Source organism: Cetorhinus maximus, chromosome 14 (assembly GCF_964194155.1).
Source record: "Cetorhinus maximus chromosome 14, sCetMax3.hap1.1, whole genome shotgun sequence".
Taxonomy (NCBI): domain Eukaryota; kingdom Metazoa; phylum Chordata; class Chondrichthyes; order Lamniformes; family Cetorhinidae; genus Cetorhinus; species Cetorhinus maximus.
The window spans coordinates 101,599,131-101,658,374 of record NC_135892.1 but is presented as its reverse complement, the minus strand read 5'-3'; the positions used below and the strand labels follow the sequence as shown (position 1 = coordinate 101,658,374).

The 59,244-nt window shown below is 43.0% G+C and overlaps 1 protein-coding gene across 1 annotated transcript; it reads right to left on the bottom strand.

The window, feature by feature from the left end:
* Window positions 1-7,659: 7,659 nt before the first annotated feature.
* On the bottom strand, window positions 7,660-57,888 carry riox1 (ribosomal oxygenase 1). The gene is made up of 15 exons (XM_078557343.1): window positions 57,772-57,888; window positions 50,868-51,227; window positions 38,501-38,640; window positions 31,081-31,180; window positions 25,594-25,707; window positions 24,146-24,252; window positions 21,650-21,757; window positions 20,521-20,555; window positions 20,229-20,407; window positions 17,577-17,681; window positions 14,926-15,070; window positions 11,764-11,884; window positions 10,296-10,395; window positions 9,975-10,061; window positions 7,660-8,210 (listed from the first exon to the last, which is right to left on the bottom strand). Exons 1-15 carry the CDS (start codon window positions 57,841-57,843, stop codon window positions 8,136-8,138), a joined length of 1,848 nt encoding a protein of 615 aa, XP_078413469.1. The 5' UTR covers window positions 57,844-57,888; the 3' UTR covers window positions 7,660-8,135.
* Between the last annotated feature and the right edge of the window lie 1,356 nt (window positions 57,889-59,244).

The following is a 59,244-nucleotide window of genomic DNA, read 5'->3' as shown; positions in this document are numbered from 1 at the left end:
CACTCCGCAGCTTAAGGAAGTGCAAGCAGAGAGGGAATGGGTGATCGCCAGTCAGAAGGGGACCAGGCAGGTAGTGAGGGAATCTTTGCATCTCGCTCGCGAACTATTTTTCGGCCTTGGAAACCGAGAGAGTGACGGTTCCTCTGTGGAGGCCAACCAGGGCAAAGGCCATGGCTCTATGGGTGGTCTAGCTGCTCAAGGCAGGAGGAAGAAGTGTGGAAGGGCAATAATGGTAGGGGATTCGTTATTGAGGGGAGTAGACAGGCGCTTCTGTGGCCGTAGATGTGACTCCAGGATGGTATGTTGCCTCCCGGGTGCCTGAGTCGAGGATGTTATGGAACGGCTGCAGGGCATTCTGAACGGGGAGGATGAACAGCCAGAGGCTGTGGTCCATGTTGGGACCAATGACATAGGAAGAAAGATGATGAGGTCCTGAAAGCCGACTTTTGGGAGTTAGGTAGGAAATTGAAAAACAGGACTTCAAAAGGTAGTAATTGTCAGATTACTCCCGGTGCCGCTCAGTAGTTAGTATAGGAACAGAAGGATGGAGCAGATGAATGTGTAGCTGGAGAGATGGTGCAGGAGGGAGGGGCTTTAGATTCCGGGGTCATTGGGACCGTTTCCGGGGGAGGTGGGACCTGTACGAGACTTGGCTAAAAGGGCAGGATTGGCAGCTCAACATTCCTGGTTCTAGGGTATTCAGATGAGATAGAGAGGATAGAAGAGGAGGGGGGTTGCAATATTGATCAAGAAATCAATTATAGCAGTGAGGAGGGATGATATCTTGGAAGGATCATCCAATGAAGCCATATGGGTAGAAGTAAAAAACACAAAAGGGGCAAACACACTGTTGGGTATGTACAGGCCCCCAAACAATCAGGGAGAGATAGAGGATCAAATATGTAATCAAATTTCAGAGACATGTAAGAATAATAGGGCAGTAATAGGGGATTTTAACTACCCAAATATTAACTGGGCTAGTTTTAATGTGGAAGGTAGGGAGGGAGCAAAATTCTTAAGTTGCATCCAGAACTTTTTTAGCCAGATGTAGAAAGCCCAACAAGGGAGGCGGTAGTTCTGGACCTAATATTCAGAAATGAGCCCGGACAGGTGGAAGGCCTATCAGTAGGGGAGCATTTTGGAGATAGTGACCATAACTCAGTTAGATTTAGGATAGTTATGGAAAAGGATAGGGTTGGGCCGGGAATTAAAGTTCTAAGCTGGGGAAAGGCTAATTTTACAATGCTGAGATACGATTTGGTCCAAGTGGGCTGGGGGCAGCTACTTGCAGATAAAACTTTGTCAGAGCAGTGGGGGGCATCCAAGGAGGAAATAGTGAGAGCAGGGGGCAAATATGTTCCCGTAAAGACAAAGGGGGGAGGGGAGTGGAACCAAGTCTGGAGTACCCTGGCAGTAACTTTCAAATCCTCTCTGGCCACATGTGAGGTGCCAGAGGACAGGAGAACTGCTAATGTTGTCCCATTATTAAAAAAGGGAGTAAGGGATAGACCAGGAAATTACAGGCCAGTCAGTCTAACCTTGGTGGTGGGGAAAGAATTCTGAGGGACCGAATACATCTGCACTTGGAGAGACACGGATTAATCACGGAGAGTCAGCATGAATTTGTAAAGGGATGGTCATGTTTGACAAATTTAATTGAATTTTTTGAGGAGGTATCCAGGAACCACCCCCAACCCTCCAACCACAGCCCCAACCCCCACCCCTCCAACCCAACCACCACCACCCCAACCACAACCCACCCCAACTCCCTCAACACCCCCACCCCCCCGCAACCCCATCTATCTCTCTATCCTGTGCTGTTCTTTTCATTTCTATAGTAATGATAATAATTCATTCAATTTCCAAGCTATCCAACATTAATGACAATTAATTCAATTTCTAAGCTATCCAACATTGCTAGACTCTTCCTCTTTTTCCTTGAGGTCTTTCCTCCATAACGTCTCTTACTGTTTCCTCTTAAAATAGCCTCTTCTTACCAAACATGGCCTTTCCCATCGCTATCCTTGTTCTTATTTTCTTTGTTGCATCTTCAATTTGCAGAGATTATGCTTCCTAAATACTTGAACTCTTGCACCTAATTAAGTTATTGGCAAATGAAAAGAATAGCACAGGATAGAGAGATATGAGCCAAGGGCCTGCCTTCAGGCACATGATGATGACGATTCCCAGGAAGCACATTCCATGCCCAACATGCGTAATAATGCCCACTGTGAAGGATTATAATTGGCACAATCATTGCTGTGCTTTCTACAATTGACCACCCAAAAATAACAATACATATTACAATAGTATATGGCTGTCTTAGCCAAATAATAGGATTTCAGTCCATTATATACTTTCCCTAAACTTTTTCAACTAGAAGATTTTTAGATTATTGATTCAGTCAATCATGTGTAGACATGTCTCTCTGCCTTTTCCTAATTCTGTTTAACAAATTTTGTTCATTCACACTCCTCAGCACTTCCATCATTTGGGACTTTTTTTTCTGTCCAGCAGATCCTTTTCCATTCTCCTCCAAAACCACAAGTCACATCCATACAAAACAACACTCCAAATCAAGCTCTTTACAAGCCTCTTTTTGAGTTGTTTATTCAGCTTTCTGGTTAGCAGCCGTCTCTTCTTACCAAATATGACCTTTCCCGTCGCTAACCTTGTTCTTATTTCTTTGTTGAATCTTCTATTTGCAGAGATTATGCTTCCTAAATACTTGAACTCTTGCACCTGTTCTAGTTCTCTTACTTCTATTAATATATGAATATTTTTTTAGTGATTTTGAGATGTGCATCATTCCTGGCAGTGTGCACCAGTATGATAAGATGCCAAAATCACTAGCATCCCCATTTCATAGGTTAATTCCAGGCACTGCAATACCTTAAACACAACCATTGAAACAGCTTTAAATCTGTGACCTTCCAGCAAAAGACTAAAAAAAAAATTAAACATAACCATGCAAGATTAAAATTACGTTACGACCATCCAGGCAGAAAGGAAAGCTTCACAAATATGCTTAACGTAATCTTTCCTTGGAGCATTCTTTTAACTTTGCTGGACACTTGGTAGAAATGACTTCTGCCCTCGAATTCATTCGTTCGTGCCCCTAATAACTCTTCTCCCTTTTTGCAGCCTGCATGATTTTGACAAAAATATGCTCTTGGATGGCCTGGAAATAATGACCGCACTGGAAGATTCTCTTCAAGAAGCCCTGGCTTCCTTTCGGACAGAAGACACGATGAAATTGCTAATAGGTATAATTCAGAAATTAAGATTCATGATCGGCTGTGCAGCAAAATCATTCGAATCCTGGCTCGAATCAGCTTAGAATGAGATTGAGCTGCTTCAGCCCCAGCCCCTAGATTATTGCCTATCTATATTAAAAATCTTGCATCTTATGTAAGCTTCTTCTGGTGCCATCCTTATTTTTACAACACTTTCCTCACCTTAGAACAGAAAAAAAGCACATCATCCAACTTCCCATAAAGCAACACAAGAAATATTCTTGTATTTTTTTTTTAAAACTTGGGATGGAGTTTTCACAAGATTGCACTGGTTTTTTCCAGAGCGATTCGCCCAAAATTGGCCAAGCCAGTGCAAAGTATGAAGAAATTTCGAGTGCAGGTAATGTTCAGCGCAAGTCGAACTCTTGTAGGCTTTTGCGCCGGTTTTGAAAAGGGTGAGAATCCGAACGCAGCCGCAAAACTAACCACAGCCCCAGATCCAATTAATCACCAAGGAAAGTTTTCTTGAATTGTGCCTATTTGAAGGCTTTTAAGGGCACTTTTATATTTAAGCTGTGTTCTACAGGCGCAGGGACACTAAAACGTTTTAACTGAAAAATAGTTAATTTACTAAGAAACTGACTACTGTACGTCAAGTAAACTAGTAAATGACTATATTACGTTTTTTAAAAGTCATTTTAGTTATTTAAAAACCCTCAGGTGGTGAACTAGACACTTTTTAAAAAATCCATAGTATTTGTGATAAACCCATTTTCAGTTCAATTAATAAGACTGCACCAGGTTACTGCTTTTAAATATATCAAGGTACATTTTTTTTTAACGCTGCCTGACTGAGCTGGCTGACGGATGATTTTACATCTGTGATTATACAAATTAGTTTGAACGGAAACTTGAACCTTAAAATCAATACAGGAAACTAAAAAAAAAAATCAGAAATACAGTGACGAGTGCAATTTGCACTTGGATTGCCGATTGTACTCAAAGGTGAACTCCATCCTGCCTTGTGTACAATGCACACTTCCTGTAATACTTAGCACTTAAATTCACACGATTTTGGAATTGCTGATACCTGCCGTGATCTTAAAAACAAAATCGGGTAATTTAAACTGCTATTCAATTACCAAGCCAAATCTCACCTTCAAACATTAAACCAAGTTGAAGAAATTTTAGCTCTAACTTCCCCGGGATCTCAGTCTCCTGAAACAGAGAGCTACTTTTGCAGTACAGAGCAAAGTTGATTTTACTCCATCATTTGGCCTGCTTTTCTATCATATTCCCACTGTTTTCTTTTGGCACAGAAATGACAGATGAAGTTTTGGAAAAGGATGACGTCGACAGAGATGGATATTTATCCTACTATGAATACATGCACTCACAAAACAGGACAGCGAGTCCCACCACGATACTGGAAAAAAGTGCAAAAGAGAAAGCTTCAGAACAGAAAACCTGATACCCAGAGAATAAGAAGCAAAAAGCTCTTAGAAAGCAATGAATCTAATAAAAAAGGGGCAAACAAATCTGTAATTGGTATTCTTGTGAATCTGTCCTGATGAGTGCAACATGAAAAGCATGTCTCATTTTTCAGCAATACTCAACTTCTGTACTACCAAGCAACTAAATTTGTATCACATTATGTAAATAACGTGCTTTAATTAAAACACATAGGTGAAACATTATCTAGTTCACTCCGACTCCAAGACTGAGGATTTTACTGGCATGCTTTGGGTGGTCTTTGGTGCTGGGATCCTCCAGAAAGGAAGGCCTCCCCCAGGGAAGCCACCTCAATAAAGCTGGGAGCCTCACCACACGGCAGGGGTTGTTCCACACTGGTAAAATCCTGGAGGGGTCGAAAAATGGCCATCAATAGGTGATCCTCTCACCTCCCAACATCTTTTTCCAAGACCAGGTCTAATTATCTGCTCATGTCAAACATATCTCCTTCTGCTGAAGCAGGGACCTGTCCAGTTTCTTACTGAATGGTCAATGGAGCAAATATTGACTAAATTAAGTCTAACCCATTCCATAAGGAAACAGAACCAAACATTAGTAAATGTTACACTCTCATTACATTTTTGAAAGTGTTCCTCTTGATATTTCTCTTCAAACCTGCTTTGCTCCAAGGTACCCAGCTCTCAAGTGGAAGGTTCAAAGAAACTCTATTGTTAGGACAATTATATTAAGTATTCTCACAAAGTGGAATTCAGATAGTGAATGCAATATCACAAGTCACTTTAGGAGCAAAAATCAATCATTGAAGAGAAAATTTGATTCACTCGAGAGAAATAGTTCAGAGTGGCGGATAAACATTCAAATTATTGAGTGATTCTGATGTGGAGCTAGAACCAGAACTAAGATGATGGGCTGAATGGCCTTCTGTGCTCACATTTCTGTGATAAGTTAATTTTCCACATTTTTAAAATAAAGCCATTCAGCAAATGTCAAAATGGCCCGACTGACTGCATTCCCACATTATGCTTTGGATTTCACACCCAGCTTCGTAATATCCTCAAATCAATTGCGCTTTGATATTTCACCATAATATTGCCTGTGTCAGCCTCTGCCTTAGCTCACCTGCTACTAAACCCTCATCAATTACCTCCACAGTTGAATATTGCAATTCTCTCCAGGCTGGCCTCCCATCTTTCACCCTCTGTAAACAGAAGCTCTGCTGCAGGTACCCTAACCTGTAACAAGCTTGCTGATTTGCATTGGCTCCTGTCCAGCAAAGCTCCGATTTTATAATTCTCATCTCCAAGTTTAACTCCCTCCACTGCCTTGCCCCCTCCCCGTCTTTAACTTCCTCCAGCTCTAAAACCTTCCGAGAAATCTGCATTCCTTCAAGTCTGGCCACTTCTGCATCTCCAACTTCATTCCCTGCTCATTGGTGGCTGTGCCTCAGCTTTCTAGGCCATAATCTCTAGAATTCCTGCATAAATCTCTCCTTTTAAGATGCTTCTTAAACTCACCTCTTCCTTTTGGTTACCTGTCCTAAAATCTCCTTACACGGCTGAAGTGTCAAATTTTGTTTGATAATGCTCCTATGAAGCGCCTCGGGGTGTTTTAAAAGTTCAAGGCGCTATATGAATGCAAGTTGTTGTACTATATTTAGATATTGGATTACAATCTGGTTGAATGGTTCCTAGTTTCCTAATGAACCAATGTCTCATTATCTGCTTCAATCCCATATAGGTTTTTGAATCCTTAAGAAATCTGCAATTTCTTTCAGCAGCCATTTCCATTTAGGAACAATAATTCCCTCCGGAAGACTTGCCTAATGGCTCCATCCTGTGAGTAAATCAGGTTGAACATATTTGATCCCCCAATTTGCTGCTGAATTAATTTATCTCAGCTGTAATTCCAACAGGGACAGTGCAATCCAGTAGTGCCCCTGGGCTGGGGTCAGGGTCTGCAATCCTAGCCGCTATCCCTGCTGGATGCCAATATCACAGATACTGGCACTGGGGGGGGGGGTGGGGGGGTAGTAAAGTCTCACACGCAAAGTGTCACCTTGACTCAGTGGTTTTGCTGTCACCCCAAACCGGGATTCCAGTATTTGACCATGTAATCTCAGCTGACCTTTCAGCATTGGGGGAGTGCTCAAGGAGGTGAGGGAGTGTTAGAGGTGCTGTCTTTTGGATAAGACATCAAATCAAGACAATCATCTCGACTCAATCATTTCGGACTTGAAACGTCAACTGTATCCCTCTCCGCAGATGCTGTCAGACCTGTTGAGTTTTTCCAGGGATTTTTGTTTTTGTTCAAGACAATCATCTGTTGATTAGGTAGATGTAAACGATCCCATGGTAATATGATGAGCTATGGGAAATCTTCCAGAGTCCTGGTCAACGTTCATCCCTCAAATATCATCAATTAAAACAGGTTAACTTGTCATTTAGCTTACTGCTGTTTGTGGGACCATGCTGTGCACAAACTGACAGTTGGGGTTGCCTACATAGCAAATAAAGTACTTCACAAAAAGTAACTTGGTGGTTTTAAAGCACTCAGACATCTTGAGGATGTGAAAAACTCTATAAATGGGAGGCTTTTTTCTCACTAGATACTTGGCAAGCTACGCGAGGGAAATTATATATCATGTTTCATGGCAGATGTACTCTATGTACATTGTTCCATTTTAGCAGTTATTAATGATGCAGTCTGCTAGTCATATTCAAATAACTGAGCTGGCATACGTTTAATCATACAGCGTAAGCCATTTGGCCCATCATGGCTTTGCTGGCTCTTTCCAAGCATTATCCAAATAGTCTCATATCCCTGCTTTCCCCATAGCCCTTGAAATGTCTGCTTTCAAACATATGAAGTGCAAATTTTCAAGGAAATTGTTATTTTTTGAAGTGTGCTTCATCATTCTTCTCTCCATCCACAGAGGTATGAAACCGAGAAATAAAGTTACATAATTTGTTTTAATAGTTATTTTTTCAAAGCATTCTGTCACCCCCTCACATTGTTATAATCATCAGTTATAAAACCATAATTCAAATGCTCATCTGCGTGTTGTGCACATCTCTACTTCACGAAATCTAAATGTTTAGCCGTACATGCGCATAGAAAGTATGGCAAAATACATAGGCTACTTCAACAGCAGCTGTGTAAAGGCACAAATCATTGAATACACAGTCATTACAGTTAGCAAGGCATTCATTCCTCAGTAGTCGGTATGGTCTTGCTTCATTTTTGGATGTAAACCAATTGTTACATTAAAAAAGGGCAAGTTTTAGGACAAGTCAGACTGAAAAAAAACCTATTTAAATCAAATCTGATATTAAAGTATTTTGTACAATGAACAATTATATGTTAACTTTGTAATAGATTATAACTGGATATGAAACTCATTTAAAAGGTCCAGTTCCTAGTAAAATATTAGTCCCTCTTAGGCAGCAATGGATATTCAGTCATTAGTAGACCTTTCTCGTACAAGGCAGCAGCTAAAGAGATCTGTGGGAAGAAGGAAAGCACAAAGGTTGGATGGTTAAGAATGTTTTCTTCCCTCTTTGTGAATAAAAAGACATTTGTTGAGAACTTCCCTGATGGCTCAAGTCAGTTTATCCAGTGAATAGCCACTACACACAAAAGTACAGGGGCTTGATCCCCTAGACTGTGTCAGGTTAGCTGCTTTAATGACAGTAATTGGTGTGATTGGCCTCAGCATCTCTTGGTTAGCTGGGTTTTCACCACAGATCGCTACTGAGCTAAAAGGATTTGTGGGGACCACGCCCTGCATGCCTGAACAGTTGGTTGACACCTAATTGTCAAGGTCCACGCATGTCTATTAGCCACAGGGCAAGGTGCTGGAAGGCAATCAGCATCTATGGAAACAACCATCCTCCAAAACAGTCAACAACTTTAGGAAAGAGTAGGGGAGAAAATACACCGACAAAGAAAATTAATGAAGTCATTTCATTGACAAAAATCTGCACTGTTGCAACATTCATTCACAAAACATAAATACCAACTTGGGTCAGCCAAGGGTTGTGATCGGTGATGGTTGGATAAATAAAAACAATATACACTCCTACTGAAAAAAAAAGGTTTCCTAGGCAAAAATACAATTCACAGAACCACAGAAGTGTTATAACGCAGGAGGCCATTCAGCTCACTTTGTCTGTACTAGCTCTCCGAATGAGCAATTAGTGTATTCTCCTCGTAACGCTGCACATTGTTTCCTTTTCAATAAGTCTAATTCTCTTCCGAATGATTCATTTGAGCCTGCCTCCACCACACTCTCAGGTAGTACATTCCAGATCTTAACCTCACTCACTGCATGACAAGGGATTTCCTCTCGTCGCTTTTCCTTCTTTTGCCAATTACTTTAATTCTCGGTCCTTTCACGACCGGCAACAGTTTCTCCCTATCTACTCTGGCCAGACCCCTCAATTTTGAATACCTCTATCAAATCCCCTCACAGCTTTTCCAAGGGAAACAGTCCTAGCTCCTCCAATTTATCTTCATATACTTACAGGACTGTTTGAAAATTACAAAATAAAACAGCTTTGACACAGTGTTATTGTTTAAGTGGAATGGAGGGCTTTGGTAGTGAAGATCATCATAGCTTCACTAAGTTATCAGGCAATTAGAAACATATTTAACTGCTCCCTTGATCTTAACTGGGCCAGTAGTTGAAATACTACAATTCACATGAATGCCACATATCTGCGGAAAAAGTATATCACAACCAAGGCACGTTCATCAAATGATACAGCACAAAGAAGCCACTCAACCCATAGTACTGATACCAGCTCTTTAAAAGAGCTATCCAATTAGTCCCACTCTCCTGCTCCTTCCCTATAGCCTCCAAAAATGTTTGCCTTCAAGTTCAATTCTGAAAATTACTGAATCTCCTTCCACTAGCCTTGCAGGTAGTGCACTCCAGATCACAAATCACCGTCAAAAAAAATTCTCATCTCACCTCTGATTCTTTTGCCAATTTTTATAAAATCTGTGTCCTCTAGTTACTGACCCTACTTTCCACAGGAAACTGGCTTCTACTTATTTACTCTATTTAAACCCTTCACAGTTTTGAACGCCTCCTGGATCAGCCTTTAACCTTCTTTATTCTATGCAATTCTATGTAAATGCCTACCCAATTCCTTATAGTGGCACAGCTGGTGCCATCTCAGCTTAGGTCAGATAACTTAGCATAGGCCATACAAGCAAATATTTCTTGGGTTTGAACTCTACCATACCCGAGAGATTTCATACCTTGTCATCCAGATTTCCAGCTGGAAGGCTATCAACTTTTATATATTGAGGATATGAGCAAAGCAAGAGTTCTACCCCATCAGCAAGCTGAAAGAGAAATATGGACATTTTATGCCTGCAGAAATAAATCAGTTCTTTAAGCACCTTCTACCTACAATCAACATATTACCAAGAGGAAATAAACACAGACTAGTATGGCGCTCCAGCAATTTTTCTGGCCATTATGTACAGGTGACTAAAAACTTTGAAAGAAAACTTCAATGAAAATAAAAGCCTTTCTTTTTACATTGTTGCAAATGAACTTGGGACAATTCACCTTACCTCTGGATCTATTTCTATGCATTTTTCTTCCTCCTTGTGGTAGTCTCTGGAATTTTCTATTGTGTAGTACAGCAGTATGCTGCCATCCTCACCACATAATCTATGGGGGACAAGCAAAGCAGACAATCCTATATAAATTAGCATTCTTTGTTCAAATCAAAGAATGAAAAGTCACAGATCACAGAATCGTTACGGAGTAAGAGGGGGTCATTCGGCCCATCGTGTCTGCACCGGTTTTCTGAGCATTTTAACTTAGTATCAATCTCCTGCCTTTTCCCTGTAACCCTGCACATTATTCAAAAATGACTGATCAAACTTTTTAGCCCCTAAATTGGAAAAGATGCATTGGAATTTCCGATGATTAGTATTTCCTGTCAGAACGTTTTGTGCAGCTTTGAACATTATTAGACAGTGTAGAGCTTCAAAAGGTCTTTGACACATTGGTGGACTGGGCAGATAGGTGGCAAATGAAGTTCAATGCAGAGAAGTGCGAGAAGATACACTTTGGTACAAAGAACATGAAGAGATAGTATAAAGGATACTATTCTAAAGTGTGTGCAGGAGCAAAGAGACCTGGTTGTATACGTACATAAGTCATTAAAGATGGCAGGGGGGGTGGAGAGAGCTGTTTCTAAAGCATATGATATTCTAGGCTTCATTAACAGGGGCATAGAGTATAAGAGCAGTGAGGTTTTGATGACAATAAGACATTGGTTAGACCTCAGCTGGAGTACTGTGTACAGTTCTGCGCGTCACACAATAGGAAGGATGTGAACGCATTGGAGAGAGTGCAGTAGAGGTTTATGAAAATGGTTCCAGGGATGAGGCACTTCAGTTATGATGGAAGACTGGAGAAGTTGGTTCTGTTTTCCTTGGAGAGGAAAAGGCTGAGAGGAGACTTGATAGAAGTTTTCAAAATCATGAGGGGTCTGGACAGAGTAAACAGGGAGAAACGGCTCCTGCTCATAAACAGATTGAGAACCAGAGGGCACAGTTTTAAAGTGTTTTGCAAAAGGAGCAAATGTGAGATGAGAAAAAACTTCTTCACACAGCAAGTAGTTAGGGTTTGGGATGCGTTGCCTGGAAGTGTGGTGGAGGCAGGTTCAATTGAGGCATTCAAGGGGGCATTAGATAATTATTTAAATAGAAACAATGTGCAGGGTTACAGGGAAAAGGCAGGAGAATGGCACTAAGTTAAAATGCTCAGAGAGCCAGTGCAGGCATGATGGGCCGAATGGCCTCCTTCTGCACCATAACAATTCTATTATAGTGGGAGTACATTTTATAAAATTAAATTTTCCCTCTGTTCATTACTTTTTAATAGGATATGCCACATTATTACTGAAGTCCCAGCAGATGCACTGATATCTTTTGCCAAGGCAAATCCGTAAAATGCACAATTGATGAGATTTCACAGTGCTATTATTCTGAAACATGTTGTATAGAAAAACAAGTAGAAATATGAGACCTGGCAACGTTACTGCGAAGCATTCGTACCCGGGTGCTTCCTCGTATCTGCAGAACAATGTTGCGTGGCCCACCATCTCTCCATCGGGCTGGTGCACTGTACACAGTGCATGCTAGTTCCTCTAGGAGAGAAAATGCAATTGCCTTTAACACCGGGAAGATGCAGGTTTTGCTTGTATACAGACCATTAAGTGCTATTTCAGGCTGAGCCTGAACATTGCTGATCTTTAATCTAAATTGATCTTTGCACAGAAATAGTTAGAAAATGCTTCCCAACACTTGTATTTTCCATTAATGAGCTACCAAGCAGATGTTTTGTAATTACCAGTGGCTCACAAAGTACTCTAAGGGAAGGCAATTCTTTCATGAGATGGGGCAAGAGGAAAAGGTTAGGGGAAAAAAAGGTTTGCTTACATTATGTGTAATTGACGATAAACACGGGTAGTCGCTTAACTAATAGTTCTGTTTCTTTAATTCATTTATGGGATGTGGGCATCAATGGCTAAGCCAGCATTTATTGGCCATCCCTAACTGCACTTGAGAAGATGGTGGTGAGCTGCCTTCTTGAACCTATGAGTACACCCACAGTGCTGTTAGGGAGGGAGTTCCAGGATTTTGATCCAGTGACAGTGAAGGAATAGCGATATATTTCCAAGTAAGGATGGTGCGTGGCTTGGAGGAGAACTTCCAGGTGGTGGTGTTCCTATGTATCTGCTGCCCTTGTCCTTCTCAATAGTAGTGGTCATGGGTTTGGAAGGTGCTGCCTAAGGAGCCCTAGTGAGTTTCTGCAGTGCATCTTGTAGATGGTACACACTGCTGCTACTGTGCATTGGTGGTGGAGGGAGCGAATGTTTGTTGAAGGGGTGCCAATCAAGCAGGCTGCTTTGTTCTGGATGGTGTCAAGCTTCTAGAGTGTTGTTGGAACTGCACTCATCCAGGCAAATGGAGATTATTCCATCAGACTCCTGACTTGTGCCTTGTAGATGGTGGACAGGCTTTGGGGAGTCAGGAGGTGAGTTACTTTCCACAGGATTCTTAGCCTCTGACCTGCTCTTGTAGCCACAGTGTTTATATGGCTTGTCCAGTTCAGTTTCTGGTCAGTGGTAACCCCCAGGATGTTGACAGTGGGGGATTCAGCGATGGTAATGCCATTGAATGTCAAGGGGAAATGATTAGATTCTCTCTTGTTGGAGATGGTCATTGCCTGGCACTTGTGTGACACGAATGTTACTTGCCACTTTCAGTCGAAGCCTGGATATTGTCCAGGTCTTGCTGCATTTGGAGATGGACTGCTTCAGTATCTGAGGAGTTGCGAATAGTGCTGAACATTGAAGATTGCACAGTGAACATCGCAACTTCTGACACTATGATGGAAGGAAGGTCATTGATGAAGCAGCTGAATATGGTTGGGCCTAGGACACATTTACTGGGGATAAAATAGCATCAACATCAAGACGCTATTTACTTCACCTCAATAGTGTTTGCAAGGCTCCTCCCTTTTCAGTAAGATCAACCAGATATATTTTCTGTATATTGTTGGTACAATATTTGTGAATAAGTAGTTTACATTAAAGAAAGGCAAGCCAGTTTAACATTGCCTTAGTGGCAAGCAGAAATGTGGTTACAGCTTTCTTTCAAAATAAGACACTAGACTAACTCTTCGTTCATGGCATAAGTAAACTAGCCTGAGAGGCTGCAAGACAACTCCATTGTTCTCTCTCCTGTGTGAACTTTGCAACCTCCTGTTCAGTCCATCCTTTGTCTAGTTTCACTATCTTAGATTTTGTCTTTTAAGGATCTCAAGTGACACCTTTCCTATCAACTTCCAAAGTCCCAATCCTAAGCCAAATAGCACACATCTGCCCATCACCCTCTTGTTTGTACATGCAGCCATTGGCCAGCCATTTACAAAATCTTGGCAGTTAGTTTCTAAATTTTATTTGGCAGAAAAATACATTTTCAGTAGTAGCCAAGCCAGCAGAATGACACAGGACTCCAATACCACCAATGAGGATTGAGCAATAAAACCTGCGTCTCCCCCACCAAAAAAAAGGTAACGGGTGAATGAATGGATCATTATTCAATAGGGTAAACCTTATGATTGGACCTTAGAATGGTGAGTAGTTCTGACAGCACAATTTAAAGGGACATACATATTCAGATGACAAAGATAGTGATCCAAAGAGGATGAACCGTGACGAAAAGTATGAGAAGCATAAATTTTACAATCTAGAGAGACAGTAGTCAAAAGGGTGACTTGTTCAAAATATACAAGATATTAAATGTCACAGGTAAGGTGAACCAGAATATTACATTGCCAGTCAGTCCAGCAGAACAAGAGGAAATAAGGTGTTAGTGAAAAGAACATTTTAAAACAGGTCTTATGAAAATTGTCTTTCCTTAAAGGATGATAAACACTTCCAATAATCTACCAGGTTAAAAATCAAAAATCAAGGGGAACTTTAAAGCCATTGGATGCTTGGCTGGGTGAGCTCAATAGATCAAATAGTCTTTTCTCATCTTTTATTTTCTCTTTTGAAGGAACAATGGGAGTATTAAAACTGGGAACATTTTCTGGTTTGCAGCATTAAAGATCAACTGTTTATGACATCAGAAGGTGAGGAAAACTGTGTGGTTGAATGGTTATTTTGAGGTAAAGTGACAAAATGTTAAAGGAACAGCATTCCCTTGGTATCCTCGTTTCGATAACTGCTCATTGGTAGAAGGCTGAATTTGTATTATTACTCTTTCCCAGTCCTTGAAAATGTAGTGGTGATCTGCCTAAGGGTGGGTTCTTTGCTCATTTCTCCACGTCTTGTGATCTTCCACTTTCCTCTTCAGTTAAGCAATACAACTAGGGCAAAGAGTATGAGGTCATTTCCCGTTGCCTTCCTTGTGTGTATTTAAAGGAAACACAAGTCCTCTTCCCAAGTATCCTCTTCCTATAAGCAGCTGTTGTCCCTCAAGGTTTTAGCTCTTCCACAATCACCTCCAAAAATCCACTGGTTCCATCATTGGCCATGGCTCATAACCCTGAGCATAGGATCCTTACCTGGGTCTGGTTCAACCTACAAAGGGCAGGGATGACCACCCCAAGGTCTCAAATGACTCTGCTACCCTAACCCTCATGAAAATACAACAATTAATAAAATAAGCAAAATACCTTTTGTAAGCACAGGGGGTAGGCAGTCATGGATAAAATCTTTGGCTTTCTGATCGACAGCTGCATCAATTGGTGCATATTTGAGCAACTTTCTCATTAAATTATATATCCTTTTATTAAATGATTCCCTCCGCGGGTCATCTTCCTGAAAAAGAAAATTCAGATGCAGTCAAGTGTTTACAGTTGCAGAATTTAAAGCCTGGACCTGCACTGGTAAGGCACGCCTGACCAATACCAGCACTCTCTCTATAATAAAAATATCTGCAAAATAGCGAAAAGGCACAGCTATCAGGTGCTGCTGACTGTTGTGCTGGTTAAGTTATGATCAAGCATGGCTAAGCTACTCTCTCCATCTCCAACAAAAACTCAACTTCAAGGCTCACACAAGATGTTCAAGGGTAGTTGAGACTTGTGGAATTGTGCCACAATGGGCATACACTGCAAATGGATGACAAAAAAGTTCTCTGGTCGTGGAAATACAACTATACCACAACTCGTTGATGCCTTGAGACTGCTATTGAAAATAAAAGCTGGAAAGTTGTGTGTACTGGAAGAAAAGTTAAAATCTTTATATAAAAGATCAAAAGAACTTCATCCAGAAAGCACCTACAGCAAGGCAATGCTGACAACTGATCTGACAAACAGTAGAGGATTTTTCCAAAGGATGTGGCATTTATCCAGCGCAAGAACAGGGAAGGGAAAATAATTTGGCTCTCATTAGGAAACCATATGGAAAACTCTTACAGGACATATTGATTGCGATTGCTCAGTTTTATAACTGACACATTCCTGACAATGAATTAGGAAGATTTTTTTGTGCCAGAGTTAATTCTGATATTAACCTTCTTTGATTTTCAAAGCAGGTTTCACATTTTCACACACAAAGAGAGGACAATAACCTCTCATGCTTCCAACATTATGATGTTTTTATAGTATTGACTGGTGCCAATCAACCTGAAACGGTTTGTAACCGGACAAATGTAACCATTTAATTTTTGATGAGATTTAGGAATCATACTTAATAGGGCTAAATGGAAACTGATTTGGGAAAGTGCTTGAATTGTCCTTCTGCCTGGAACCAACATAATCTGTGCATTTACAATCTTATTTTACAGTTAAAACAATCGAAACATTACTCAAAGAGTCATTTACAGCACAGAAGGCAGCTGTTCAGCCCATTAAGTCCATGCTGGCTCCCCGCGCAGCAATCCAGTCAGTCCAACTCTCTCAATTGATCCCTGGAGCCCTGCAAGTTTATTTCCTTCAAGTGCCCATCCAATTTCCTTTTGAAATTATTGATTATTTCCACATCCACCACCATCATGGATAGTTCTTCATCACATTCTCCCTGCATCTCTTGCCCAAAATCTTAAACTGTGTCCCCTAGTTCTTGTACAATCAGCTGACAGGAAGAGTTGTTCTTGTCCATCCTATCTAACACTATCATAATCTTGTACACCTCTATCAAATCTCCCCTCAACCTCCTCTGTTCCAAGAACAACCACTGCAGCCTTGCCAACCTAACCTTGTAACTAAATCCCCCACCCCGCCCCCCTCACATCTCTGGAACAAATCTGGTAAATCTCCTCTGCACCCTCTCAAGGACCTTCACATCCTTCCTAAAGTCTGGTGACCAGAACTGGACGCAATACTCTAGTTGGGACCTAACCAGAGCTTTATCTAGGTTCAGCATAAAATCCCTGCTTTTGTACTCAATGCCTATATTTATGAAGCCCAAGGTCCTATATGCTTTGCTAACCACACTCTCAATATGTCCAGCCACCTTCAAAGATACTCCCAGGTCCAGATGCACTCCCAGGTCCCTCTGCTCTTACACACTTTTCTGGAATTCTGTTTACAATACTGAATTGGTAGCTGAGTAGCTATAGTAATGCACTAGAAACCCAGAGCTTGTAAATTAAATTCCCACCGCTGTAAGCTGTGAAACTAAATTCAATAAATTTGGTAACTTTTGTGCCGGTACCAGTAAAAATTACTCTGAAGGTTGCTAGATTGTTCAATAATGTCCTAAATGGAAGAGACCTGACTTAACTTGTCTGACCGAAATGTTACTCCAGCCCTACAGTAAATGCTTGCCTTTCAATATATTCAAGGTCGAGTTAGGCACATTTTTGATCTGCAAGGTGATAATAGAATCCATGCCAATTGGTTTATTGACTTTGTTCAGTCTCAATGCTCTTCCCCACCCCATGTACCAGCTGTCCCCTATTTACATACGCTGAAAGTACTTACTTAAACAATGCCCTTCTCCTGTGTATCATAACAATATAATTAACATACTATTAACACAAGGGAATCAAGGGATAGGGGGGCAGGCAGGAAAGTGGAATTGAGGCCACAATCAGGTCAGCTATGATCCTATTGAATGCCGGAGCTCCTATTTTTTATGATCTTACGATCAATCCCAAGGGCAACTAAAGACTGTCAATAAATAATACCTTGCCAATGCTGCCCACAACTCAAGAAAAAATATAAAGAAAAGGAAAATAATCTCCCCTTCTTCCGAGAGGTTACAGAGCAGCAGGTCAGAAGACAAATTAAACACTAGTTTGTGAGCTTTGCTGATAACATTGGTTCTATTAAAAAACTCAAGGACTTGAAAACTCAGAAATGCAAAAGTGGACAGTTACCCTTTCAGAATTCTGCACTCCCATATATTCTAGGTAATCAAGGGGCAAGCCCTCACGGAATTCCACATCATCTTCTATAGCTAAGTCCAAGGTACCAGGAAAAAGCTGCAATAAAAAGAAAACAAAGCATATTTTAAGGATACTGTTCGTTAAAATGAAAGGCAAAATTATGGCAGAAAATGTGCCTGCTCAAGACCAGCCCACTTGTTCACATTCCACAAATTACTTCAACAGGAAGGTCTGCATTTATTATATGCTAGTGTGAATACATTTAAAAACACATACATCATTTGCATTTAGATGGATTAGTTACATCTGGAGACAATCTTCCTGCTAAGAAGGAAATCTAACAAGGTCAAATATGACATGGCTTCACCCTAATACAACTTGATGTGAATAGATCATCATAATGAAATAGGAAGCTATGACACACACTTTAGCATTACTGTTAACTTAGGATGTCTGTAATTACAGAATCATCAATCAAGGCTGAAAACATCCACTGATTGATAGTTTAGGATGTGCGTTGTGGAATGTGGTCCCTCAGAATATCCATGACAATGAACCGTGATGTTACAATAGCCCACTCTTGCCACTGGAGGCTGCTGTAGTCACAGTTGCAGTTTTACAGTAAACAGCAAAACCTCTTGTAATTATCTTAGGACATACAGGGCCAAATCTTGCTGGATCAATAACTGTTAACGGTACACAGAGTTATCAATATGCAAGTGGGCATTGCAATTTCAGGGGATTAAGAGAAATGCCGCAAGTTGCGAATCTTTAGAACTTGCTGGTCAATTTATGCTGCTCCGCCATTTTCTTCACGCAAACAGGATCTCACCCTTAGCCTCCCGTTATTTCTAATGACTTCGAGGATTTGCACATTAATTGCCTATTAAACTTGTAAAAAAAACTCAAAATAAGGCTTAAGTACCTCTTTAACAACAGGGTAATTGTTAAAGCAAAGCCAATCTCTTTGGCCTGGAGAGAGGACAAACTGCTCAATCTCATTCCTGTTTATAGTAAATTCTGAAGAAAGTTTTAAAATTTCAATTTTTTTCTTACATTTCCTTTGGCATTTTGCCCTTCTCTTAGTCCAATCTCTTCTGTTTTGTACTCCTCTTTATGACTTGAAATCACCCACTAATTCACCCCACTTTTCCATTATTCTTGTTTCTTTCTCAATCCTTAAATCGTATGGGTTAAGGAGATGCACTCTTGGTCCCTCCGGTCCTAGATGCCCACAGCACACTGTTATCAGCTTGTAATTCCAGCAAGTTACAGGTCAAAACTATTTCAAACTGAAGAGTGAAGGAAGAAGTCTATCTAGGAGCTGGCAATAGTACCTCACCCATGTGAGCATTATTCAGATGTGAAACTGGACAGTGCATGTGTGCAAGGTTTTCTATCATGGAATCCACAAGCTGAATTGTCCAGGGAGGCACATTCCTCAGTCAGAAAAGTCAGTCACTTGACCGACTTTAAAAAAGCCCGCCCCGCAGTGGTATTACGCTATGGGTGGCCTTAACAAGCAGAGTGGGACTTCGGCTCCTTGGTGGCAGGAAGTCCCATCCTCTAGACCCGCCGGCCAATCCGATTGGCCATCAGCTCTTGCATCCCAGCAGCACCAGAAGAGAGTAGTGGGCACTGCTGGGATTGCAAACAGTCCCAGGCCCAGATAATTCCTGGGGTTTTTGGATGAGGAGTAAGGGGGAGCGTAGGGCAGGGTTTTGGAGATCAGGTGGGGAGGCACAAAAGGGATGCCCCTGATGCACACAGGGCTCCCTTCCCCAAAAGATGTATCCCGCTTCTATCCCGCTCTTTCACCAATGTTGGTGAAAAAAAACGGCCTTATCACCCTTGTCTGCCTTTCACTGTCCAACATACGATGGCAGTGGAGGTGGATTGAGGTCTGTAATAGGCCTATTGGGGCCCTTAAGTAGCCAAAGAGCAGGCAGACTAGTGAGCACCTTACTTAATCCCTATATTTTGGGGGCTGAGTCAGTGGTAAACTACCTACCCATCATAATTTACGTAGCCACCACTGCCAAAAATACACTTGGTGGGTTGGGGGTGGAGGTGCACACTGTAAAATCCAACCCCACAACAGCAAAGCCTGTCTTATTGTTCTGGACACACACACAAGCAAAAACTGGGCTCAGTAGACAGTATTTGAGAGCATCAAACTTTACTAATATCCCCTGCCCTTTTAATTTGTGATCAGACTCCAATTAGAGTACGTCATTGATATTGGTTACCTCAGCACACAGGAAGAACTGAATCTGAAGCCATCCTGATGTGTGCGCGTCTGTGGAGCATACTACATAATAGATTAAGGCACTCAGCTAAAGAACTGAAGTAAGCCTTCCTGAGGGGATAATCACTGGAGTAAAAGAGCAAATTCCTGAACGAGATGCCATTCATCACATGTTAGAAAATGGCTAAAATTTTCACTACTTATGGGGTACTTTTCAAATCACCCACCAGGCATTATCATCTCAGCAGATTTGACCCACTGATTAGCTGTAGAGTGGAGAATATTTAAATAGGATTATTTAGAAATCAAAGAACCATTTATGAAATGGTTTGCCACAGAACAATAAAACTCCTGCCCACAGTACTCTTTAATAAATGTTACAAATATCCACCTACTTTTCGTAGCAGATCTCCCCAAGTGTTTCTCTGAAAAGTTGAAAGGGTGAGGTGGAGGGAATGCACTTCAGATGTGCAAGTTGCTTGGTGGGTAAAGCCTCTAGGAAAGTACAGCATGTCTCCAGCTTCAAGTACAGTATCCATAATAGGAGGGCCCATTTCCTGCTGAGTAAAGTTACCTGGAGTAGACGGTGCAGAACAAACACATTAAGGGCAGTCACTTGTGTAAAATGTCTCCACAATACACTAAAATGTATGAAACAGCTGAAAACAGCTTTCTGAAAGTACTCACGGCTTGAAACACCTGGAAGAATTTCTTCATTTGATCTGTGAATGCACCAAAAAGCACAATAATATGCACCATTTGCAATAGGAAAAATGTAAAGTAACATCCATGTGTTATAGTAAGCCTAGCAACATTAGTCTGAGGCACAACATCAACAGGGGAATTTCTTATTTTTTTCTATTTACAAGACAATTTATGTACACTAGACATAGAGGCCAGGAGCTTCCCACAGAAAAGGACAATCATTCTAGGTCACAGTTTAACCCCACATAGTATTTTTTCACAAGGTAGTATAAACAACAGTTTTCAAGTGATCCACCATCATCCCTATCTTCTCAGATAGAAATGGGGTATAGTGATCCAAAGGAAATTAAGAAATTACTCATATATAATGAATGTCCTTCTACTCCAACAAGTGTGTAGTGTAATGTAGCATGGTCATGGTAAGATTCTTGTAACTGCAAAAGCAGCTTTGTCCTCCACTTTGTCAACAGAGTTAACAGCAATGGGAATATAGGATGATCTTAGGGTCTAGTGACACCATTTTTTTAAAAGTAGGAGCTTGCTGCTTTCAACTGAGATACTCTGGGATGCACCTTGTTAGCAATAATATTGGAGTGGACCAACAATGAGATGCAGCAAAAACAAAAATAGCTGGAAAAACTCAGCAGGTCTGACAGCATCTGTGGAGAGGAAGACAGAGCCAACATTTCGAGTCCATATGACTTTTCATCAGAACTGATGATTCATCAAAAAGAGTCATATGGACTCAAAACATTGGCTCTGTCTTCCTCTCCACAGATGCTGTCAGAGCTTTTCCAGCTATTTTTGTTTTTGTTTCAGATTTCCAGCATCCGCAGTATTTTGCTTTTATCTTAATGAGATGCAGCAACCTGCTAGGTTGCCACGCAGGCAATTAAGTTTTGCAATGGCTGTCAATTGGGAAGGGGGTGGGAAGTACCCTGAACCACGAAGTCCTTTTTATAGGCTTCCACCCCTTTTAAAGTTGTGAAATGAATGCTGGTGAAAATACAGAAGGGTTAGTTGCAGGGATAGAAGTACTATGTGCCTTCAGGTCAAACAGCTCTAGGTGGCAGGCATTATCACATCTATGGATAGACTGCATTTTACATACCTAGGATCATAGACACGCCAGCTCTTTCTTCCTTCCAGCTGAATCACAAATGCTTCTATGTCGTCAAAATGTGGTGCAAATCCCTGGTTCCCAGGAGGAGTCAGATAACTTCCACAAGAAAACAAAAAGATGAATATAAAAACATGTTCATGACAGCTCAAAAGCCAATTTATTAAAATTGAATTTGGCAGTTTTAGAAATTCCCAGAGGATAAGAAATTTCCAACAATGGGAACTGAATGAGAATGAACTTGGCAGAAGTTCCAAAAATATAATCATGAGTTTTTAATAAAACAAAATACGGAAGTAATATCTGTTTAGTCAATGAAACTAATATTTCTATACAAAACAAATAGAGGGAGAAGAGAAAAATGACCTCATGTCGCCTCAAGTAATTTCATTTGCTATAGACCACAAGACAAAGAGTGGTCACAAAAAGCTGTGAAGCTAAGCAATGTTCACGGAAGCCAGCTGTTTTCAAATAATTACTTTACTATTTTATCAAAAATAAAACAGTTAAAAATTTGATTGCCTTAAATCCATTATATAAACATTACACCTCTGATTATAGGAATCTTGAAGTGAGAAACAAAAAGAATAAAAATGAGTGAATATTTTTCCTTTGCTTATCATGTTGATAACATGTATGGGCTGACTTACTATTTTTAGTTTTGTAGTGTGGTGGGGCTAATGTGGACAAAGATCGAGATGGAGAAACCAAGGCATGGATTTTCGCCATCACAACAAGCGAACAATTGTGGCGAAAAAGGCACAAGTGCCTGAAAATCAGAGGTCCTGCCCTCCAAACACAACATTTCCCATTTTCGCAGGGGTGGACGGGGGCAGTTCACATTTCGTGCATGTGCGCTTCATGGTATCAGCTGGCCATTTAAATCATCAGCTGCCTCCAATCAAGTCAAATTTTGGTAGGCCAGGAGTGTAAAACATGAAGTGTGCAGAGTAGACCCGGTAAGAGCAGGTTTGAACTTTGTGCATTTCTTTGGATAAGCCAGGGTACCCCTTCGGCGTGGTCCCGGGACACCTTTGTGGGTGGCGTGTGTAAAAAATGCATAAACTCAATAACTGTCAAGCTCATTGGAACTGTCAACAGACCTGCCAAAATCAACTGTTAAAAGTGTTGAGAGCGCCTGTCAAAAGCACCTATCAAAGGGAGCTGTCAAGGTATTTGAAAGCCCTGCCCTTTAAATCTTTAAAAAAAATTGTCTGGATTGTTTTAAAAATAAAATTACTGCTTGCTTTTTCACCCTGTCTGTTGACAGAAGCCTGAGGATTTCTATTACTGGATTAGTGCTGCATGACTGACTTCACAACTATCCATAGTAGGGTGCCTGCCATTTCACAGTTTGAACCATAGCTACAAATGGTATGGACACTGAAGTGGGACCATGAATTCCAATGCTTGTTGTTATCAGAGATTGGGCACTTGAATAAATTGTTTGCTGTTAAGTTTTATGTAGTTGAAAGAATGTAGATGTAGTAAATGGGTTTTAATGAATGGGGAAAGTGTTTTTTTCAATATAATGAATTCTGCAATAAACACTTAGAACTTTATTTTGCAGAACTTTATTTTATGTCATCTCTGCATGGGTCCTGAGGTCTGCCCATGGTGGATACTGGGTGAATTGGCATGGTAGGTGTAAGGGCAAAGGGTGGTGGGTTGACATCAGTTGACATTAAGTTGGCTATCTAGGGCCATGGGGGTTGGGTACAGGGGCATAGGTTGGCATGGAGGGTATGAGGGTTAAGGGATTGGGTGCAGGGCATCCAGTGCCATGGGTTGGCATGAATAGGGCAAGGTGAATGTGTGGGGGATGAGGGCTGGAGGGATGTTTCATGTATTTTTTTCATTTTTGAGCACAGCGTTGAGGCCCCCAGGCAGGCCTTCCGCCCAGCCCGCCTATGCAACCAGCATCCGCCTCAGTACTTCCGGGGTCACATACCCTGACCTCTAATAACGCCTGATCCCCTGGACCAAATGTCCGACGTCTGGTCAACCATTTTAAAAGTTGGGTTTGGGGGGCCGGGAATTCTCACTCTGTGCACTGACCGACGGACAAAAATCCAGACCCAAATCTCATTTGTACAGCAGCTTTGTGCTTTCTTCAATATTGAGTTCAATGATAATTGGTGAAATCACAATAACCCTTTGCAAATATTATGGGGCATGGAACAAGAAAGATCCCTTTCTATGTAAAAGTACACCAATTCTGATTCTGAGAATATTTTACCTTAATTCATCCAACATCCTGAATCAAAATTACATTAATTTTTGAAATGACGTAACATCTCATCACATTGGAATTTTTCATCAAATTTAACATTTTACTTTTGAAGTACACTGACCATTAGGTGTTCAAATATACATATTTTGGTTTTCTTTCATACAGTTCCCCATTTAACATAATTTTACTGGAATCTTCCACTCATTTATTGGCAGATACCGACAGAAGGCAAAAAGAAAAATACAGATACTTGCACATTAGCCCCAACCATGCTCCCAAAAGACTCCTGAAGAATAGACAGCACATTCCAAACAGTTCCAGAAAAGACTTGAGGATTCAGCAGCCGCAAAGAACATCCATTCTGCAAAAGAAATATGCATTCTATTAAATAGTTAATTCCCTGACCAGTTCAACTCACTCTAAAAAAGGAATGGTTTCACAGATCATAAATAGCTCCTAGAAACGCAGCAATGAAAAAAAATCTTTGATTTGAAATTTGTTATTATCCATATTTATTACTGCCTTGAACATTTCTAAATATGTATCCCTAATGACAACATTCCTATCAACACAACAGGTGAACATGTAAGTGTCTCTAAAACAGTCCATATCTAATCTGTACTGGATCAAATATTCAATTATTTTCTATGCGATGGCATAAATAAATGACCAGGTTCCAAGATGACAAGCTAAAATTTGAAACTCCACAGCAGATAAATCCGCAACTAGGACCATTCATCTCTGGGACTTGGGTTTCAATCCAGTCGAGTTTGGTGGGATAGTCTCCTGGCTTTAAGTGTCCTATTGAAAATTAATCTGTATAGTCACAATTCAGCAGGGACAAAAACTGGCAAACTCATTCTGGGGCCACAGGATGGCTGATGTGCAAGTGAGTTAACTACCAAGACTTACTATGTAGGTTTGTACATGAAGAGTGACCACTTGCACAAGGTATTAGAGAACTGCCAATGTCAAGAAGGCCACAATTCATCCACAGCTAGCATCTTTGGGCAGTGGGGGAGGGAGGGAACAATCATGTTTATTGAAGTGCAACAATATTTACAGGTACCTTGTTTCACAGCATGGAAAACTGTAAATACTAGTTCCACTCAAGGCTACAGGTGGGAAAATACACAAGTAGCAAACTGCTGAAGATTCACTAGTTTACCTAATGCATGCCACCTGGGTAGTTTTAGCCTCCAAGTACACTATGTCAACAGGGTCATCAACAAGGACATTATGTGGTCACAAAGTTAACAGAGCATTAAACCACAGCATTGTGGCACAGGCTTGGCACAAGAGCGTCTTTATTCGCATCTCTCAAACCAAAATTGGTTGCTTTTTTAGATCCTGCTGAGCTGTCAATTGGTGAGAACTGGGCATACCACAGAGTTCAATTTGACATTAGATTGAAGGAATGACTACCTAACTGATCCCAATTCTTTTCACTTAAAGTAATTTTCCAGTTACTTAAAGTAGCCTTCCTCTAACTCTTACTGGAAGGCTCACATTGGTCTTTTTCAATGAAGAGAAAATTGTAGCACCTTCAAATTTCCGTCACTCAGACACATTTCACACATACAAAACAAAGAACAGTTGACAAAGGCATTTAAATTTTATTCTGCGCTTTGGAATAATCTCTTCTTTCTGGCTGTTAGGCTGCCTCCAAAAACACAAACATTCAGCATCAGGTACTGCTTACCTTATAAAAGTCCCACACCACTACAGGTAATGCCCTGCCAGTAGGAGTATGGGTTTCCTTTTCCCCATCAAAATAACTTGTTACATCCAGGTTTACTCCAAAATTAACATGGTCCTTTAAAATAACAAGTCAATTATAAAACAGTGCTTAAAATTGAGATAGAGCTAAACACGTATTCTTGCTATTCAAGATAATGCAGTGGTAGTTATTAAATCAGTACAATCCTAGTGCTTATAGTTCAGGAGTTTGTATGAATGCAATCTGCCCTCTACATATGGTGGCCGGTAAAACATAATACTGGATAGTATTTAAGGATAAGAATGAGATTAGAAGAGGACTGCCATTTTAAGCATTCTGTAAATGTGGATCCTACCAAAGAAAGTGGTAAGATATAAAGTGGAGTGAGAGTACAGTATGATTAATAAGATGTGTATGCTTATAATCAGTACTTAGAACTGTCAGAATTGTTGCATTTTAAAGAGGAGTTTAATTGGTGCAATACACATCTAGAAAGAATAGCAGGTTTTGCTTCACTTGCTCTTCCATTATAGAAACATAGAATAATACACAGCACAGAAGGCCATTGTGACTATGCTGTCATGCTATCCATTTAACCCAACCCCTTGCTCTTTCCCCAGGGTGCTGCAAATATTTTCTCTCATGCCATTATTAGATTCCATTTTGAAAGTTATTACTGAATTTGCTTCCACCAACATTTCAGACAGTGCATTCAAGATAGCCTGGATCTTCCAAGCAGCAGCAATGATTGTTGGATTGCTGCTGCACTCATAAATTCTCCCAACTCAATGCTGTTGCACATTTCTACTGTGGTCTTCCAAGCCCTGCCATCAAAGAAATGTGCAGTGCAGTGTCATTCAGGGAACCCAGTTACAGCAGAGTAGAGTCGGGGGAAAACAGGACACACCCCCTTTATATGGCACTAGCTGCCGTATGGTAAGTTTAAAGGTCTAAGCACAACTCATCTACAAGTTCCGCTTTATCAAAATTGCTCGTATTTCCTCAAAGAACTCTAATTAATTAATCAAACATGATTTCCTTTTCAGAAAATCCATGTGGACACTGCCTGATTGCACTGAGATTTTAAGTGCCCTTCTACATCCTTCTTAATAACAGGTTTCAGCATTTTCCCTATGACAGATGTTAGGCCAACTGGCCTGTAGTTTCCTGCTTTCTGTGTCCCTCCTTTCTTGAACAAAGGAGTTACATTCGCCATTTTCCAATCTGATGGGACCTTTTCAGAATCTAGGAAATTTTGCATCTACCATCTCAGCAGCCACTTATTTTAAGATCCTAAGATGACATTCATCAGGACCTGGGGACCTGTCAGCTTTTAGTGCTAATATTTTTCTCGGTATCCTTTCCCTGGTGTTTGCAATTGTTTTTTAGCTCCTCCCTCCCTTTCACCTCTCGATTTATAATTATTTCTGGAATGTTATTTGTGTCTTCTACAGTGAAGACAGGCAAAATATCTGTTCAATTTATCTGCCACTTCCTTATTTTCCATTACTAATTCCCCAGACTCTCCCTCGAGGACCAACACTCACCTTAGTTGTATTTTTCTTTTATGAATACCTGCAGAAACTCTTACTATCTGTTTTATATTCCTAGCTAGTTTTCTCTCGTACTCTAATTTCTCCCTCATTTTTTTTTAGTCATTTTTTGCTTTTTAAAAAAATATTCTGTCCAATCTTCTGACCTGCCACTAATCTTCATGGTATGCTTTTCATATGCTTTTCCTGTCAATTTGATACTATCTTTAACTTCCTTAGTTAGCCACAGATAGTGCATCCTTCCCCTAGAGTCTTTCTTTCTCACTGGAATATATTGAGTGTTATGAAATAAATCCTTAAATGTCTGCCACTGCATCTCTACTGACCTATCCCTTAACCTAATTTCCCAATTCGCTTTAGCCAGTTTGGTCTTCATACCCTCATAATTGCCTTTATTCAAGCTTAAAACATTGGTCTTGGGCTCACTCTTCTCTCCCTCAAACTGGATGTGAAATTCAATCATGTTATGATTACTGCTACTTAGGGATGCCTTTGCTCCGAGGTCATTAATTAATCCTGTCTCATTGCACGTTACCAGATCTAGAATAGCCTGCTCTCTGGTTGGCTCTAGAACATGCTGCTCTAAGAAACTGTCCCGAAAACACGTTACGAACTCCTCTTCCATGCTACCTTTGCCAATCTAATTTGTCCAATCTATACGTAGATTCAATTCATCCACGATTACCACTGTACCTTTCTCACAAGCCCCCATTATTTCTTCCTGTACACACGGTCCTACAGTTTAGTTAGGGGCCTAAAAACTACTCCCACAAGTGACTTCTTACTGTTGCTATTTCTTATCTCTACCCAGACTGAGCTTTAAAGATCAAGATGTAGAATAAGGTTATCTCTCTCGACTGTACTGTTATCCTTAATTAACAGAACTACCTTCCACCTTTCCTAGCTTCCTCTCCTTCCGAAATGTCATGTACCTTTGAATGTTCAGTCCCAGCCTTTGTCATCTTGCAGTCATGTCTCCGTAATGGCTATCCGTTCATACATATTTATTTCTGTTTAAGCTGACAAAACATCCTTCTTGTTATGATTGCTATGTGCATTCAGTTACAGAGCTTTTAGTTCTGCCTTTTTACTATATTTGCAACCTCTAGCCTTACCTGCTGGCGCACTCTTGAGTTTGTTCAGTCTGTCCCTTCCTGCCATGCTCTGATTATCATTAGCCTTATTGCTACCTTGCTCTCTTCTCCTGTCCTCTCCCTTTATCACATCTTTCCTCACAGGATCCCTCTCCCCCACTTAGTTTAAATCCCTCTCCACTGTCCCAGTTACACGACTTGCCAGAACACTGGTCCAAGCACGGTTCAGGTGAAGACCGTCCCAACAGTACAGCTTGCACTTTCCCCAGTACTGGTGCCAGTGCCTCATGGTAGGTGGGGGTACATGGATGAGGTGGGTAGGCGGTAGGAGTGTTAGTGGGGTGGTCAATTGGTGGTCGGGAAGGTAGTCGGGTCGAGAGGATTGTCGGGTGATTGGGGGGTAGCCGGATTGGGTGAGGGGGGGGTAGTCGGGCAGTCAGGGAGTATGGGGGGTTGTGATTGGGGGATGGTTGTGTGGTTACCCAGATGTTAAACTAGGTTTTAATCTTTCTAACATTTCCTGAGAAACTACCGAAGTAACTACCGCAGATCTGTCCAAAGTCTCTGACTCTTAACTCAAAGTCGGAGACATTTGCACAGAGTCCCTGGGAGCAGAGGAAGTTAAAACTTCCCGGGAAATTCCCATGTAGGTCCGGGTGTCAGGAATTCCACAGGGACCTGGCACACTTCTTCTGTCATTCTCAGACAATCCAGAGACCAGAAGATTTGGCCCCACCACAACTCAGAGCATACATTTTTTTTTGTTTCTCACTGGTTCTTTTCAAGTGTCCTCTAATACTGATCCTCCTGTCACTGGAAACAGTTTCTCCTTATTTACTTTATTAAAATCATTCAACATCTCTCTCAAGTCTCCCATCAACCTCCAACTTACTTTAGGATGGGCTCCTGCATTGCCCCCTCATCCTCCATATACCCCAAAATGGCAACCCTGTTTAACAGAAGTCAGGTCAATTCATTGTACTGCACTTTATTATAAAAGGTAGAACTTTAAAAAGCAACTTAATATGGTATGAAAAACGTCCATAGTTAACATTTAACTTTAGGATAAAAACATTATGGCAGTTCAGAGGTTTAATCTTGGCTACAAGTGTAAAAATATTGCTGGAGAAATTTTTAAAAATTGTACAGCTGTGGTGTGGATAATGCCACTACCTTCATTCTTGCCTTTGGGTGAGATTAGGAAATAACAATATTCAGTGTAACTGGCAGTGGGGAAACATCGACATTTTGAGAAAATGTTCTACTTGAATCAGGCTTTTCCCATAATGGAAGTGAATGTGAAATGATCCAGTAAATTGAAAATCTGTGCTTGAATAGGATCATGTTTTGATCAGGTAAGTCCCAGGAGAACATTACAGCAGTATTAAGAGACATTCCACATTTAGTAGGATTGTAAGGGCTATTTGATTACCTGTAAAGTATGGATTTCATACTAACCCATCCCATTATGCAGATAGCAGAGTCCAATCAGTATCGAAGAAAAATATTCCAGTTTCCATCTCCAATTACTTAAATACTGACAAATTGCCTTTTCTGAGGGAGTGGGACAAGTGTCTATGACACTGCAATTAGATTTTTAACACCATTCTAGTCACAAGCGAGAAACTGTTCCCACTGATGGAAGGATCGAGAACCAGAGGACACCGATTTAAGGTAATTGTCAAAGGAAAGTATGGTGACATGAGGAAAAACCTTTTTAACGCCACAAGTGGTTAGGATCTGGAATACACTGCCTGAGAGTGTAGTGGAGGCAGATTGAATCATAGTTTTCAAAACAGAACTGCAGAAGTATCTGAAGAGGAAAGATTTGCAGGGCTAAGGGGAAAAGGTAGGGACATGGCACGAGGTGAATTGATCTTGCAGAGAGCCGGCACAGATATGACAGGCTGAATGGCCTCGTTCTGTGCTGTAAATATTCTATGATTCTAAGTCTGATGTTTCATAGTATTATAATTTTCAAATCACAACTTGAAAAATAACTACAGGTTGGATTTTATGCTCCAGCAAGTGTTATTTTACATTGGGTGGGGGGGGGACTGTGTGGAGGGAGGCGGTATCAGGCGATCTACCCACCCTTGGGCCTGCTGAGGCCCTTAAATGGTCAATTACTAGCCACTTAAGGACCTCATCCCACCCCCACAGGTATTTCACCCATGGAGTGGGGAGGTTCACAGTATGCGGGATGCCCGGTAGGTTTAGCTGCGTGAGCTGGTGTAGGGAAAAGGGCCCAACCTTTGGAGGCACTCCCAGCAAGGACATCCCTCCCATCCCCCCCACCCCAAAAATGTTTAACCCTCCCCCCAGGCCTCTTGAATCTGGCTCCCCCACCCCCCACCCCCCACACTCACACCCCCCTCACCTTGACTCCCAACCCCAAACTTAGCTATCAGTCCAGCTCCTCACCACTGAGAGCTGCTTGTAGTCTCAGCAGTGCTGGCCGGCAGCGCTGCTAGGACTACAGAGCTGCCGGCCACTCTGATTGGCTGGCAGCTCTCTAAGACAGGACTCGTCCTGAGAAAGGGGCAGAAGTCTCTCCTTAAAGCAATTAACACTGCTCCCAGTGTTAGAAGGCTGCGGAGCACTCGTTTGAATCATGAGCAGGCTCCCCCCACCAATTGGTGGGTGGGGGTGGGGAAGCCAGGGACCTCAGCACCGCCCCCCCCCGCCCCCCGTAATATTCAGCCCCATGTGCCTGTTACTAAGAGGACCCACAGTGAATAGTTGTTCTGAAATTCAATTGCTTGACTAAACTGGCTTACGTTGCTCAGAGCTTGTGAAGTAAAGGTATTAAGTGAGTTTACCTCTCTCAGGATTCTGTCAAAATCTTCTGAGGAGAATAATCCTTTGTAGTAGCTGCCATTATGGCGCCTAATCAAAGCAGGGGTCTTTTCCCAAATGTCGCTGAAATGAAGGAATCCAAAAGTCAAGCCTTCACTTTACAAGTATTTTTTTAAAAATTGAACGTGTTTAAATGATTCCAGCAATTAACAGCTATTTGCAATTCATTTGCCCAACTTGTGTATGGCCATGTGATCTTGACGAGTGTGCTGTGCGAGCATAGTCTTATGAAGGAAGCACCTTCTAGCCACCCCAGAGAAGTGTCTGGTTGTTCCAGGAAACAATGTTTTGTTACAAGCCTTGGATTTCCATTGTCGAGTGAGACATGGAGAGAAACTAGTGAAATACCTCCCTTATAGCAACAGTGAGAGGGAGGAATTGAAAAAAATCAGTATTCGTAAAAAAGTGGTGCTAGTGAAATTAATGGGGTTAAAGGCTGAAAAATCCGCAGGGCCTGATAATCTACATCCCAGAGTACTAAAGGAACAGGCCCTGGAAATATTGGATGCATTGGTCGTCATTTTCCAAAATTCTATAAGACTCTGGAGCAGATCCTACAGATTGGAGGATGGCAAATGTAACCCCGCTATTTAAAAAGGAGGGAGAGAAAAAACAGAGAATTACAAACCAGTTAGCCTAACATCAGTAGTGGGGAAAATGCAAGAGTCTATTATAAAAGACATGGTAACAGAACACTTGGAAAGCATTAAAGGGATTAGACAAAGTCAGCATGGGTTTATGAAAGGGAAGTCATGCTTAACTAATCTACTGGAGTTTTTGAGGATGTAACTAGAAGGGTAGATAAGGGAGAACCAGTGGATGTGGTGTATTTGGATTTCAAGAAGGCTTTTGATAAGGTCCCACATAAAAGGCTAGTGGGCAAAATTAAAGCACATGGGATCAGGGGTAATATACTGGCATGGATTGAGAACTGATTGACAGACTGGAAACAGAGAGTGGGAATAAATGCGCCTTTTTCCGGATGGCAGGTGGTAACTAGTGGTGTACCGCAGGGATCAGTGTTTGGGCCCCAGCTATTCACGATATGTATAAATGACTTGGATGAGGAAGCCAAATGCAATATTTCCGAGTTTGCTGATGACACAAAACTGGACGGGGTTGAGAGTTGAGGAGGATGCAAGGAGGCTTCAGGGCAACTTAGACAAGTTGGGTGTGTGGGCAAACACATGGCAGATGCAGTATAACATGGATAAATGTGAAGTTATACACTTCAGTGTGAGAAACAGAAAGGCAGAGTATTATTTAAATGGTTTTATATTGGGAAATGTGGATGTACAAAGGGATCTGGGTGTCTTTGTACACCAGTCAATGAAAGTAAAAACGCAGGTGCAGCAAGCAATTAGGAAGGCAAATGGTATGTTGGCCTTCATTGGAAGAGGATTTGAGTTCAGAAATAGTCTTACTGCAGTTATACAAGGTCTTGGTGAGACCACACCTGGAGTACTGCGTGCAGTTTTGGTCTCCCTACCTAAGGAAGGATATACTTGTCATAGAGGGAGCGCAGCAAAGGTTCACTAGGCTGATACTGGGGATGGCAGGACTGTTGTATGAGAAGAGATTGGTTCGACTGGGCCTGTATTCACTAGAGTTTAGAAGAATGAGAGGGGATCTGATTGAAACGTATAAAATTCTAACGGGGCTAGACAGAGTGGATGAAGGGAGTCTAGAACCAGGGGCAACAGTCCCAGGATACAGGGCAGGCTTATTTAGGACTGAGGTGAAGAAAAATTTGTCAGAGGGTGGTCAACCTGTGGAATTCTCTACCACAGAAGGCTGTGGAGGCTGGGTCACTGAGTATATTCGAGAAAGAAATTGATAATTTTTTGGATATTAGGGGCATCAAGAGGCATGGAGGAAAAGCGGGAATATGGCATTGAGGCAGAGGATCAGCTATGATCACATTGAATGGCGCAGCAGGCTCGAAGGGCTGAATGGCCTAGTCCTGCTCCTAGTTTCTATGTTAGTGGGTGACTTGCGGTAATATTACTGTATGTTTTATAAATTAAGAATCTATAGGGACTGTTGCCTGGAAAAGGGTGATTATTTGTGAGTCTAGCTAAGTAGGAATCTTTTGGGAAATGTTAAGACTAAATGTAACTGTGTAACTGTAATCTTCTGTGTTTAAGTTTTCTTTTGTTAATAAATGTTTTAATTTAATATTCAAAATCTCCAAAACTGGTAGTGGAATCTTTACTTCTGACTTCAGTCCACATACCTTCTCATAATAAATACAAATTGCAAAATCGTTGTGAAAGCCTGACCAAGTTTCCCTTCGGGATTTGGTTAGCCTGCCAAATACTACCTGCCATATCATAACAATGTCTTCGGAAACAGGAAATCAGAGAGGGCAGAATCTTACGCCTTGCGGGCAGGCATGCACCTGACCCGATCGAGCGATAAAATAGCGCAAGAAGACATTGGGTGAGCATCCCAAGGTCATCCTGCATCTGTGCAATCTTCAGGTTGGTGGGCACGCGTGGGTGTTGGAGCTGTGCCCGCTATCAATTAAAAGGCCACTTAAGGCCATTAAAAACCCAACTGATCTTGATTTTACCTTGCCCGAGCGATTTCACGCATGGGCAAAATGGGCAGCCCACATTTTGCAAAACCTCATCCAAAGGTGGGATAAAGAGGGTCAGCAGCATTGCCATTAAGAGTAGTGAGGAGTTTCGGAGATAGTTTGCTGCTGGTTGCTTATTTGAACTTGACAGCTTCATCTCGGTTCTGAGCTTCATTCTTAGTATTTCTAGGCTTCATTTCAGGCTCATTGGTGTCTGCAAGGCCTCCGGAGGATTTCGACCACGTGGACTCTTTCAGGTATCAGACAGCTACTATAGGGATTGTGCTCTCCACTGCAGGCACCTCCTCTGAGGAAGGAGAGAGGGGCAGAAAGGAGAGAAGGCCAGGTGTCCCAATGCAGTTTCCAGGGGGGCGACCTGTGGGAGGAGAGGCGCAGGCATAAGGGGCGCAGGGCCAGCAGGTAGTCAAAGGCGGAAGGGACCACAGAAGACGCCACTATCCTGCTGCCAGGGTTTACAGGCGGCAATGCAGCTACCTCAATATATCTGAGATGCAATATGCAGGAAGGCTGTGACTTCCATTTGTCATATGACTGAGCCTGAGATCGCCTCCAACTGTGTGGGTGGTAAACCCATTCCAGTGGCTCTGAAGGTCACAATGGCCCTCTACTTCTATGCCTCTGGCTCTTTCCAGGGGTGAGTGGTGGACCTTTGTGGAGTGTCCCAAATCAGCTGTCCATAGTTGCATCAAGCTGGTGACAGGTGGGTAAAGATATTTATTCATTTCTGTATGGACGTGGCCAGCCAGACTGAGAGCCATAGGGTTTGCAGCGATTGCTGGGTTCCCCCGCATCCAGGGTGCAATCGACTGCAGAAATGGCCAACAAGGCACAAGTGGGTCAGCCGGGTGCCTTCGTTAACAGGAAGGGATTCCACTCGATAAAGATCCAGATAGTGTGTGACCACAGGATGCCGATTCTATAGGTCTGTGCAAGGTACCCTGGTAGTTTCCATGATGCTTATATCATGAGACACTCCCAGGTACCAAGGCCATTCAGCCCGACTGGCTGGATGGTTGCTGGGTGACAAGCGCTATCCGTTGAAAAGGTGGCTTATGACGCCTCTCCGCCACCCAAGAACAGAGGCAGAGCAGTGTTATAATAGAAGTTATAATAGAAGCGTCATAATACAAGGGTGGTGATAGAGAGGACCATGGGTCTTCTAAAGATGTGCTTCCGATGCCTGGACCATTCTGATAGTGGTTGCATTCTGCTCTCTCCACAATCTGGCACTGGCAAGGGGGGGCCCACTAGAGGAAGAGGATCTTGACGCAGCTCAACAGGCCACAGAGGATGAATCCAGTAGCGAGTCAGAAGAGGAGCACAGTGAGGAGAATGCTCAGGGCGTGGAGGCAGACCTTTGTATCCTTCAGGGAGGCAGGGACATCTTGATCCTTCAGCTAAGCTGCCAAAGATCTGCTTCCACTTCATGCCAGGGCTGCCATCTCCACAGGATGTCTGAAATGACCCTTTCATTCGAATCCATAGTCCACTCAGTGCCTATGCAATAAAGTTTAGAGCCACTCATGTCCAGCATTACATACTGGCGTAGCCTGCACCAAAAAGAAAGGTGAAACATACTCAAGCCATTCTGACCAAAACAAAATTTATGTGATTTTCACAATCAAAACAAATTAACATAATCATCTCTGGTGTTCATTTCTACAAAAACAAATATAAACAAAACATTATAGAACAGGTCACCCGTGACCAGTCCCTCTTGTGCTCATGGTGCCTTAAACGTACGTCCATGAGTGCTATGGCTTGGCGCCCCCCTGTTGCTGGCAGCGGCATTGGAGACAGCCTGCTGACTCTGGTGTCTTGATGGCCTTAATGACCTTGGCAGTTGTCCTCTGGCCAGCGGAGCCCGTGCTGGCCCTGCCTGGGAGGAAGCAGCCAGTGCCACGGCTGGCATCTCCCCAGTCTTCACAGCCTCATTAGATGCCATGGTCACTAGCAGAGGGGCGGAGGAGTTGCTGCCGTCATCCAGAGCGCCCCAAGAGGAGCCCACAGAGATGACAAGCAGCTCGTGCACCAACGTGAGGTCACTTTGGACCTCCCTCCTCGCTATTGATGGATGGGCACCTGGCTGGGATACTGGGTGCCTCATCCATCTCCCATGCAGCACTGATCACCTGTCATTGCCTGTGTGAGAGCTTGCAGGTCAGAGTGCAACCCCAGGCACCCTTAACTCTGTCCCTGGAGCTGCCTCTCCATGACAGTCGACACTCTCTCAAAGGAGGAGGCAGTGCACTCGGCCATGAGGGTTAACGCAGTGCTTATACTCTGCATGGAGTCCTCCACAACAGAGGCCATGGCACGCATAACCTCATGGATCTCCGCTGGGTCCTCCTGCACATGCACAGGACATCCAACATCTGCTGCCTAATGGCTACTCCAGAGGCTCATCATCTGCCTTCGACTCAGCATCACCCTGGTCTCCAGCTGTCTTCCAAATGCCTGCGCCCTGGGCACACTCTGCCTCCGCCTGCTCCTCAAGCGAGCGTGAAGTGCCCTCACCGCTGTGCTCCGACATTCTAGCCGAAGATCTAATGCTGGTATCTGCGCTGGTTCAGAGAGCAGGTGTGACGCAGGTGCAGCTGAAGCCCGGCGATCCTCTGGCGTCGGGTGGCTCTTCGGGGTCCTGCGCCCGAGTGCCTGCTGCCAAATCTAAGGGAGAACGACGACATGTCATTAGTTTAAGTCATCACATTGTCACTGTGCATGCCAGGTACCCTGGTGAGACAATGGAGATCTGCATCATGGTGCCATTGTCTTTCAATGATCAATGGGGACTCCAGTTTTGAGGCTCCCATTAATGAAGAGACAGCACAAGAATGTTTGTTCCATCCGAAATTCTCACCACTGTGCATTGCACTCTTACTTTCGTCTGACACCCCAGCCTCTGCACGGCTGGCTGACTGAGGTGCCCTGCCAGGTGGCGCCCCTCCAGCTCCAAGGCATCCTGCTCAAATCTTGTCAGGATTAGGAGGTTTTGAGGGGCCTCCACCTGTTTGTTACCTCTCAATGTTGTTACGGCTGGTCTTCTCCTGAGAGGACAGAGGAGCATTGACTAGTCCACTCTCTGCTTGCAGCGCCATTGCAGCCTGGCCAACCCCACCTGAGGAACACCTTGCAGGGCACATCCAAGTCATGGCCCTCGAGACGCAAGGCAATCAATTCAAGCAACCAGGGCTCACCCCACCCTTGGCCAGCTCCAGCATCATTGACAGTTGGCACTCAGGCTCAAACGCCCGAGCTCCACGAGGGTTTGGCCGGACCCTTCATAGTTCACCACACTGATCCAGGCCAACATGGCACTTACCCTTCCCAAGCGCAGCAGGTCGTTGAACCTTTTGCAGCACTGCACCCATGTGAGCTGCACAACATCATGGCTGCAGACCTCGGCTGCCACCTCCTCCCAAGCTTTCTTCGTCAGGCATGGTGGCCTCCTCCTTCCATCTCTGGAGACAAGGGTGCCCATCTTGGCAGCCACCTCCTCCAGGAGGACCGCAAGGCACGGGTCCGAACACTGGTGGGGGGGGGGGTCGTGAGTGCCCACCTGACCTATACTCCTGCCTTGCGTCTCCAGCCGCAGCTGAGGTCACAACTTCGGTCTCTAAAACACAGGAGACATGTTCTTCCCTGGCAACCTTCAAGAAGCTGCCTGTGCTGTTTTTAAATAGCCCACTGGGTCGCCATTGGACCCAGCGCCCAACAGAGCTCTGCCCGGACCTTCTTGACAATTGAGAAGACGCGTTTCATGCTGGGCGGGCCTTAATTGGCCAGCCAGCGTGATGTCGCAGTCGTGAGCCGATCACAGGCGAGGGGCCTGTTTCCCGACTGGCCCCCGGCCCGCCGATCACACACACCTGCCAAGGGTAAAATTCAGGGCAGAGAAATTGTGGGGAACAGGGAATACCTCCAAACCTGCTCCGGTTTAAACTGGAAGCAACCATTTTTGTGCTGGATTGATGTTGAGTTCCACACTTTTTTTTAAAAAAACAATTCAACCCCCTGAACCTCTCCTGCCTGTCACAGGGAAGTTAATTCCCCCTCTTCGCTTCCTGACGATCCAGCCGTGAAATCTGCTTGCCAGAGGGATTAGAATGCCTGCAAGGTGTTGTACTTTGGTGGAAAGTATGGAGAGTGCTGCTTCCAGCCTGTGTGGTGTCATCTCTCCAGGGCACCAGTATTTCGGTCCACCTTGGAAAGTTCATGGGATGCCTCAGCCAGACCCTAACAATGAAAGTGTCAATGTTCACAGCCTTTGCAGCTGTTATGGAAGTTCAGTCCACTGCCATGCAGACTCTGTTGGATCTAACAGATGGGGCTTTCAGAGTAACTAGCAAGAAATAAAAGTGGTCTAATGAAGAATCAGAACACAAATCATCTTTGGACCACTCTTGTATAATCCCAGAATTTAGTGAGAATGAAGCACTAGGAACCGATCATCCAGAGAACACAGTAAGCACTCCAGTAAGATTGATAGAAATGGAAAAACTAAAATAGACCTTTTTAAGAGGCTTTTACTTTCCCATACAAGAAATGCAATTACTCTTCCACTGCAACAAGTACAACCTTTATCCAAAATGCAAAAATGTACAGCCTTAAAATATAGTTTTAGGAAAAGCTACCATATAGCATGACCCTCCGACAATTACAATTTCAAATAACTGCTGATTTGCAAATGAGTTATGACAGTTAACTGGATTGAAGTGAAATAAATAAGAGAGGGTATTTTAGGCATCATTATGTTAAAAGATTACTCTGCACACACTTACCTGAAAAACCTCTTTGGAGCAACTGGTGCTATTAACCATTCGAAGAGTTTAATTGATCTTTCCTTACTGTTCTGTATGTGACGTAGGTCCCGAAGAAGTATTGATAACGATGGTCCTGTCCAAGGTCTTGAATCTTTGGTCTAAGCAGAATTGAAAACCGCATCTTCATTATCTATATTTTTGCTCTAGAACAGACTACACATTTTTACAGATTTCACATTTTGAAAACTACACATTTTGTGGAGCATTTCCCTGTCAGCTCTAAGTATTTTTTTTGAGAAACCAAGGTGATGTTTTTGGTGCTCATTAGGGTGAGGAATGCTAATGTTGCAGAATTAAATACAGAGGGAAAAAATTGCCCACTCCTTTGCCCATCAACACGCTCTAGCTATACCTCAGGAGAGCGCTCATAACTGTTAACAGTGTGAAATTTTTGCATTCACAAAGCCATTCTTATGGCCTCCTCAACTGAGTGTTGGTTTAGTGTCAAACGACTGCTATCAACGAACAACTACCAGAAACTGATGTTAAGCTGCTCTGGTTACATCAAGTGAACATCTGACAACCTCACTGTGGGAAGGATTTGAAAATAATCTGAGACAATGCTCCAACTCATTGCTCACCAGTTTCCCTACACAAACAGTAAACTGTCATCTTACAAAGGTACAATTTATCTGTACTTTGTCAAATGGCTCTGTAAATAGCTTTCAGTGAGTCAGAACAACATTCTGTAACTAATTTGTGCTGAGCCAGTGATTCATATCTTGTACAGTTGTGATGCATTTACTTGTGTCTAACCTATTTATTTTAAACAAACACTGAAGGCCAATCAATTAGGTATACTGTTCAAACAAAATCTAGATCAGATTTTGAGGCAAGATTGTCACCTTGGGCTCGTCTGCTTTTCGTATACAGGACATATCTGGGTTTTTTGTTCAAGAAGGCAGGTCACCACCGCCTTCAAGGGCAACGAGGGATGGACAATGCCGGCCCAACCAGCGAAGCCCATATCCCGTGAATGAATAAAAAAAACCTTGATTTCTAACTGTTTTACATGATGGCTCATTAATTGGAAAATTGCCCAGGTATGTCCTGCACACAAAAAGCAGGACAAGTCCAACCTGACCAGATACTGCCCCGTCAGTCTGCTCTTGATCATGGTGGAAGGGGTCATCAACAGTGCTATCAAGTGGCACTTGCTTAGCAATAACCTGCTTACTGACGCTGAGTCTGGGTTCCGCCAGTGTCACTCAGCTTCTGACCTCATTATAGCCTTGGTTCATACATGGACAAAAGAGCTGGAGTTCAAGGCAGCATTTGAGTGAGCGTGGCATCAAGGAGCCCTAGCAAAACTGGAGTCAATGGGAATCGGGGGAAAACTCTTGGCTGGTTGGAACCATATCTAGCACAAAGGAAGATGGTTGCGGTTGCTGGAGATTTTTTAATTCATTCATGGGATGTGGGCGTCACTGGCTAGGCCAGCATTTATTGCCCATCCCTTGCTCAGAGGGCATTTTTTAAAGAGTCAAACACATTGGAGTCACATGTAGGCCAGGCCAGGTGAGACATCAGTGAACCAGGTGGGATTTTACAACAATCGGCAATGGTTTCATGGTCATCGTCAGACTTTTATTCCAGATTTTCAGTGAATTCAAATTTCACCATCTGCTGTGGTGGGATTCAAACCGGGTCCCCCAGAGCATTACCCTGGGTCTCTGGAATACTAGTCATTGACAATACCACTATGCCACCGCCTGATGGCCTGTCCTAGGAGTTCCTCAGGGTAGTGTCCTAGGCCCAACCGTCTTCAGCTGCTTCATCAATGACCTTCCTTCCATCATGAGGTCAGAAGTAGGGAAGTTTGCTGATCATTGCACGATGTCCAGCACCATTCGTGACTCCTCAGATACTGAAACAGTCCATGTCCACATGCAGCAAGACCTGGACAATATCTAGGCTCGAGCTGACAAGTGGCAAGTAATACTCTTGCCACACAAGTGGCGGACAATGATCATCTCCAACAAGAGAGAATCTAACGATTGCCCCTTGACATTCAATGGCATTATCATCGCTGAATGCCCCAACTATCAACATTGTGGGGGTTAGCATTGGCCAGAAACTGAACTGGACTAGCCATATAAATACTGTGGTTACAAGAGAAGGTCAGAGGCTAGGAATCCTGTGGCAGGTAACTCACTTCCTGACTCCGCAAAGTCTGTCCACCATCTACAAGGGAGGGAGGGAGGGGGGAGGTGGGGAAGAGGTGAAGGGGAGGGGAAGGGAGGGGGGGGGGGGGGGGGGTGGTGGGTGTGTTTGTTTCCTTTTTCTATCTTTCTCACTCGGTAGGAATTGGTTCTTTCTCTACTACCGGAGAAGGATGCTCCTGTTTGGTGAGTATCTGGTAAGTTGGTAAGTTCTATTCTATCTCTAAGGTTTAAAATAGTACACAAATTGGTGGTAAAGTTAATAAAATATATAAAAAAGCAACATTAATAAGTGATTAATATAATTAAGTAATTATTTAAAACACATTAAGGGTGGCAGGACAAGTGATGTGTCAAGGCTGTAGCATGTGGGAGCTCCTGGATAACACTGTGATCCAGGGCAAACACGTCTGTACTGACTGTTTGTGGTTTGAAGAATTTCAGCTCAGAGTCATTGAGCTGGAGGCTGAGCTGCAGACACTGCGACACATCAGAGAGGGGGAAAGTTACCTGGATGCTTTCTACCAGTAAGTAGTCACACCACTTAGGATAGGCTCTTCTGATTTGGTCAGTGACAGGTGGGTGTGACTGTGAGTAAGGCAGGTTAGGGGACCCAGACGGCAGGAGGTGTGACCCTCTGGAATTGTCCAATAGGTTTAAGGTTCTTTCAGCTTGTTTGGATGAGAATGGGGGCTGCAGGGTGGATAAGCAAACTGACCATGGCACTGTGGTACAGGAAGCCATTCAAGTGGGGGGAACAAAAAGGAATGTAGTGGTAGTAGGGGACAGTATAGTGAGGGAACGAACATTGTTCTCTGTAGCAAAGAGTGAGAGTCCAGAAGGCTGTGTTGCCTGCCGGTGCCAGGGTTCAGGACATCTGCTCAGGGTTGGAGAGGAACTTGCAGTGGGTGGGGGAGGATCCAGTTATCGTGGTCCATGTAGGTACCAATGGCATAGGGAGAACTAGGAAAGAGTTTCTGCATAGAGAGTATGAGGAGCTAGGCACTAAATTGAAAAGCAGAACCTCAAAGTTTATAATCTCAGTCAAAGACTGGTTTGGGGGGCACCGGCACCAGTACTGGGGAAAGTGGGGGGCTGTACTGTTGGGATGGTCTACACCTGAACTGGGCTGGGACCAGTGTTCTTGCGAACCGCATAACTAGGGAAGTAGAGGGTTTTAAACTAAATAGTGGGGGCAAGGAATCAAATGTGGCAAGATGTGGTATATCAAAAAGAGTAGAGACAAGGTAAGAGAGGAAAATAGTAATATGGGGAATGAGGGTCAGAGAATGGCAGGAAGGGACAGAGAGAAAAAAGATAAGAATGCACAAAGAATCAAGACTAGATGTCACAAAGATAACAAAAGGACTAAACTAAAGGCTCTGTATCTGAATGCACGTAGCATTCATAACAAAGTAAACAAATTGATAGTGCACATTGAAGTAAATAAATATGATCTGATAACCATTATGGAGACCTGGCTGCAAGATGACAAGGATTGGGTCCTGAATATTGAGAGGTATGTGGCCTTCAAGAAGAATAGGAAGCTAGGTAAAAGTGGAGGGGTAGCACTGTTAATAAAGGCTGGCATTTGTGCAATAGTTAGGGGTGACCTCAGGAGGTCAGGATGTAGAATCCATTTGGGTAGAGATGAGGAATAATAGGGGCAAGAAGTCACTAGTGGGAGCGGTCTACAGGCCCCTTAACAGTAACCACAATGTGGAACAAAGCATACAAGAAGAAATATTTGGTGCTTGTGATAAAGAGACAGCAATAATCCTGGGTGACTTAAATCTACATATAAATTGGTAAAATCAGATTGTCAATAGTAGTCTGGATGAGAAGTTCATAGAATGCTCTCGAGATAGTTTCTTAGAGCAGCATGTTCTGGAACCAACCAGAGAGCAGCTTATATTAGACTTGGTATTGTGTAATGTGGCAGGATTAATTAGTGACCTCAGAGTAAAGTCACCCCTAGGTAGCAGCGACCATAATATGATTGAATTTTACATCCAGTTTGGAAGGGAGAAGAATGGGTCTAAGACTGGCATTTTAAACTTAAATAAGGGCAACTATGTGGGCATGAAAGCTGAGCTAGCTGAAGTTAACTGGGATACTAGGCTAGGGGATATATCAACAGAGAAGCAGTGGCAGATATTTAAGGGGACACTAGAGAATACTCAGAATAAGTATATTCCTACCATAAAGAAAAATTCTAAGGGGAAGACCCACCATCTGTGGTTAACCAAAGAAGTTGAGGAAAGCATCAAACTTAAGGAAAAACCATATAACTGTACAAAGATGTGTGGCAGGTTAGATGATTGGTCAGAATATGAAGAACAGCAGAGAATGACTAAAAGGTTAATCAGAAGAAAGAAATTAGAGTAGGAGAGGAAGCTAGCTAGAAATGTAAAAAGGGATAGCAAGAGCTTCTACAAGTATTTAAAAAAGAAAAGTGTAGGTAAAGTGAGTGTTGGTCTTCTAAAGAGTGTGAATGGGGAGTTAATAGTATATAAGGAAATGGGAGATGAAATGAACAAATATTTTGCTTCCGTCTTCACTATAGAGGATACAAAAAACATTCCAGTAATAGATGTAAATTGGGAGATGGAGCGGAGAGGGGAACTTGGTGAAATTACAATCACTAGGGAAGCGGTACTGAGCAAACTGACGGAGCTGCGGACGGACAAGTCTACGGGGCCAGATGGACTTCATCCTAGGGTCTTAAAAAAGGTGGCTAACAGATGCATTGATGTTAATTTTCCAAAATTCCCTAGATTCTGGAACGGTTCCATCAGACTGGCATGTAGCAAATATAACCCCTCTATTCAAGAAGGGAGGGAGGCAGAAAGCAAGAAACTATCGGCAGACTTGATGTCTGTCATGGGGAAGTGTTAGTCGATCATTAAAGTGGTTATAGCTGAGCACTTAGAAAAACTCAAGGTAATCGGGAAGAGTCAGCATGGTTTTATGTGAAAAGGAAATCAGGTTTAACCAATTTATTAGAGTTCTTTGAAGGAGTAACATGTGCCGTTGATAGAGGGGAGCCTGTAGATGTACTGTACTTGAATTTCCAGAAGGAATTTGATAAGGTGCCACATCAAAGGGTATTGCAGAAAATAAAAGCTCAGTGTAGGGGGTAACATATTAGCCGGGATACAAGCTGGGCTGACTGGCAGAAAACAGAATATGCATACATGGGTCTTTGTCTGATTGGCAGGATGTGACGAGTGGAGTCCCGCAGGGGTCTGCGATGGGGCCTCAACAATTTACATCAATGACTTAGCTGATGGGAGCGAAGGTATGGTAGCTAAATTTGCAGACGACAAAGGTAGGAAAGTATGTTGCGAAGAAGACATAAGGAGTTTGCCGATAAGTTGAGTGAGTGGATAAAAATCTGAAAGATGGGAAAATGTGAAGTTGCTCACTTTGGCAGGAAGAATAAAAAAGGAGAGTATTACTTAAACGGATATCAACTGCAGAATTCTGAGATGCAGAGGGATCTAGGTGTTCTCATGCTGGAGTCACAAAAACTTAGTATGCAGGTACAGCATGTAATCAAGAAGGCTAATGGATGCTTTCCTTAATTATGAGAGGAATTGAACATAAAAGTAAGGATGTTATGCTTCAGTTATACAAGGCATTGGTGAGACTGCATCTCAAATACTATGTGCGGTTTTGGTCTCCTTATTTAAGGAAGGATATAAATGCATTGGAGGCATTCAGAGGAGGTTTACTAGGTTTTGATACCTGGAATGAACTGAGGATCAGTTTGACAGACAGGGCTTGTTTCCACTGGAGTTTAGAAGAGTGAGAGGTGATTTGATTGAAGTATATAAGATCCTGAATGGTCTTGACAAGGTGGATGTGGAAAGGATTTTTCCTCTTGTGGGTGAGTCCAAAACTAGGGGGCACTTTCTTAAAATTAGGTGTCGCCTTTATAGGGCAGAGGTGAGGAGAATTTTTTTCTCTCAGAGGGTTTTGGAACTCTGCCTCAGAAGGCGGGGTCAGTGAATATTTTCAAGGCAGAGGTAGACTTTTATTAGGCAAGGGAATCAAAGGTTATCAGGGGTAGATGGGAATGTGGAACTTGAAACACAAACAGATCAGCCATGATCTTATTGAATGGTGGAGCAGGCTCAAGGGGCCAAATGGCCTACTTCTGCTCCTATTTCAAATGTTCATAAAAGTCAGGAGGTTGATGGAATACTCTCCACTTACCCGGTTATGTGCAGCTCCAACAACACTCAAGAATCTTGACACCATCCGGGACAAAGCAGCCTGCTTTATTGGTACCCCATCCACAACCATTCACTCCCTCCACCATCGACACATAGTGGCAGCAGTGTGTACCATCTACAAGATGCACTGCAGGAGCTCAACAAGGCTCCTTAGACAGCACCTTCCAAATCCACCCCGCTATCATTTAGAAGGACAAGGGCAACAGGCACAAGGGAACACCACCACCTGGAAGTTCCCCACCAAGCCATTCACCACCCTGACTCAGAAATATATCGCCGCTCCTTCATTGTCACTGGATCAAAATCCTGGAACTCGCTCCCTAACAGCATTGTGGGTGTACCTATACCACACGGACTGCAGCAGTTTGAGAAGGCAGCTCACCACCACCTTCTCAAGGGCAATTAGGGATGGGCAATAAATGCTGGTCTAGCTAGCGATGTCCACATCCCATGAATGAATAAGAAAAGTAAAATCAAATAATTTGAAAACTTTCTGATTGCAATGGCTTCTCCTGCTCTCAAGCTGTCACCTCTGGATTCCCCAAAGAATCTATCTTACGTCCCCTCCTATTTCTCATTTACATGCTGCCTCTTGACAACATCATCAGATTCCATGACAATGTTGACAACACACAGCTCTATTTCACGATTACCTCTCTTGAACTCTCCACTGCTTCAATTCGTCATGCTGTTTGTCCAACCTCTAGGATTACATGAGCAGAAATTCTCTCGCCAATTAAATGTCTGTCAGACTGAAGCCACTGTCTTCAACTCCACCATAACCTCCATGCCCTCATCACCAATTCCATCCTACTCCATGGTCACTGTCTGAGGCTAAACCAGGCTGCTCGTAACTTCAACATCCTATCTGACCCTGAGCTGAGCTTCCGGCCCCATATCCATCACCAAGACCAACTACTTCCATCTCACCTACTGCTCATTGACGTAGGATGGAACAAGACTATGGAGGCATTTGAAAATTAAGATTATGGTGAAATCAATTCATTGGGGCACTGGGTATTCCACAGGACTTTGGCTCTGCCAAGGGTGATGGAGGTACATGATTTTTTGTGGATGTGAATTGTATTGAATTGCACTGTGTTTGAAGGTAGAGGCTAACTAAAACAATATTAGACAGGCTGCCCCTCAAGATGATTGCAGCATGAATTAGGATTTCGGCAACTGTGTAAGAGACAGGGGTAGAGGCAGCAACATTATGGAGTTAAAAGCTAGTTTTCTTGGTGACGAAATGGATATTTGTTGTGACAATCGAATGAGAACAATGGTTTGGATGTGGCTTGCAGAGGAGTGACAGAGAAGGAGGGGTGGTCATTGGTGACAGAGGCAGTGGAAAGGTGGATGAGAAGAAGCAGGCATGGTTGCAGTCAAACAGTAGTGCGAACATTCAGTATAATCAATCCAACAATCAGGATCCAAAACTCATTAGTAAGTGATAGTCTCACACCTACTAAATATCCTTATCATTTAAACACTTTCCTAAGAGCATAGTTATTGATGCACATTAAAGAAAATAGACAACTAATCAGTTAAGCTCGTAAAATTCAAACCCCATTACAAGCGGTCAAGAGACAGATAACACACATGGCAATTATTCTGACTGTAGGCCAGTGCATATTGTAGAACCAAAAAAGAGGAAATTTGAGCCTATCCTCAAAAAAAAACATTTTTTTCATGTTAACTATTTTCTAAAAAATGGAAAAGCATGAAGTTCTCTTAAGAGTTCTTGGAGCTTTACATTTCACCAGCACAGACCTATAAAGTGCAGCAAATATTTTAATCAGTATATAAAGCTCCTTCCAAACCCTCAACTTGTGACTCTAGAATATAATCATAGAATCATAAAATGGTACAGCACAGTAGGCTGCCATTCAGTCCATCATTCCTGTGCTGGCTCTTTGGTAGGGCAATCCAATTAGTTTAATTCCCCTGTTCTTTCCCCATACCTCAGTAAAATTTTTTCCTTCAAGTATTTATCCAATTATCTTCTGTTACTAACGAATCTGTTTCCATCACGCTTTGAGGCGGTGGTTTCTCTTATGTCTCAAGTGCAGCAAATCCAACCAAATCTTAGTTTCTCATCATTCATGATGAGTTTATTAACCGGCAAGGACGTACAGGGAGATCTTCCAATTGCTCAGTGAATTTATCCATTGAATAATGAACTGTATAGACAGGAATATCCCATGGTCAATCCCAAATCTGTGGTGAGTTAGCTAATCAAAGGTCAAAGAGGTGGCAGGGACAATCCAAATGGTCATGGCACTCTTGAGTCAAGGAGAGATAATCAGTAAGGTACTAGAAAGCAACTAGCATTAACGTAATTGCACATTCATCAAGAAACCTTGTAAAGCAGGTGGGATGGAGGGAGAAAAAGTACTGGAAGTCCTGCTAGGTATTTATTATATTGTCTTAACAGGAACAATGTAGAAAAGTTAGTGCCAGTGGCTGCAGATATCATCAAATTTTGACAGGCTATCTTAAAGAAACCATGTGATTCTGTTGCATGATTGCAATACCCAGAGTCCAGCAAAAGGAAAATTCCACCCCAAAATTTAGAGGAATCTCACCTCAGTCATTCCTTCATTTCTCTCCATTTTTAAAATCGATACCTAGGAATATTTCTGTTCTCCATCAAAACCTTAAATCCATTAACTTATGAGGTTAACACGTTGATTAAAGCATGTTATCTTCATGTGAATAATGGTGATGATCTGTATTATACAATGTGTGGCGCCTGGGCAGTGTAATGCCAATACCTGACGGAACTACTTCAATTATCACTGAATTAATCATATGCTTAGGCTCCAATCTCCCGTCATCGTTCTTCTGCGATAAAACTCCATTAAAAACCAAACGATTCTGTCAACACTAAAATGTTGCAATAAACTTAAAGTATATGACAGAAAAGTCCTCAGAAATAATAGGAACGAATCAAAAACAATCCACTCAAAGGCACTTTCAGATTTCATACCCATAATTCCAATCACTACAAATCTGCATCTCCCGGCAACAGAATGTTACCATGACATCACAATCAAATTAAAGCAGGAAAATATCGCACAAATAACGGCTAGAAACTCAACTGTACACACAAGCCAATCAAAATAAACAGGTTTCAAATTATTGAGGGATGGTGGGGGGGTGGGGGGAAGGAGACAGCTGGTGTTTATCATGTTTTGAGTTTTACGTTTCCAAATCAAGTTACTGAAATGTCCACATAGGTTGCGGTTCAGTTTGGCTGATCAAATTAATACACACTCCCTGTACGGACAGCTCATTTTATCCAAATCTAGATACCTTAGGACCAGATACCATCAAGGCTTAGGCATCTCTAAATGGGCATTGCTGGGGATTAACCACCTCGTAACACACAACACTTGTAAGCTTTCCACTGCTTGGTCAGCTAAGATTATCTTATTTATTGAAGCATTGGCTTGCACAGTCATCCGAAGCTAAATGGGAAGGTGGGGTAAGAGAGGATAAATAGACACAGACTCTTTCAAGTGTTTGGGGAGACAGAGTTATAAGATTGTGTCAGAGATTTAGGACAGAGAGGAAGAGAAACTTTTCTTATACAAGGCTTGAGAGGCTGGGAAGAAAATTAGCAGTTTAATGGAAAAACATTATTGCATGAAATAGAACTGAAAAGCAACAGGCCATTTTTTGATTCAGCTTCCAGATAATTAGCTAATCATGACCCACTCAGGAGCCTCCATTTCCAGAGAAACAACAGGAATAGCAATGCCCTACAAATCAATCAGGGTCCTCATTACAAAGACAAAAATGCTCAAATTTATATATCTTTCTTCAGAAATGATAAACAAATTTCATAATCACTTTATGCAATCATATCTCAAAAGTTCAATGACCAAGGTTAGCCAAAACTGTACATGAAGAACATAACACTACACTTTCAAAACATTCCTGACAAACTACAAAATAGATTCTAAACATCTGCCACACAAGGAATTCAACAGACGGACAGGCATGCAGGGGTAAGTAAACAATCAGCTAAAAGCTACTGCGGATGCTGGAAATCCAGAACAATAACAGAATTACCTGGAAAAACTCAGCAAGTCTGGCAGCATCGGCGGAGAAGAAATCAGTTAACGTTTCGAGCCTTCATGGCCCTTCGGCAGAACTGGGCCATGAAGGCTCGAAACGTTAACTGATTTCTTCTCCTCCGATGCTGCCAGACTTGCTGAGTTTTTCCAGGTAATTCTGTTTTTGTTAAGTAAACAATCATGCTTTTTTAAAAAAAAACAATCTGCTCACCAGTACTTCACCCCACCTTTCCTTTCCTGAAGACACCTTGAATCATAGGGGCTAATAGCACAAGAAGAATAAGCCCCTTCCTTGTTCCTTGCTGGAAGATGGGACCACTAGCAGGCACCATTGCATTCCTGAATCAAGTAGTCAATATTCACAAGTGAGCCATAAGAGGGGTTATCAGCCCCTGACCTGGGTAGCATCAGAGATAAGCCAAATCCCATCCAAATCTAAAGATTACAGCATAGGATACCACACTGTGTCTTAAACAGCTATTTGCTAGAGCAATCCAAATCTACTCCCACTGTCCTGCGCTCATCTATATCCATCTTCTTCAAATATTTATCCAATTTTCCCTAAAAATATATAGCTATCTCTATCCCAACCATTTCTTGTGACAAAGCATCCCATGCTCCTACGCCCTTCTGTGTAAAGCAATTCACAATTTATCAACTACCAACAGATTGCGTTTTTTACTGCTGTGTTGATGCCAGTGAACAACTGGTTACACCATCTTTGTTAATCAGTGACTTTAGGTTTTGGATGATCCAAGGTGCTGCGCTAGGTCATGCTGGCTCACCTTTGGCTGCTCATTTTCGTGCCGAGGCTCATCATTTTTCTCCTTCTAGCCATGTTTGCTGTCACAATCAGTGCTCGTTAGCGTAAACTTTAACCTGACACCAACGACAGGAGATTAAGCAGTCACATTAATGGTACCTTAATGAGGTGCCAACTGCAGACTGAGCATCTGAGACTGCCCGAAATAACTAATGTGATTAATACAATATAGGCAGTGTCTTTTGTCACTGAACTCCATAGGAATGGCATGGTTAGTGTGAATTGCCAGTATAGGCAGTTGTCTGCAATGATTGTGGGTGTTCTAAGTGGTGGGGACTATATTGTAGAGGACTGCTGGCACCCACACCTTCAGGAGTGGAGAAACCTGAAATAATTTCACACCAAAACTGTAATGCTTTTATAATTGGCAGATTTCCTCTGTCTACTTAAGTCATTTTCCATCTTTTAAGAGTACATTTTTAAACAGACAGTTCAGTCTGCATTTCTACCTAATACAGTAATGCATTTTACAACTATTCTCTTTTTGCGGATTTCAACTTTCTTCCACTAAGACCTAACCCAGCATAAAACATACTACAACAGCTATAGACAGAGATATATGTAACAGCATCAGATGTTCCACTGATGCGGGATTGCTTTCAAAGTCATGTTTAAAACTAGAGACTGATGCTGGCAAAATTTAGTTGGTAAAGTTTTCTTTCTCATGTAAAATTGTGACAGTATAACTGAATTCATGTTCCAAAAACATCACTAGCCATTGTTATCACAGCCCCTGTGTACTTACAAGACAGAAATGATTCCATGCTAAGCTAATGGTCTGAAAAACCTTACATTCCCTTTTAGATTATGTCCTGAATTTCAGCGTATATTAGCTTTTGAAATATGGATATTTGTTTCGCTTTTAATTGGTGCCATGTTATCTCATATTCTTCAATCTGTGCAATTTGCATTATCTAAACAAATGACTGCCAGTGAGAGGGAGATTTAGCGCAGGAACAGTGTGCGAGCAAATGCTTGCAGTCAAGACCATGAACTCCATTTTGCAAGACCCACCTGGAATGGTTTCGTAGGAAACCCTGCCTTGGAGGTTGTTGCGCTCTTTACTGTTGAACAGCTTGTTGGAACATCGCTGGACAGTGCTGTGGCTTTCCTAGGCTTTACCTTCAGCTTTTTAATTTTATGCACCCGTTTACCATTAATTTTTCTTTTAGCACGGTGACCCATGGGCTCCTTCTCGGCATAGTCATTTGTCCTTTGTAATATTTCGGCATTATTCACAACGTGAATATCTAATGAGGATTCCGTTTTAACTTTTAAATATTTTCGTTTCCTCTTGATTATCCTGTTCCTCCTGGACAAACGTAGGGAACGCTTTTGTTTTTCCTGACTTGTCTTATTTGAATGTCCATCAGTCTGTAATAAAAGAAATCACTCATTAACAAATCAGCAGGAAGCCGACAACATTTTCTCTATAGTTTCAAGACTTGCATGGTTCAGTACAAAACGTGAAAGCTTGACAACCAAGATGCTCGCAGATTGACACCTGGTCTATGCTGAGTTTGCTTATCTTAGCAGTGACAGTGGTAAGCATGATATATTTAGCCTCAGTGTCTTATACCCTAATAGTCGATCCAATCTTTTCTCACAATTCTCCAGTCCAGGCAACATCCTTTTAAATCTGCGGAGAGGAATACAGTTAACGTTTCGAGTCCGTATAACTCTTCAACAGAACGAAGAGTCACACTGACTCGAAACGTTAACTGTATTCCTCTCCGCAGATGCTGTCAGACCTGCTGAGTTTTTCCAGGTATTTTTGTTTCTGTTTTGGATTTCCAGCAACCCAGTTTTTTGCTTTTATCCTTTTAAATCTCCTCTGTACCTTCTCAAGTACAATCATAAGACCATAAGACATAGGAGCAGAAATTAGGCCATTCGGCCCATCGAGTCTGCTCCGCCATTCAATCATGGCTGATAAGTTTCTCAACCCCATTCTCCCGCCTTCTCCCCGTAACCTTTGATCCCCTTACCAATCAAGAACCTATCTATCTCGGTCTTAAATACTCTAGGAAACCACTAGGGACTAGGAAACTACCCCAAGTATTATAACAAAATCAACCTGAGAAATGATAGCAGGGTCGGTGCTAAAGATATCGGATCAGCACGAATTGCAATCCACCCCATTCCCAGTCAGCCTTGTACCGGATCTGGAACACCAAGCTCCACTGTCCAGATTGGCACACCAGAGTTGGTTATTTGGACAAGGTATGAGAGAGACTGCATCTGAGCATGAGTCAACACCACCAAACTGAAGAGAATCAAAGGAATTTATTTTTATTGTTTGTTATGCCTTGTTCCATCTCATCAATCATCACAATTTAAATAGGCACGCTAAGTTTACTCTGCTTTCTAATCATCATCCAACATTCAGAGTTTTACCTATATGGAGTACCAGGGCATTGAGTCTATGGGAATTGAGTCTTTACAGACGAGGAGAGGCGACGAAAGGCTTATTTAAAGAGGTGAATTTTGAAAAGGTGCTTGAAGGCGGAGAGTGAGAAGGAAAAATTAAAGACTTGCATTTATCTTGCACCTTTCACAACCTCAGGATGTCCTTGAGTGCTTTACAGCCAATGAACTACTTTTTGATGTGTTGTCACTGCTGTAACACAGGAAACGTGGCAGTCAATTTACACACTGCAAGATCCCATAAGCAGCAATGTGATAATGGCCAGGTAAACTGTTTTACTGATGTTGGCTGAAGAGGTAAATATTGGCCAGGCCACTAGTGAAAACTCCCTTGCTCTTCTTTGAAATAGTGTCATGAGATCTTTTACTTCCACTTGAGAAAGCAGATGAGGCCTCGCTTTAATATCTAATCCAAAAGATAGCGGTGCAGCAAAACCTCTGTGCCACACTGAAGTGGGAGCCTAGATTTTGCGCTCGAGTCTCTGGAGCGGGACTTAAACCTACAATTTTCTGACTTGAAGGTCAAACAGCTGCCCACTGAACCACAGCTCGTGCCATAAGATCACATAATCACATCTTTGCTTTGGCCAGAACTTCACACAGTACTCCAGCTGTGGCCTAACTCATTTTTATATGGTTTAAGCATAACCTCTCATCTCTTATAGTCTGTGTCTTGGCTAATAAGGCAAAGTACCTTGTATGCTTTCTTGACCATTTCATCTGCCTGTCCAGCCAAGTTCAGGGATCTGTTGTCATGCACTGCAAGGTCCCTGTTCCTCTACACTTCTCAGTGTCTTACCATTCATCGTGTATGCCTAGTTAGCCTTCCCCAAATGCATAATTTCACACTTCTCCAGATTCATTGGCCATTGTTCTGCCCACTTGGCTAGTCCATTGATATCTTCTGAAGTTTACAGTTTTCTTCATCATTATCAATCATACAGCCAATTTTTGCATCATCTGAAAACATCTTAATCATCTCCCCTACATTAAAGTTGAAATCATTGATAAAAGCCACTAAAAACAAGGGAGCTAGTATTAAGCTCTATGGAACCTCACTGGAAACAGCCTAACAGTCATTAAGACACCCATAGGCCATTACCCTTTGCTTCCTACCTCTGAGCCAATTTTGGATTAAATTCGCCACTTTGCCTTGGATCCCATGGGCTTTTACTTTTTTGACCAACCTGCCATGTGAGACATAATCAAAAGCCTTGCCAAAATCCATATAAGCTACGTCAAATGCACTACTCTCACCGAGTCTCCTCAAAAAATTCAATCATGTTAGTCAGACACGACTTTTCCTTTAGTTATTAACAGTTTGTGGAGTACTGTGGACCTGTCTAATACAAGTACCAGTATCCAGTTACCGAACTGGTTTCTGAAGACTAATTCAATTCTAAACCCTTATCATCAGCGATGACATCTTGGACCTGATCCCAAGTGTTCCTGTTAGTCTGGTTCCCCAAGATTAATTACCAGTAGGTTTTTAGACAACTGATCAGCATGGGCTTGAAGAAGCAGCTTCATAGCTGCAATCTGTCTCATTGACAGACTTGGAGGCTTAGTTTCAAGATTTGCAACATGGTTTCAAGATACTTAAACATGGTGATGGGTTTCAGTAGATGACATACATCCGATTCACCAACCAAAAAGCTGACTTATAACATAGCCAGAAGTGACACCAGAGTGAGTGATACTGTTCTGGGAGAAGAACATACCAATTTTAGAGACTTTAACAGCTGAGTTCCCTGGTTGCACCACCCTTCTGAGAATAAATCCCTCCCAAAGTTGGGAAAATAGTCCATTGCCCCCACGAAGGAGTATACCTACCTACAGTCATTTGGGTATACAGGCACATTCACTTTCATGGACCTGTTGTGAAAGTTGTGATTTTTGAAGTAGAATTGAGCATTACTTGTGATCTTACTAGAGGGTTCATAAATCTTGGATTTGCCCCGCAGGTTTGAAAAGCATCTTTCACTGCATTCAAGGTCCAAAATTAGGCCATTATGTCCAAATGGGGAAGTAATATAGCGCTGGATTTTATCACCCCCTGCCAGCAGGTTTGAAGGCAGGAGTGAGGCCCGTAAAATCCTGCTACCTCCCCACCCGCCCTCGACCTGTCTGAAATTTTACCCAGTTCGGGGGAGGCATCAGGCAGCCCACCCGCCCTTGGGCCTATTGAGGCCTTTATGTAGCCAACTAATGGTCAATTAAGGGCCTCATCCCACCACCGCTGGTATTTTAGCCATAGCAGGAAGAGACCAACACAGGAAGCATGGCAACTTTATCTGTGTGGACTGGTGTTGGGCATGCGGGGGGAGGGGTGACCTCCTTTGTTGGCCCCCTGGAGTATCCCTCAGATCATCTCCCCTCAGCCGCTTGAACATGGCTCCACCCCACCCACTTAACCCTTTCGCCCCCACTCACTCCCTTGCTGCAACCCTGAATCCTGGACTTACCTGTCAGTCTGGGCTCCTCAGTACTGGGGACTAGTTGTTGTCCCAACAGTGGCTCCCAGCAGCGCTGCCGGGTAATCAAACTGGCCAGCAGCTCTCTAAACCGGACTTCCACCCAGGAAAGGGGCAGAAGTCCCATCTTAAAAGGATTAATGCTGCTTCCAGTGTTAAATTGCTGCGGGGCAGCCATCTGGATAATGGGTGGGTTCCCCCGAACATTTAACTAGGGTGGGGTGGGGGCAACAGCACGCCATAAAATCCAGCCCATTGTTTTTGTAAAGTGCTCTGGTCTGTTAGAGATTAAATAAGCCACTAATGAGGTTTATGAACCAACTGTCATTTATATGGGTTTATATTTGAAAAAAAAAAAGCAATTCCTGATTTTTTAATACCAAACTTCTTGATTTTTAAGTTTGTCTCCTGGTTACGAGATGTGGGGGGGGGAAGGGAGCTGTTGACATTACTGGGTACAGTACATTTGAGGTACACTGCCAAAGCATATGGGAAATCAAGAAATACTTCTTACCCGGCCTGTTTGTGCTGCCCATGCCTCAGCTTATCTGCTGATGAAACCCTCATCCTTGCCTTTGTTACCGCTAGACTCAACTATTCCAATGCACACCCGGTTAGCCTCCCATATTCTACTCTCTATAAACTTGAGGTCATCCAAAACTCTGCTGCCCGTGTCCTTACTTGAACCATTCACGCATCTTTGCTCGCTGACCTATAATGGCTCCCGGTTAAGCAGCAGCTCGATTTTAAAATTCTCATCCTAGTTTTCAAGTCCCTCCATGGTCTCACCCCTCCCACTTGGGAGCTTCATGGCAGGAATTCAGGAAAAACTTCTTTATCTGAACTGGTTAGATTGTGGAGCCTCTACTGCTTGTAGTTGAGGGTAACAATATAGATGCATTTAAAGGGAAACCAGGTAAGGACATGAGAGAAAAATAAATAGTTGATGGAGCTGGAGAGAAGGTTGAGAGGAGATTTGATGGAGGTATTCAAAATCATGAGGGATCAGGAGAGGGTATATAAGGAGAAATTGTTCCCATCTTGAAAGATCGAGAACATGAGAGCACAAGTTTAAGAAAATTGGCAAAAGCAACAGAAACATAAAAAGAGAAATTTTTTTGATACAGCGAATTGTTAAGATCTGGAATGTGCTGCCTGGCAGTACGGTAGAGGCAGGTTCAATTGGGGCTTTCAAAGAGGAATTGGACTATTAACTGGAACGGAAGAATGTGCGGGACTTCAGGGAGAAGGTGGATGGAGTGACACTAGGTAGGTAGAATGCTTATTGGGAGAGTTCGCGCAGACACGATGGGCCAAGTGGCTCCCTTCAGTGTTGCCTTTTCTCAATTAAATGAGAAGTGCCATCTACCTGAAAGGATTTTCACCCTCAAGGTGGGTAGGGGATTCATGAAAATACCCAGCTCAGCCCATCCATCTCAGGAGAAAGTAGCCACCAAGGCAAGATCTTCACTGCTGGGGCATGTGTGCGAGTTGGAGTCAGGCCGGCCGACCCAGGAAGGAGCGCGGAGGCAGCGACAGGAGCTGCCGGGTGCAGAGGCGAGTTGTTTAAAAGGCCCTCCTTGGTGCCGTGGGACTTTGTCCCAGTGAATTAAAGCAGAAAAACGCTCCAGTCCTCACCCCTCACAACCCCCTTCACTCTCCAAACACTCCCCATGCCCCATCCATGTCACCTCAAGCCCCTCGCCCACTATGCCAGGCTCTGCCCTCCAACCCACCCATGTCCCCTCATGCCCCCTCTGCCAAACTCTGGTACATCCATGCACATTGGTTCTAGAAAGTGAACTGTGGGTCAATGAACACCATAGGCTAAGCATAGAGGGCATGAGGGCTCTGAGGGGGTGGGTGGAAGGGCAGAGCTTGGCATAAGGGCCACGAGGAGGACCTTTTAAACTTACCTTAGATCCCCCTCATGACTCCTCTCAGGGGCCGTGAACCACAACTCTTTAAAAACCTGTCCCGGCTCCATGAAAATTGCAGAGGAATAGGAGATACCAATCTCGGCAATGGAGCCAGCCTGGTCAGGAGTGCTGGATGCGGGCTTCTGACCGGCAGCAGCCCACACCCTTTAAAGGTACTCCCAAAAATCAGGAACGGGGTCAGGGGTCCTGGAATCGGGGCTCAGTCACCATTTTTAAAGGGCTCCCGAGTCAACCCAGCATGGTGAAAATCCAGGCTGTTAACTCGGCTTCTCCCTCCACAGATGCTGCCAGACCCACTGGGTATTTCCAATATTCTGTTTTCATTTCATGAAGTGCCTCCTTTGAAGAGGGGCACAACGGAGTAGAGAACTAAGGGAGATGGAGGTGCAGCATTAATGTTGCTGGAATAGTAAACCAGGGGACTAATGCCCCGGTGGCATGGGTTCAAATCCCACCACGGCACCTGAATTCAAATTCAAATTCAAATCCAATTCCTCCTGCGCTGTAACCATGTGATTGGGGTAGTTGAAGAAGCGTGAAACACCAACGCAATGGCCTGTTTCAGTGTTGTAAACACTTTGCAAAACTCTTTTGGTCAAGCTTCTGAAACCAGCCAGAGGGTGAAGGTAGGCTCCACTGGGGGAAACTCTTTCGAGTTATCAACAGTCACAGATTGCAACGTCTTTCGAGTACAATCAGAGTTCTTGGTTTCCAGGAGTGGGACATGAACCCACAACCCTCTGATTCAAAGGCGAGGGTGCTATGAACTGAGCCACAGCTGACATCTCCTCCACTGGGGGAAGGTGGAGGCGGAATTCCCTCCACGTGGGATCTCCAGGCTGGCGACAAGAAATCCCGTGACGTCACCAAGGGAGGGGCGGGGTCAGTGGTGACCCCGCCCAGTGGGCGCGAGCGGCCGCCTGCCCATTTGAAACGGTTTCCCTCCCCCTCCCCCTCTCTCTCTCTCCCTCGGCCCGGAGAGGAGCACCGAGGCCTCTCGGTCTCTCAACACACCCCCAACCCGGAGAAGAGAGCCTCCAAAAATCACCTCCTGCCGCTCGAATGCACCCGACTGACCTGAACGCTAAGCCCGTTCTCCGCCGTCAGGCTCCGATAAACAGAGAAGGCCGACACGCTGCAAGAGGCCATGGCTGCTGGACGCCGTGACGTCAACACGTTCACGCCAGCCGCCCGCCCCCGTAGAGTTTGACTGACATCTGCATTAATCAATCAGCACTTGGCTTTAAGTGGCCCCGCCCACTTCCCTCCCCTCCCCTCCCCTCCCTGTGTTGCTTCTCTATTAAAGTGGAAGTACCACCTACCTGAAGTGTTAAATGTGTCTCTCCACAGTTGGGGTGTATTTCCAAAATCCTCAACTGCCCCCTTTTTTTAGAGGGGTACAACTAAAATGTTGTAGTGGTAATGTCACTTGACTAGTAATCCTAAAGCTAATACTCCAGGACACAGGTTCAAATCCCACCACAGCAGTTGAATTTAAATTCAATTTTTAAAAAAACTGGGACTGAAAGCATTGATTGTCACAAAAACCCATCAGTTTCACCTTTAGGGAAGGAAATCTGCCATCTCTACCTGGTCTGGCCAGCATGTGATTACCACAGCAATATCGGAAATGCCACTCCATTGGACCGTACTGTTACAGAAAAGTTGGTCCAGGTAGACTGCAGTTGTTTAAAAAAGTTGCTAACACCACCTTCTCAAGGGCAATTAGGGATGAGCAACTGGCCTTGCCAGTGATGACAAAATCCCTTGAAAGAATAAAAAAATTATGAGAATTAAGTATTACATCCAGATGCCACCCGGGCACACACCAGGCTGTGGAAGAGAGTTGGGTACCCAGGAACAAGGACAGCAGGCACATGGGAACATCACCATCTGCAACTTTCCCTCCAAACACACCATCCAGACTTGGAATTTTATTGCCGTTCCTTCAGTTTTTTGCAATCATAGAACTCCCTCCCTAACAGCACTGTGGCAAAATCACGCCCCATGGACTGCAATGTTTCAAGGATGCAGCTCACCACTAATTCCTTGAGGGCAACTAAGGATGGGCTATAAATTCTGGCACTGCCAGCGAAGCTCACGTCCTATGAACGAATAAAAAAGAACTCGACCACACCCGCCTGGCAGCTTCCAACCATAATCTGTCTATCGCCACCTTGGCAAGACCCAGGGTAGAACCATGAGAATGGGTTGCAGTGAATGCACTTAGGAGACTCTAAGGCAGTTGCGACTTGGCTACAGTAAAAATTAAAATTGGCTGTTTATGTAAAAGATGACCAGCTGGAAACGTCAGTTTTAAACCCAGGCAGCAAGTTGAAAATTTAGCATCCAAGGATTTATCTCCTCCAATTTTGGTCTCTTGCACATCCCTGATGTTAATTGTTCCACCATTGACAGTTGTGCTTTCAGTTACCTTGGTCCTAAGCTCTGGAAATCTCTCAAAACTGTCTCTTCCCCCCTTACATAAGAACATAAGAAATAGGAACAGGAGTAGACCATTCGGCCCCTCAGGCCTGCTCCGCCATTCAA

Coding starts and splice junctions, on each gene's coding strand:
- riox1 (XM_078557343.1), bottom strand. CDS start 57,843: ATGGCCTCTTGCAGCGTGTCGGCCTTCTCTGTTTATCGGAGCCTGACG. Junction 38,641..50,867: donor TTCCTACGAAACCATTCCAG/GTGGGTCTTGCA, acceptor AATTCTGCTTAG/ACCAAAGATTCAAGACCTTG. Junction 10,396..11,763: donor CTTCGCAGTAACGTTGCCAG/GTCTCATATTTC, acceptor TGTCCCCCATAG/ATTATGTGGTGAGGATGGCA.